We start from the raw sequence: 72089 nt of genomic DNA on the forward strand, positions 1-72089 counted from the left end.
CATAGTGGCAAATCAGATATTCAGGAAATGGGGAGTTCCATGTTGCGACCTCTTCGCGATTCCACTGAACGCGAAGTGCAAAAAGTTCTTCTCCCTCATTCTGGCCCTGGGGAAGAGCCCCATGGATGCTCTAGCCCTTCCTTGGCCCACCGGCTTGCTTTATGCCTTCCCCCAGTTCCCCTCCTTCCCAAGGTGATCCAAAAGGCATCGGTCTTGGGGAGCAGAATGATCTTAATTGCTCCTTACTGGCCTCGTCAAGTATGGTTCCCGTATCTTCGGAAGTATGCTCTGGAAGGTCCATGGTTCCTGGACCAGATCCCAGACCTTTTGGTTCATCAAACGGGACTATTCCACCAGTCCCTACACACCTTAAAATTAACGGCTTGGCTCCTCCTCTTCCAACAATAGTAAGGAGTCATACATTGGATCCAGAGGTTGTTCACATCTTATCCTCGGCCCACAAATCTGCTACAAAGAAATTGTATTCTAACAAATGGGAAAGATTTGCTATTTGGGCTCAACTCCGGGGCCTGGATCCCATCACTATTCCCGTATCTGAAGTATTGAAATTTCTCACTTCTCTTTTTAATCAAGGCTCGTCAGTCTCTACCATCAAGGTTCAATTGGCAGCTATTTCCAATTTTCACGAATCTATAAACCCACCTTTAATGAGCAACAGACTATGTAAGACCTTCTTGAAAGGAGCTGCGCTTTTAAGACCTCCGATTTCCCATCCTGCTCCTCCATGGGATCTCGATGTGGTGTTACGCTCCTTAACTTCATCCCCCTTTGAACCGGCAGCGACATGTGATTTAAAATTTTTATCGTGGAAGACTGCCTTTCTGGTGGCGATTACTTCTGCCAGAAGGGTTTCAGAGCTTCAGGCTTTGTCTGTAAAACCTCCGTACTTGATTTTTCACAAAGACAGAGTATCTCTCAGGGCAAATCCTTCCTTTGCCCCTAAAGTCTGTTCCAGTTTCTGCCTACAGCAATCATTAGAACTTCCAGTCTTTTTTCCGAAGTATTCTAACAAAGCGGAATTCATATTCCACACATTGGATGTCCACAGGCAGTTGCGTTTCTATTTAGATAGGACCAAACAAACAAGGAAAACAGATCAGTTGTTTGTATCTTTTGCAGACAATAAATTGGGCAAAGCCGTCACAAAGGTCACTATTGCCAAATGGATTAGGGACTGCATTACTCAAGCTTATTCTTATTCTAACAAAGAGCTTACCACCTCTGTCAAAGCTCATTCTACAAGGGCTATGGCTACTTCGATAGCATTTCATTCCAAGCTTGCCATTAGTGACATTTGTACTGCGGCTACATGGTCTTCCCCACACACTTTCATTTCCCACTACAAATTGGATGTGGCATCTAGAGGACGAGCTTCATTTGGTTCCACAGTGCTCAGGAGTGTTTTCCAATGAGCCACCCAGGATTAGGTGCTAGGGATGCTGTCCCATCAGTATTGAATGTAGGTGAGATAGGATCACATAACATCTTTTAGTTATGTACTTACCATAACTTTAGATGTTTGGGATCCATCTCGCCTACATTCCTAATAACCCACCCTCCTTCCCCCTTCCTTGGAGATCAGAGGATATCAGAAGGTCCGAATCCTGTTGTTTCATCTTGAAACATCTAGCAATGTTATATAAACAAGTTGTGCATGTGTGCATGAATGCGGACAAACAAGATCTGGGGGATTAGCGGTGGTGCATCCTGGGATAAGAAATAGCTCAGCCAATGAGAGGCCTCACTCTATAGCATAGCGTGCCGAGTCGGAGCCGAGGGATCGGCTCCGAGCCCATCAGTATTGAATGTAGGCGAGATGGATCCCAAACATCTAAAGTTATGGTAAGTACATAACTAAAAGTTCTGAACACTCGGTTCAGCAGGATGTTACAGAATTATGGGACAGTAGTTTTGATGCTCCCAGTAACCAGTATGAGGGTCCGAGAAGAAGCGGGCATATACAAAACCGGAATGGTCAACATAATTTACCTACAATCAACAGAACAATAACTATTAGAGTTTTTTGAGGGGAGGCCAGCAAAACAGACGGAACCAGAGGAAAAAGCACAACAAATGGAAGTAATGGAGAATTTGGATAACAACACTACAGAAATGCCAGCTATAATTTTGAATATGGAAGGTGACTTTTTTGTTTATAACTTCTCTACATTGGATATTTCTGTTGAGATGGCTAACAACGTAGCTAAAGGAATGCCTTTTACACCAGCTAGGAGAATGGGCATATCTAACAGCATTCTTGATTTGAAAATGTATGTTCGGAAACTTAATTTAAAATTGTTATTGGGTAACACAGTTTTACAATCACAAGCACAATATAGAATATCAAGTAGATACAATCCCCCTTTGCACAATTTGTTACATACATTTGAAAAGATATGTGAATTGGACATGAGAACATACCAAAAGGAAAATAGATTCAGGGGTTATGAATATAATTTAACTAAAGATGAGCAAGCATGGTTCAACTTGATAAGTTCAGCTAAGGTACGCATCATGAAGCCCGACAAAGATGGAGGCCTTGTATTTATGGATTTGGATGACTATGAAACTAAAATAGAATTAATGTTAGCTTCTAGTTCATATCAGAAAGCATCTCTTAGTGAATACAACACAGCTAATGAACATATTCAAATCTACATTAATTATTTATTCATAGAGGGAAAGATAGATATAGACATGTACAAGTACATGATAGTGTTAACACCAGTGGCACCCACAATGTTTGGGGTTTCTAAAATCCATAAATGTTTATTTGACCCTCCACTTAGACCTATAGTTGATGGCAGAAATTCTGCCACATATGCATCTGCTAAAGTGATAGACAATATACTTAAAATATGTAACAACAGAAGAAGTAATATGTAAAGATTCATGGTCATTCCTGCAAAAAATTAACCAATTGAAGTATGACGAACAGTACAACTTCCTTACAGTCGACATAAAGGACTTATATACATCAATGCCACAAGCATTGGGGTATAGAGTGGGTTAGTCAATTATTAAGGAAGAAAGGGGCTCCCCAGAAGGACATCAGTCTAGTGGAAGAACTTCTAGACATAGTTCTAGCCCACAATTACATTTATTTTAAAGGAAACTATTACCTGCAAAAAAGCGGAGTAACCATGGATTCCCCCTGTGGCTCCAGCTTCGCAAATTTGGTTATGAGTTACTGGGAACATCAATCTCTACTCAATAAGGAAGGAATAGCCTCAAAAATAATTTATTTTACATGCTATTTGGATGACATCTTTTTACTAATAAAAGGGAAACATGAAGAGGCAAAAAAACTCATTGATTATTTTAATGAGACTACAAACTTCTTAGTGTTTACATATAATTTTGACCCAAATTACATAGCATTCTTAGATGTCCAACTTACCAAAAATTATGTTGAAAAGAGATACCAAGCAAAAATGTATAGGAAACATCTTATTCAAACACATTCTTGCACTATACAAGTGCACACCCTTACCACCAAAAAAGATCGGTGGTAAAGGGTCAATTAGTTAGGGCTGCCAGAATGGTGTCTACAGATGGGAACTTCCATAGTGAGTGCAAGTTTTTGAAAAAATTATTCACAAAAAGAGCATACCCGAGTACTTTGATTGACAAACTAATAGAAAAAAGTTGTGGAGAAAAGAATTAATGGTGTGTGCATACCCATTCTGAGTATACAACACCCTACTGGGTTGAATGACTATTCTATGAATAATAGTCAGGCTGATATGGAAAATCAGGTCCAGGATACAATCATTGGGACAGGTACGAACTAAACTGATTTCACAATGAGCTATATTACAACTTTTAAACTTGATTATCGTCACATAAAAAAACATACTGATAAAAAACTGGAATATTCTGTTAGAGGACAAACTAATAGTGGACAAATTGGGTACAGAACCAATATTCATTGCTAGGAAGGGTAGAACACTCAAGAATATATTTGAAGGCGAGTGCAAGATCCAATCATATGCAATAGGGATGAAACAGTGTGGTAGTTGCCACTATTGCAAATACATTCATGTAGGTGCATCACTGCACATAAACAACACACATTTGAGTAACAGAAGAAAAGTTAATTGCAACTCCAAAATGAACGTATATGTGGCTAAATGTCAAAATTGTGATTCATTCTGCGTTGGTAAAACTGAGCGTAGAATGAGAGACCGCTTATACAAACATATATATTGTATTAATAAACACAAACTGGACAATGCTTTAGCAAAGCACATAAAACAATATCCAGAACATGCATTTAAATTCTGGATACTTGATCAAGTGGACAGTAATCCAAGAGGGGGTCCATTCACCCTATTATTAGAAAAGTTAGAATTGCTCTGGCAAATTCGTCTCAATGCTTATAACTTTCCAGGATTGAACGACATGTGTTCTATCACATGTTGTTTAAAACTGAAAAGTTTAATGAAATGAAATACTGTAGTAACAACATTACAGAAATGATGTTTTACTTATTAATTTTCACTTGAAAATGTTTATAATGTAAGGTTAGATGAAAGGAGACTACATTTTCACACAATTTTTGTATATGATTTTCATTATATTGCTACTGCGATAAATGTATTCACTTGCTTGTTAAATAAGGCAGTTTTAAAGAATAGGATTATGTTCACAATGCTGTTTTAACTACTGTTCCTTTAAATTTTAAGATGGAGAGACAGCTGATTTTAATCATGGTTAAACATGACTATTTAAACTTGATTTTTGTAAATGTTAGTATCTGATGAAGTTCAAAGAAGTATTTGGACAAAAAGCGCTTCATTCAACTTTGTGGATTCAGTCTTCAGTGAAGTTGCCAGTTGTTTTTGTTTTAATTTCTTAGTAACTGATAAGTAGTTTTATACAAGGGGAGAAAAGTCCTGGAATAGATTAAATATTTTACAGTGAGATGGGGAGAAAAGCTCCACAAAACACATAAAACACATTTTATAATGGCTGAAAAGTAAAATTATACACAAGGAGAGGAAATCCTCACAACAGATAAAAAGACAGACATTTTGAGATGCATTTTCAGAGTATTACTAGGATAAACTAAGATAAAAAATACAGTATGAACTGCAAGTAGCAAGGTACTTGCTGTAGTTGATAGCCTGTGTCAAGTAAACTGACACATAGTTTTCAGAATATTGATTATATTTCTAATAATGTATGGAGGTGAGAAATAGAGTGTTCTGCTGGCAAAACAGTCAGAGTAATAGAATAAGATGAGGAGCAGTAATGAGCAGGAAGGAACATTAAGGACATGGAGAGAGAGAGATGAGAATGGTATAGAAGGACACGAGAGAGGAAATAAATAGAACGTGTTGGCTGAAGAAGTAGAAGAGCATATAATAGTAATATGGTATCATTAAAATGAGATCTTCTTTTGTTGTTACACCATTACTACCCGGTTTACTACCTGGTAAGGTATGAAGGTGCTAGTGAATTAAGAGTTAGAAAGAGATAGTTATTGGTCATGCAGCTGGTTTGAGGGTTGTGCAAGTGCAGGTGTCAGATACATATATTTTTTAATTGGTCTTTAAGTTGGAAATATTGCTAGAATGCTTAATGGATAAGGAGATGGAGCCCTCAAAGAGTGAATGTATTTGTCTCTTCATATTGATAGTTCTTTGGACTCTGACTATAAGATAAAACTAAGCTCATGAAATAGTAAAAAAAAATCATGACATCATCTAAAACACATCCAATCTAATCCTTTCTTTAAAATTAGCTCATTTACTTGATCTTAAACAACAGGATACATCCAATCATGTCCCTTCTGTAAAATCATATCTGTTGTTGTAAATCTTTATTCATTCCTTACTGATAGGACTTCGGTTCCATCCTCGGAACTGACACAGCAGTTTCCAAGCTTGCGCCATCCAAAAACTCTCAGCTAAGATCTACCCATAATGCCCCTCTCATAGTCTCCTCAGCTCTCATTTGCAGCGTTCCTCATCAGACATGCCAAGCCTTCTCTCTCAAAGCTAAGTGTAGAGTTTTGTGTAAATTTCTATCAATACCTTACCTTTTAGTCAGTTTTTTGCTAATTTTTTTCTCTCGTCTATAGACTCCTCTACTTGTTCTATTCCCTACCCTCTACCTTTGGTAGTTCCTTTTATACCATTGTTCATACTGTCCCTATCTCCTACCTTAGGTAGGCCCTCTCTCTTACCACTTGTGGTATTTCTAAGTACCACTGTTGGTAATCTTTCTTTATATATACATATATATATATATATATATATATATATATATATATATATATATATATATAAACTTTTCTCTTTAACTCTGCTGTTGTTTTTTTTTTTACTGTTTACCTTGTTGCTTAAATCAGTATGTCATTATGTCTGAAAAAGCAAAATTGGGGTTTAAGCAGTGTGATAAGTGCGGGCGTAAGATGCCCAACTCAGACAGTCACGCTCGGTGCGTTCATTGTTTGGGCATTGACCACATAAATGACTCATGTGATATCAGCTCCAGGTTCAGTAATCACACTTTAGCTGCACGCAAAAACAAATTGATATTGAAAGGTTTGATGAAAACTCCTTTTTTGGAGGCTCTCTCTGGGACGGAGGTCTTACCACCTCCTAAGACTAAAAAACACAAAAAGAAATAGAGTCACTCAGTTCCTACATCTCCGTCCGTTTCGGAACCGAGTGAACACTGTGCTTCTCAGGCATCTTCGGTGCAGACGACCTCAGCACCAGGCTCTATGTCTTCTCCCTCCATGCTGCCTCTAATTTTGACTTCTGTTATGATACCAACTTCTGCACCATCGTCCTTGGTGCCATCCTTGGTCTTGACACCGGCTTTGACTACCATACCCACTTTAGCACCATCCATGGCCACAGTGCCAATATCTTATATGGCTCCACAGACAGTGACCCCATCGGTTCCAAAGGTTGAACACCTTCCTAGAACCAGATATTCTCCAACTTATGACCCATTTTCTGGGCACCAATTTAGCCCCTTTTTTGAAAGACCTGACTCTCCTTCAGCAGTCTCCTACAGATCCACCAGGAGCCTTTCAGAACAAGATGTAGTGTGGGTTTTGGACCAGCTTCTGGCAGCTAGAGGACTGGCCAGCCTTGCTAGGTCTACCATCCCCTTTGGAACGGAACTTTTCATGGCATACTCACCAGTATATCGTCCTCCGGCCTCTTCCCAGGCCCGGGAGACTTCAGTACCGATGACCACCATGGTGCATACTGTCTCGACTCTGACTGCGGAGGTTCCGCTGTTGGCACCGATTACTCTTAGTGCATTGAAACTGGTGCACTCTCAGAGCAGTGATTGGGCTGTCTGCACCATGGTTCCTAGTTTGATGCCTTTTTTTCCGCTGGCACCATCTATGGCCATGGCTGCACTGACAGCTTCCAGTCTTCTCAGAGCTCCTCACCTGGAGGCAGGCTCCTCAGGGCAGGGTGTGACCCTGGTTCTGAAGTTGTCCTTCTTGATTCTGGGCTCCCATCCCTCCTCGGGTGGGCCTGCTTTCCAGGTGATGGAGAGGGTCCTTGCCTCAACAGGCTTGCAGTCAGCACCAATGACATCGACACCAGAACCCCCCTTTAGCATGCAGCTGACCCAACCCCCTATTCTAAGATCCTGAGCATGGGAGCCGCAAGACCTTACCTTGAAGGGAACCCTTTCTCTGGAGTCCTCCTCAGAAGATTCCACTGGGGAGCCACCCTGGAAAAAACAGTGCAAGAGGAAGCAGCTTGATTCCCCTGAGGAATCTATCACTGAGAACACCTGTTGCGATGAGGGAGAAGGGTCCCCATGGTTTCCCCAGAAGACATCTCATTTGGAGACATTCTCAAGATCCTCAAGCAGAGGGGAGAGTAGAAGTCCTCTAACCCTTCAGAGGAATCACTGTTCTTGCAGGCCTTCCGTGCTCGGCCATCTACTTCCTGGGTGACCCCACCTGTTAATGAACTTGTAAAACTGATTGTGCAACATACCTGGAAGGCCCTTGACAATGTAAAACCTGTCCCCCGGAGGCCAGACAAAATTTTATCCACCCATAAAAATCAGCCCAATTGGTCCAAGCAGTTGGTAGTTGATTCCATGGTTGAGGTGGTAGCCACTGAGAGGGATCTAGCAGAAGATAGTTCCAGTTTTCATCCCCTGAACAGGGAGTCTCGAGCTATGGACAGACTGGGGAAGGAGTCCTACACTTCAGTGACCTTTGCCATTCGATCGCTGAACTATCTGGCACACTTCACTCACCTCTAGAGAGCCTAATTTCTGAAATGTCTACCTCTTTGGTGGGGGTACTGCCTGATGAGGTGCATGACACTGTTGCCTCATGGCTGGCTACCCTGGAATCTATCTCAAACTCCTCAATGCGCTTGATATCTCACACCACCGAGGGGACAGCTCGAGCAGCCGCATCAGGTATTGTCATGAGACAGCATGCTTGGATGCGTTTGTGTGATTTCACAGACTTCTTTAAATCTTCCTTCATCAACATGCCTGTTGATGAATCTTCCCTCTTTGGTCCCAAAGTAAGAGACACACTATCACGAAGTGAGAAAGGCAAAAAGACCTTGTCTGCTATGGTCATATGTTTTTCCACCCCCCCCCCCCAGAGATCCTATTCCAGGAACCAGAGGGGAGGAAAATTGTGGTTCAAAAAGTCCCAAGGATCTTTTCGGGATACTCATGGTGAGCAATCCCCCCCAGGGCAGAGGGGCAACTCATCCGGAAGACTCCCCTTTTGGGACAGAGGGGGTTCGCGTAACCAGGGTGCTAGAAATTCCTTCTCCGACTGACCCTACCAGCGCTCCTGAGCAGTGGCCCAATTGCTTTCCTCTGGAAGCAGTTGGGTCGATTTTCTCTGCACCTACAAGCCTGGCAGTTTATCACTACCGATGCATGGGTGCAGAGAATAATATCCAGAGGCTACCATAGCCCATTCGATCTTACTCCTAGACCCATCAAATGAATCCGCAATGCTCCACCCAGTCAGAAGGAGGTAGCAGCCTTAGAAATTGAAAAGCTGCTAAGAAAAAGAGTCATCCAGCCAGTCCCACTAGACCAGAGAGGGTAGTGCCAAAAAAGACAGGGAACTGGAAACCAATCCTGAATCTCAGCTTACTGAACAAATTCATAAAGCCTCAAAAATTCCAGATGGTCATGGTACAGTCCATCCTCCCCTTTCTAGGGAAGGACAACTGGATGTGCTCTATAGATCTCCTGGATGCGGATTACCACATAAAGATGAACCAGCTCTCCCAGAGATTTCTCCACTTCTGGCTGGGAGCCAATCACTACCAGTTCAGGGTACAGCCATTCGGTCTCTCGACAGCCCCCCCGAGTGTTCACCAAATGTTTGGCAGTTGTAGTAGTTCATCTTCGACTACAAGGATTCCAAGTGTTTCCGTATCTAGACGATTGGCTCCTTACTGCCACGACCAGGAATCTTCTCATCCACAGCCTCTCTTATACTCAAGGCCTTGCTCTTTGCTTAGGGATTATGATCAACAAGGAAAAATCTCAAATGTCCTCAACAAAAACACTGGAATTTATTGAAGCAATCTTCGACACAACATCCTGTCAAGCTTCCTTTCCTCCTCACAGGCTCTCAAAAATAAGAAACCAGGTTTCAGTCCTCCTCCAACAGACTTTTATACCAGCAGGCCTTGTACTACAATTTCTCTGGCAGCAACCATTACCTTAGTTCCACTGGCGAGGTTGCAAATGAGACTAGTACAGTGGCTCCTTTCATCACAATGGTCAATCTTAACCCATCCTCTCAACCACTTGATACACCTTACAAATCTTTGTAAGAAAGAAATGCTTTGGTGGATGAAGCCAGAATCAAATCTTTGGTGTCAACCATTCTGTCTTCCCCAGCCCAGGGCCACTGTGACCATGGAAGTTTCCCTGCTAGGGTGTGGGAGGGGGCATTTCCACGGAAATACAGTCCAAGGCACCTGGTCCCCATGGAGGCTAAATTGCACATAAATATCCTGGAATTGAGGGTAGTTCTCTTAGCGTTGCAAGTGTTCCATACATTCCTCTCTTCCGGGACCATTGCAATTCAGTTGGACAACATGTCAGTCATCTGGTATATAAACAAACAAGGCGGAACCAAGTCTTACCCCCTGTGTCAGGAAGCCATGAGAATTTGGCACTGGGTGATAGATTCCAACCACTTTCTTATAGCAAGTTCCAACCTTATTGTGGAAAATCTGAGCAGGAACATCCTGATGCCTCATGAGTGGTCCCTCAGTCCTATAATAGCAGATTAGATCTTCCGCCATTGGGGCAGGCCTTGCTGCGACCTGTTTGCTTTCCCTCTAAACAACAAATGCAGAAGCTACTTTGCCCTGATCCCCCCTCAGGGGGAGTCACTGAGGGATGCTCTGATGCACGATTGGCCCCCGGGTCTGCTGTATGCCTTTCCCCATTTCCTCTCTTCCCAAAATTCCTCCAGGAAGCTCAAAGGTTGAGAAAGAAAGTGATCCTCATTGCCCCTTATTGGCCCCATCAAGTTTGGTTCCCTTTCCTATGGCCTCATCTGATTCACAGCCTAAGGATCCTGGATCAATCCCAAGGTCTGCTATCTCACCCTCAGGGACTGATTCATTGAATCTCCACAGCCTCAAGCTCACAACATGGTTTCTCCACTTCCAATGATTGCCAGGCTACCTGATACTTCATCTCCTGGCCGTGAGATTCTTCTGGCTTCACACAAACCTTCCACCAGGAAAATTTATTCTAGTAAGTGGACTAGGTTCTCTGCATGGGCCAAAGATCATGACATAGACCTTTTCTCTATGCCTATTCAGAAGATCCTACAATACCTGACTACTCTTCTACATGCAGGAGCTTCAGCATTGACAATTACTGTACATTTAGCAGTGATCGCAAATTTTCACAATGGATTTGATAATTATACTGTTATGTCACACCGTCTGTGGAAAACCTTCTTGAAAGGAGTATTACATGTTAAACCTCCTGTCAAGCCTCCCATAGAGCCTTGGGACTTGACTTTAGTGCTTCAGTCGTTAACAAGCCCTTCTTTTGAACCTTCTAATTCATGTGATATAAATTTTTTGTCTTGGAAGACTCTACTTCTAGTAGCCTGTACCTCAGCGAGAAGAGTATCTGAGTTACAGGCCTTGAGTGTCAACAGACCTTACTTGATTTTCCACAGGGAAAGAGTGTCTCCATGTACTGACCCATCCTTCTTGCCCAAGGTCATTTCTGGGTTTTCAATTAACCAACCTACTGACCTGCTGGTTTTCTTCCCTCAGCATTCAAATAGAGGGGAATTTCTTTTGCATACCCTTGATAGTCATAGGCAACTTCATTTTTACTTGGACAGAACTAAATCTTTCAGGAAAAATGGATCAATTGTTTGTGGCCTTTGCAGGACTCAGACTGGATAAACCTGTCTCCAAAGTGGCTATCTTCCTGGCTTAGAAACATCATTACCTTTATCTACCACCAGAATAAACTGTCTTTACCTTCCAAAGTAAAGGCTCATAGGTTCATAGGTAGGTACTAGGCTATCTGCCCAAAGGCATTTATAAGTCTAGTCAGAATGTGTTGGCTTTTGCTGCCCCCTTAGATTAGTTCCTTTTGCCTCTGTCCAGCAGATCCACTGAAATGATCCCCAGGGTAAACTTTCTGGTTCCCATCCACTCATCAAGGTTTCTCTTGAAGAGTGTTAGTGAGGAGCTCTGCCTAATGTAGATTGGAATCTTGTCCCAAAGCATGGGAAGTCTCTGTGACAGGAATCTATCCCTCCAGCACGTCCTATTTATTGTTGTAGCGAGGTTTAGATCCCTAGAGCATGTGGCTCGAGGGGATATGGTTTTCTTTAAGTGGAGCATGTCCATCAATTCTGGGTTGGACATGGCCTTGTATGTCAGACAGAGATCACCTCTGAGTAGGCAGTATGCAACCGAGTACAGCTGGAGTTTCTTCAACTGAGCTGCATAGGGCATCTGTTTGAGGCCAGTGATCCTTTTGGTGAGGTACTTCTGTGGTCTTTCCAGCTGTTGCAGGTGTCTTGTAAGGTACATCCCAAATGGGGCGTTGTACTCTATGATGGGTCTGATGAGTAGAGGGCACAATGACCTCTTTTGATCTGGATGCGAACCCTTTTGTGATTAGGTGGGCCACATAGAAGGATTTTCTAACCACTTTGGCAATGTGATTATCAAAGGAGAGATTACTTTCTACTTGAGTCTCCAGATCCCTTATTATGTCTTCTGTATTTAGGGGACTACCATCTATGTGGTAGTTTGTGGGTACTTTGTTTTTTCCAAAGGGGATGACTATGCACTTTTTGGAATTTAGCTTGAGGCCATGATTTTGACACCAGGTATCTGTCTCAGTGAGACCCTTTTGGAGGATGTCTGTGTTAGCTAGAGAGTCAATTATAGCCCCTAGTTTGCAGTCATCTGTGAACTTGGTCAGCCAAAGTCCTCCTGTGCTTGCCTGTACCTCTGAGAATTATATGCTGAGCAGGAGGGGTCCTAGGACTGAGCCCTGGGGAATTCCACTTGTAACTGGTTTAGAGTAAGACCTAGCTCCTGCAACTCTCACCATGTGGGTTCTGTCTGTGAGCCAGTTTCTACCCATCTTTTGACATAGGGGTTTATGTTCAGGCTGGTGAGCTTATCTATAATACCAGAATGGGGAATGGTGTCAAAGGCCTTTGCAAGGTCTAGGTAGGCTGTGTGGACCACCTTTCCCTCGTCTATAGCCTTGGTAACTGTCTCAAAGAATTCCACCAGGTTTAGGAGGCATGATCTGCCCTTAACAAAGCCAAACTGGTTAGGGTCCAGTGTTTGGAGGTTCCCAATGTTTCTGTTAATGAGTTCCATGATGATGTGCTCCATAGCCTTGCAGACCAAGCTAGTCAGGCTTATAGGGTGATAGTTCATGGGGTCTGTTGTGGCTCCACCTTTGTGGAGCGGAATAACCATTGCTGTGTGCTACTCTATGGGTAAGTAGCCTGTGGAGAGGCTGAGTTTGAATGGTGTGTTTAGGTGAGGGGTTAGTTTGTCTGAGCTCATCTAGGATGCAGCCTGGGACACCGCCTGGTCCTATTGATGCTGTGTGTTTGGCTTTGGAGAGGGCTGTTTTAACCTGAGTGTCTGTGATTTCATGTGTTCTACATTCTTCTGGTATGGTTATGGGCCCTTTTAGGGGTGAGAGAGGGTTGAAGTTTGCACTGAAACTGTCTGCCAGGATGTTGGTGATATCAGTTGGTTCAGTGTATTTTGTGCCATTCTGCACTAACTCCGAGCAGGTCTTAGCATTACCACTTAGATTCTTGACACAGATAAAGAATGCCTTGTGGTTATCTTTGGAGTCCTTGGCAATTTTTCTTTCGAAGCTAGCCTTGGATGATTTTATGAGGGATCATAGTTTCCTTCTGATAATGATCAGGGATGTCTTCCCTTCTTGGGATTTTGCTCTTTTCTGTACTAGTTTCCTCCTTCTGTTGTATAGCTTGTTTCTGGCAGGGGTCCACCAGACTGGTTTCCTTTTCTTAAAGTAGTGAGTCTTGGTTTTGCTTGGGATAGCATGATCCATGCATTCTTGTAGGTGCCCGTAGAATGCGTTAGTAAAGGATTTTGCAGCTTGGACAGCATTATCCTTTAGCATGGGGGCTTTGAAACTTTCCACCTCGGTCTTAAGTAACATGAAGTTTGCTTATGAAAAGATTTTCACCGTGGTTTCCTTGACCGGGGGTGGGGGCAGAATGTGGATATCCAGAGTGATTTGTTTATGGTCAGATCTAACCAGCGACGGATTGATCACCGGTGTGGATCACCGGTCGCCCATGTTGGTGATGACCAGGTCCAATATGTTGTTACCTCTGGTGGGAGTGTTGACCAGTTGATCCAGGGTGCTTGAGTTTATAAATTCTAGGAAATGTTGGGCAAGGGAGTTAGTACTTGAGTAGTTCTCCCAGTTAATGTTTGGGTAATTGAAATCAGACAATATTAGGGTGTTTGGTAGTAAATTTATGTTTCCCAGTGTTTCCAGAAATGCAGAATGGGGGTCCTGGTACATGGTGGGTGATCTGTAGCAAGCTACAATTTGAATTGCAGTTTTGCCTGTTGTTAGTTGCACGTGGATGATCTCTGAAGCATCGTGCTGTGCCACTAACCTGGAGGTGTGGTTATCCTTGATGAATATGGATACGCCCCCACCTTTTGTATTTTGGTCCGGGTTCTGTGGCCGAAATGTATGGTATGAGTTGTAGCCTGGTAGTGCTGGGATACTCTCTGGAGCCTTAAACCAGGTTTCTGTTACTGCATATATATCAATTTTCTTCATACTGAGGAGTGCCTCGAGTGCATGCATTTTGAGATTTAGACCTCTGGCATTGAGTAGCATTACCCTCAGTTTTTTGTTACTTGTGCTATTTATGGTGGTGGGTTTGTCTTTTGAGCTTTGCTTAAAAATGGCACTATGGGAGTGGCAAGAGCCTTGGCTAGTATTCAAAAGCCTAAGGGTGACAGGTGCAAGTCATCTGTAGCGAAGCAGCATGGCTTGTCGAGCATGTCATCCCAGGTGGACAGACACTGGATCCCCTTTGAATGACACCAGAAACTTAGCCAATATTTGAAATTGATCATTTTTTCCTTTATACCGTGGTATCATTCTTGGTGAGGGCAGGATGCTACTCATGGTCAGGGTCATATCGGCCTGGGCTATGTGATCAGAGAGCTCTTCCATGTCTCTTTTCATGTAGTCCAGGGAGGTATGGCTCAGGTCATTCACACCAACATGGACAATGTCAGAGTCGTATTTGTACTTGTTCTGGAGTGACCTGAGTGCTTGTGTTATGTGGCAGATCCTGGCACCTGACAGGCAGTTAGCAGTAACCTTCTCCTTGTTCAGCCTAGTGAGTGGGACGTCAGTGTGCCTGACTATAGAGTCACCTATTACTAGTGTGTTGGGTATGTTATTTTGCCTTAAGGGCTGTGATTGCATGGCACACTAGTTTTGTGATGTATGTGTTTCATGGTTTGTGTTGGGGGGTGGAGGTTGCTTGGATGTCTGCTTTGGAGGTATCTGTTATTTTTGCAGATTTTTATTTAGAGCCTCTGAGTATGTTTTCATGTATTTATGTGTGTTTTTTGCCTGTGCTGGTTTAATGGGTCTATGTGACCCATTAATGGTCTAAGTTTCACTAGTGGAATGGGTCTCATTCCACTAGATTGATGGCTACTTCTGTGGCTTTTCATTCCAGAGCCTCTATGGATGATATCTGTGCAGCAGCCACTTGGGCAAGACCTCATACCTTCATCACTGATTACAAATTGGATTTGGCCTCCAGGGATGAGCATCTTTTGGTTCTGTGGTGCTCAGGAATATCCTTCCTTAGAGCCACCCAGGGCTGAAGTAGTTGGGGACTCGGTCCTATCAGTAAGGAATGAATAAAGATTTACAACATCAGATAAAGAAGTTATGTCTTACCATAACATTCCATCTATGTTGTAGATCTTTATTCATTCATTACTTCCCACCCTCCTTCACACTGCCTGGACTCATGGTGGATTTTAGGATCTCCTAGTTAAGGTATTTGCTCAGACAGAGCCTCCTACTGTCTCTTTTATTATCTCTATAATAAAAGGGTGGGCAAACTCGATCTGTAGAGACCATGAGAGGGGCATTATGGGTAGGTCTTAGCTGAGAGTTTTTGGCTGGCACGAGCTTGGAAATGACCGTGTTGATTCCAAGAATGGAACCAAGTCCTATCAGCAATGAATGAATAAAGATCTACAACACAGATGGAACATTATGGTAAGACATAACTTCTTTTTCTTGTACTTGGTGTTAAGCCTCTCACCCCCCCCCCCTTAATAACCTTTGAGGGTTATTATAATCCTCTTATTACCCTCATAATAACCTGAAGTAAGTCTTCTGGAGGCATCTCATCCAGAAGCAGAGTCTAGGGTGCACTCTTAAAGTAAGCTATCACATTTCTTTTCTGAGTAGACCACTGCATTGACATTAGCAATGCCACTGTATGCTTGACAGTGATGTTACAGGGCTGCAAGGCTGAGATCTACCTAAACAGCTTTCCATTTTGACCACTTGCTTTATTTAGCCACTATAAAGGGTTGTGGATTTGTGGAGAATGACTCTACCCAGGCACTCCTTCTCTATGGCTACATAGGATTCCTCATTGAGTTCAAGTCCATAGCTGAAGTAGGATGCTGTACATCTGAGGAGAGCTGGCTAAGTACAGCCCACACATCATAGTAGGAAGCATCTACTTGCCCAATGAATTCTTGGCTGTAGTCAGGACTGGCTAGTACAATAGTTCCACTCAAATCCTCTTGGGCATTGAAATATCTACTTACAGGCTGGAGTCCAGGCAGTGTTATATGCTCTATTCTTTCTGTTAACATCTGTAAGGGAAATGGTTATTCATAGTGGAAGACAGACATCTTGTAGTATCCCACTGTCCATGAGACTGCTCTTGCTTATTAGAAATAGTTATAGGCCACACCCAAATAGCTTCAACCATGGCAGGTTATGGCCTAATCTTACCATCATGCACTCTATGACTCAGAAAATATAGCTCTGCCATACTCACCTAACACTTGTTTGTCTTAATAGTCGGTCCTCCTTTTTGTTGACTCCCTAGCACCTCCCTGGAGTGTTGAACATGTTCTGGCTATGTTCATCTATAGGTAGCAGTAACATTCAGGTAAGTAAGGGTATAATCTTCCTCTGCTTCTAAGATGAGATTTACCAGCCTCTGGAAAGTTGCTGGAGCATTCTTAATTTCAAACTCACATAATTCAAGAGGGGACACAAATGCTGACCTCTGCCTGGCTGCGGGTTTCAAAGGTATATGCCAGTAATCCTTGGTCAGGTCACTAGTGGCCAGGTACTTAGCTGTCCAACTGCTGTAAGGCTTCATTTGTACTGGGCTTGGGGTAAGCATCTGACTTTGTGTGACTGTTCAGTTTTCCATAGGCAAACATAATCTGATGCTGCAATCCTTCTTTGGAACTGGCATTATGAGGCTTAGGGATTTTATTTATTTATTTATTTGTTTGTTTGTTTGTTTATTTATTTAGTTGTATTCCTAGACTATTCACAGTTTCAACATGTTCTGCAGTTCCTCTTTCAGGGGCATCCCATAATAGGGCTATTGATAGGTTGCTGGGGGTCTTGTGTCCACATGGTGCTGCACCAGGTTGGTACATCCTGGCTTCCAAGTAAATGTATTCCCAGAGTCCTTTAATACTGTTCAGATTTCCTGAGCCTGGGTAGGAGGTAGCTACTGGGATATTTTGGTGTCAGACTGAGTCTCACTGAGGAGATCTATCACTAGACCTCCCCATTTCTTCCTGCAGCCCACTACAGTTACTACCAGGACTTCTCTGTCATGATAGGGTTCAACATGCTAACATTGTAGAGTTTATGCTTCTGTCTGGCAACTCTATTAATTTATTTATTTGACATTTGTTAACCTCTATGTCCGACTGAGCTAGAGCCCATTTTCAGTGGAGGCCCAGGGAGAAACAGCTCCACACAAAAACATCAAATTACAATTTCAAGGCAGAAAGATAAAAAATGTAACATTCTTCAGAGTACAGTTTAAGATATTAGTGGAGGCTTAGGTAGAAATGAAGATGTTGCAAACAATTAGGTTATAACAATGAAAAGCAAAAATACAGTCAATGCATATGTTCTAAGAGTACAGCAGATCTACAGTACAAGAGTTCTTAGTTCCATAGGCAGTGAAGTAAGAGATGAGGGAGGTCAGTATGGTATAGCCAGGAAGAAAAGATGTGGGAGTAGTGGATTGAGGGTTGAGAAGGATCATCTCCAAATAAAATACTAATAAGCATTAAGGGAGAGGGGCAAAGGGGGGGGTGGAAAGATAAAGAAAAATACAGTAAGGACCAGAGTCAGAGTGTAGGAGGGATTTTGGTATGAGCAGATCCAAGAGTTTAGTAGTGTTTCATTTAATGCTTTTTTGAAGTTGTGAGTGTTTGTTATGGATCTGATAGACAGAGAGCATTTGTTCCATGTTTGGGCAATTTTGTTGATGTATAGCTTGTTGGCCAATAGTTTTTTTTTTTTTTTTTTTTTGGTTTATAGATATCTAGGAGGCAATGGTCACAGTTTTAAGAATGTGAGAGGGGGTGTATAGAGAAAAGGGATGAGATGCTTAGGCAGGAGATAGGTTTATTGAGAACAGAGTGGATGATAAGAAAATGAGACAATAGGAGTTGGTGGAGGAGGGGTCAAGCTAGGAAAGAGATTTGAGGGAGAGGCAGTGATGAGCGTTGTAAGGTTGGTTTGTGACAAATCTAGAGATTTTATTGTAAGTGAGCTCAAGCTTAGACTTTAGAGTGGATTGTAGGTTGGCTAGGATAGGTGAAGCATAGAGTAGACTGGGTAGAAGGTATGCATGGACAAGGGAAAGTCTTTTGAGTCCTATAGGTGATGAATTTTTTGTTATGGTATGGCAGACCCAGTGTCTGGTGGGTCTCTTTTGTGCAGTTTAAGACGTGAAGATCAAATTTAAGTTTATCATCAGTGATAGCTCCCAGGAGCTTGGTTTGAGATTCTAAATCAATAACAGTTATGGTAAAAAGAGGATTTATGTTGTGAAAGTGATTTTGGGTGGAACAGGAGAAGTTTAGTTTTTTGGGTGTTAAGGATTAGTTGGTTGTCAGTTAATCAGGTATCGACTGAGGTGAAGGAGTTCCAGGCTAAAGTGTAAAGGTGAGGGACATTGTCAGAGACGGGGATGATGGTAGAATCAGAATATTGTATGAGAGAAGAGTGACAGCAGGAAGTGTGCAAGGCATCAGTGAATATGTTAAATAGTAGTGGTGCAAGAAGGTAGCCCTGGGGTACACCTGTAAAGATAGGGAGGAAAGAGGAGGAGGCAGAGTGCCATCTAACAGATTGCTGTTTGTTAGTGCGGTAACTTGTGAACCAGTCACGAATAGGAGAGAGACTAAAATCAGATAGTTTGGTAAAATGTTTCTGGTGAGAGACAGTATCCAAGGCTTTTGAGAGGTCAAGGAATAGACAGGAAACAGGTTTATTGTTGTCTCTGGCTTAAGAGATAGTTTGTGAGAAGGAGATTAGAGTGGTAGCTGTGCTGTGGTTAGGGTGGAAGCCATGTTGAGTAGGAGTGAGGAGGTTTTCATGAAGAAGATAATCAAGGAGTTGCTTATGTATACATTTTTTAATAAGTTACAATCTAAACATCATCTAAAACATGTCCAATTGAGTCCTTTCTTTAAAATGAGATCTTTTACTTGATCTTAAACCACAGGACACATTCAATCATGTCCCTTCTGTAAAATCATTTCTTGTACTTGGTCTTAAGCCTCTCACCCCCTCTTAATCTAGTTAATATTATTATGCTTTTTCCAGTGGTGAAATGATACTTCCAGGATGCCTGCAACTTGTTGTATCTAACAGGGATAAGCACTTTCCCCTACTGCTCAACAGCATAGACTTTGTCTATGGCTCTCCTGTTGTACCAGACTTTTTGTTACCATTGGGCTTGTACCAGGTGCTCCTGAGCCATCCTCAAACATTCCATAAGCTTAGTTTTGAAGTTTAGAATACACTGTACAGTAGAGTCCCTGTGGGAATCACACTCGCCCTCATTGCAAGTTAAATTCAGTGACCCCCTTTGAAAACTTATCCCTGTATGCAAAGAGAAGATGGGTCATGTAGCTGTCCCACCCCCTATAGACCTGATCTTCAAATGCCCTCAACATGGTCTTCATTGTAGAGTTAAACATCTCCACCAGACAATTGGTCTGTGGGTGGTACGGAGTAGTCTTAAAATGTTTTACCTCAAAACACTTCCATGAACAGGGTAGCAGGTCTGACATGAAGTTATCTCCTCTATTTGTGAGCATCTCCTTAGAAAAATCTACCCTGCTGAAAATGTCTCACAGAGCATTTTCCATTCTCTCTCCCTCTGCTTCAAGGGAAGACAGAACCACCACATGTAGCTATTTAGTGGCATAATCCATCATCACCTAGATATATTTCTTACCCATGGAGCTTGAGTTACTAAGATGTGCCACAGTGTTCATATCTACCCTCTGAAATAGTCAATGAATAACAGGCAAAGACATCAAAACTGCTTTGGCTTTGTCTCCTGCCTTGCCAACATTTTGATACAGCTCACAGGTCCAGCAGTACCCTGTCACATCCCTTGCAGTACCTGGTCAATAAAAAATCTTTATATACCATCATTTAGTATGCTTTATGCCTATATGGTCTGCAAAAGTAAGTTGCAAGTGTTCCATACATTCCTCCCTTCCGGGACCATTGCAATTCAGTTGGACAACATGTCAGTCATCTGGTATATAAACAAACAAGGCGGAACCAAGTCTTACCCCCTGTGTCAGGAAGCCATGAGAATTTGGCACTGGGTGATAGATTCCAACCACTTTCTTATAGCAAGTTCCAACCTTATTGTGGAAAATCTGAGCAGGAACATCCTGATGCCTCATGAGTGGTCCCTCAGTCCTATAATAGCAGATTAGATCTTCCGCCATTGGGGCAGGCCTTGCTGCGACCTGTTTGCTTTCCCTCTAAACAACAAATGCAGAAGCTACTTTGCCCTGATCCCCCCTCAGGGGGAGTCACTGAGGGATGCTCTGATGCACGATTGGCCCCCGGGTCTGCTGTATGCCTTTCCCCATTTCCTCTCTTCCCAAAATTCCTCCAGGAAGCTCAAAGGTTGAGAAAGAAAGTGATCCTCATTGCCCCTTATTGGTCCCATCAAGTTTGGTTCCCTTTCCTATGGCCTCATCTGATTCACAGCCTAAGGATCCTGGATCAATCCCAAGGTCTGCTATCTCACCCTCAGGGACTGATTCATTGAATCTCCACAGCCTCAAGCTCACAACATGGTTTCTCCACTTCCAATGATTGCCAGGCTACCTGATACTTCATCTCCTGGCCGTGAGATTCTTCTGGCTTCACACAAACCTTCCACCAGGAAAATTTATTCTAGTAAGTGGACTAGGTTCTCTGCATGGGCCAAAGATCATGACATAGACCTTTTCTCTATGCCTATTCAGAAGATCCTACAATACCTGACTACTCTTCTACATGCAGGAGCTTCAGCATTGACAATTACTGTACATTTAGCAGCGATCGCAAATTTTCACAATGGATTTGATAATTATACTGTTATGTCACACCGTCTGTGAAAAACCTTCTTGAAAGGAGTATTACATGTTAAACCTCCTGTCAAGCCTCCCATAGAGCCTTGGGACTTGACTTTAGTGCTTCAGTCGTTAACAAGCCCTTCTTTTGAACCTTCTAATTCATGTGATATAAAATTTTTGTCTTGGAAGACTCTACTTCTAGTAGTATGTACCTCAGCGAGAAGAGTATCTGAGTTACAGGCCTTGAGTGTCAACAGACCTTACTTGATTTTCCACAGGGAAAGAGTGTCTCCATGTACTGACCCATCCTCCTTGCCCAAGGTCATTTCTGGGTTTTCAATTAACCAACCTACTGACCTGCTGGTTTTCTTCCCTCAGCATTCAAATAGAGGGGAATTTCTTTTGCATACCCTTGATATTCATAGGCAACTTCATTTTTACTTGGACAGAACTAAATCTTTCAGGAAAAATGGATCAATTGTTTGTGGCCTTTGCAGGACTCAGACTGGATAAACCTGTCCCCAAAGTGGCTATCTTCCTGGCTTAGAAACATCATTACCTTTATCTACCACCAGAATAAACTGTCTTTACCTTCCAAAGTAAAGGCTCATAGGTTCATAGGTAGGTACTAGGCTATCTGCCCGAAGGCATTTATAAGTCTAGTCAGAATGTGTTGGCTTTTGCTGCCCCCTTAGATTAGTTCCTTTTGCCTCTGTCCAGCAGATCCACTGAAATGATCCCCAGGGTAAACTTTCTGGTTCCCATCCACTCATCAAGGTTTCTCTTGAAGAGTGTTAGTGAGGAGCTCTGCCTAATGTAGATTGGAATCTTGTCCCAAAGCATGGGAAGTCTCTGTGACAGGAATCTATCCCTCCAGCACGTCCTATTTTTTGTTGTGGCGAGGTTTAGATCCCTAGAGCATGTGGCTCGAGGGGATATGGTTTTCTTTAAGTGGAGCATGTCCATCAATTCTGGGTTGGACATGGCCTTGTATGGCAGACAGAGATCACCTCTGAGTAGGCAGTATGCAACCGAGTACAGCTGGAGTTTCTTCAACTGAGCTGCATAGGGCATCTGTTTGAGGCCAGTGATCCTTTTGGTGAGGTACTTCTGTGGTCTTTCCAGCTGTTGCAGGTGTCTTGTAAGGTACATCCAAAATGGGGCATTGTACTCTATGATGGGTCTGATGAGTAGAGGGCACAATGACCTCTTTTGATCTGGATGCGAACCCTTTTGTGATTAGGTGGGCCACATAGAAGGATTTTCTAACCACTTTGGCAATGTGATTATCAAAGGAGAGATTACTTTCTACTTGAGTCTCCAGATCCCTTATTATGTCTTCTGTATTTAGGGGACTACCATCTATGTGGTAGTTTGTGGGTACTTTGTTTTTTCCAAAGGGGATGACTATGCACTTTTTGGAATTTAGCTTGAGGCCATGATTTTGACACCAGGTATCTGTCTCAGTGAGACCCTTTTGGAGGATGTCTGTGTTAGCTAGAGAGTCAATTATAGCCCCTAGTTTGCAGTCATCTGTGAACTTGGTCAGCCAAAGTCCTCCTGTGCTTGCCTGTACCTCTGAGAATTATATGCTGAGCAGGAGGGGTCCTAGGACTGAGCCCTGGGGAATTCCACTTGTAACTGGTTTAGAGTAAGACCTAGCTCCTGCAACTCTCACCATGTGGGTTCTGTCTGTGAGCCAGTTGGCAACCCATCTTTTGACATAGGGGTTTATGTTCAGGCTGGTGAGCTTATCTATAATACCAGAATGGGGAATGGTGTCAAAGGCCTTTGCAAGGTCTAGGTAGGCTGTGTGGACCACCTTTCCCTCGTCTATAGCCTTGGTAACTGTCTCAAAGAATTCCACCAGGTTTAGGAGGCATGATCTGCCCTTAACAAAGCCAAACTGGTTAGGGTCCAGTGTTTGGAGGTTCCCAATGTTTCTGTTAATGAGTTCCATGATGATGTGCTCCATAGCCTTGCAGACCAAGCTAGTCAGGCTTATAGGGTGATAGTTCATGGGGTCTGTTGTGGCTCCACCTTTGTGGAGCGGAATAACCATTGCTGTGTGCTACTCTATGGGTAAGTAGCCTGTGGAGAGGCTGAGTTTGAATGGTGTGTTTAGGTGAGGGGTTAGTTTGTCTTTGAGCTCGTCTAGGATGCAGCCTGGGACACCGCCTGGTCCTATTGATGCTGTGTGTTTGGCTTTGGAGAGGGCTGTTTTAACCTGAGTGTCTGTGATTTCATGTGTTCTACATTCTTCTGGTATGGTTATGGGCCCTTTTAGGGGTGAGAGAGGGTTGAAGTTTGCACTGAAACTGTCTGCCAGGATGTTGGCGATATCAGTTGGTTCAGTGTATTTTGTGCCATTCTGCACTAACTCCGAGCAGATCTTAGCATTACCACTTAGATTCTTGACACAGATAAAGAATGCCTTGTGGTTATCTTTGGAGTCCTTGGCAATTTTTCTTTCGAAGCTAGCCTTGGATGATTTTATGAGGGATCATAGTTTCCTTCTGATAATGATCAGGGATGTCTTCCCTTCTTGGGATTTTGCTCTTTTCTGTACTAGTTTCCTCCTTCTGTTGTATAGCTTGTTTATGGCAGGGGTCCACCAGACTGGTTTCCTTTTCTTAAAGTAGTGAGTCTTGGTTTTGCTTGGGATAGCATGATCCATGCATTCTTGTAGGTGCCCGTAGAATGCATTAGTAAAGGATTTTGCAGCTTGGACAGCATTATCCTTTAGCATGGGGGCTTTGAAACTTTCCACCTCGGTCTTAAGTAACATGAAGTTTGCTTATGAAAAGATTTTCACGGTGGTTTCCTTGACCGGGGGTGGGGGCAGAATGTGGATATCCAGAGTGATTTGTTTATGGTCAGATCTAACCAGCGACGGATTGATCACCGGTGTGGATCACCGGTCGCCCATGTTGGTGATGACCAGGTCCAATATGTTGTTACCTCTGGTGGGAGTGTTGACCAGTTGATCCAGGGTGCTTGAGTTTATAAATTCTAGGAAATGTTGGGCAAGGGAGTTAGTACTTGAGTAGTTCTCCCAGTTAATGTTTGGGTAATTGAAATCAGCCAATATTAGGGTGTTTGGTAGTAACTTTATGTTTCCCAGTGTTTCCAGAAATGCAGAATGGGGGTCCTGGTACATGGTGGGTGATCTGTAGCAAGCTACAATTTGAATTGCAGTTTTGCCCATTGTTAGTTGCACGTGGATGATCTCTGAAGCATCGTGCTGTGCCACTAACCTGGAGGTGTGGTTATCCTTGATGAATAGGATACGCCCCCACCTTTTGTATTTTGGTCCGGGTTCTGTGGCCGAAATGTATGGTATGAGTTGTAGCCTGGTAGTGCTGGGATACTCTCTGGAGCCTTAAACCAGGTTTCTGTTACTGCATATATATCAATTTAATTCATACTGAGGAGTGCCTCGAGTGCATGCATTTTGAGATTTAGACCTCTGGCATTGAGTAGCATTACCCTCAGTTTTTTGTTACTTGTGCTATTTATGGTGGTGGGTTTGTCTTTTGAGCTTTGCTTAAAAATGGCACTATGAGAGTGGCAAGAGCCTTGGCTAGTATTCAAAAGCCTAAGGGTGACAGGTGCAAGTCATCTGTAGCGAAGCAGCGTGGCTTGTCGAGCATGTCATCCCAGGTGGACAGACACTGGATCCCCTTTGAAGGACACCAGAAACTTAGCCAATATTTGAAATTGATCATTTTTTCCTTTATACCGTGGTATCATTCTTGGTGAGGGCAGGATGCTACTCATGTTCAGGGTCATATCGGCCTGGGCTATGTGATCAGAGAGCTCTTCCATGTCTCTTTTCATGTAGTCCAGGGAGGTATGGCTCAGGTCATTCACACCAACATGGACAATGTCAGAGTCGTATTTGTACTTGTTCGGGAGTGACCTGAGTGCTTGTGTTATGTGGCAGATCCTGGCACCTGACAGGCAGCTAGCAGTAACCTTCTCCTTGTTCAGCCTAGTGAGTGGGACGTCAGTGTGCCTGACTATAGAGTCACCTATTACTAGTGTGTTGGGTATGTTATTTTGCCTTAAGGGCTGTGATTGCATGGCACACTAGTTTTGTGATGTATGTGTTTCATGGTTTGTGTTGGGGGGGTGGAGGTTGCTTGGATGTCTGCTTTGGAGGTATCTGTTATTTTTGCAGATTTTTATTTAGAGCCTCTGATTATGTTTTCATGTATTTATGTGTGTTTTTTGCCTGTGCTGGTTTAATGGGTCTATGTGACCCATTAATGGTCACAAGTTTCACTAGTAGAATGGGTCTCATTCCACTAGATTGATGGCTACTTCTGTGGCTTTTCATTCCAGAGCCTCTATGGATGATATCTGCGCAGCAGCCACTTGGGCAAGACCTCATACCTTCATCACTGATTACAAATTGGATTTGGCCTCCAGGGGATGAGCATCTTTTGGTTCTGTGGTGCTCAGGAATATCCTTCCTTAGAGCCACCCAGGGCTGAAGTAGTTGGGGACTCGGTCCTATCAGTAAGGAATGAATAAAGATTTACAACATCAGATAAAGAAGTTATGTCTTACCATAACATTCCATCTATGTTGTAGATCTTTATTCATTCATTACTTCCCACCCTCCTTCACACTGCCTGGACTCCTGGTGGATTTTAGGATCTCCTAGTTAAGGTATTTGCTCAGACAGAGCCTCCTACTGTCTCTTTTATTATCTCTATAATAAAAGGGTGGGCAAACTCGATCTGTAGAGACCATGAGAGGGGCATTATGGGTAGGTCTTAGCTGAGAGTTTTTGGCTGGCACGAGCTTGGAAACGACCGTGTTGATTCCAAGAATGGAACCGAAGTCCTATCAGCAATGAATGAATAAAGATCTACAACACAGATGGAACATTATGGTAAGACATAACTTCTTTTTCTTGTACTTGGTGTTAAGCCTCTCACCCCCCCTTAATAACCTTTGAGGGTTATTATAATCCTCTTATTACCCTCATAATAACCTGAAGTAAGTCTTCTGGAGGCATCTCATCCAGAAGCAGAGTCTAGGGTGCACTCTTAAAGTAAGCTATCACATTTCTTTTCTGAGTAGACCACTGCATTGACATTAGCAATGCCACTGTATGCTTGACAGTGATGTTACAGGGCTGCAAGGCTGAGATCTACCTAAACAGCTTTCCATTTTGACCACTTGCTTTATTTAGCCACTATAAAGGGTTGTGGATTTGTGGAGAATGACACCCAGGCACTCCTTCTCTATGGCTACATAGGATTCCTCATTGAGTTCAAGTCCGTAGCTGAAGTAGGATGCTGTACATCTGAGGAGAGCTGGCTAAGTACAGCCCACACATCATAGTAGGAAGCATCTACTTGCCCAATGAATTCTTGGCTGTAGTCAGGACTGGCTAGTACAATAGGTCCACTCAAATCCCCTTGGGCATTGAAATATCTACTTACAGGCTGGAGTCCAGGCAGTGTTATATGCTCTATTCTTTCTGTTAACATCTGTAAGGGAAATGGTTATTCATAGTGGAAGACAGACATCTTGTAGTATCCCACTGTCCATGAGACTGCTCTTGCTTATTAGAAATAGTTATAGGCCACACCCAAATAGCTTCAACCATGGCAGGTTATGGCCTAATCTTACCATCATGCACTCTATGACTCAGATAATATAGCTCTGCCATACTCACCTAACACTTGTTTGTCTTAATAGTCGGTCCTCCTTTTTGTTGACTCCCTAGCACCTCCCTGGAGTGTTGAACATGTTCTGGCTATGTTCATCTATAGGTAGCAGTAACATTCAGGTAAGTAAGGGTATAATCTTCCTCTGCTTCTAAGATGAGATTTACCAGCCTCTGGAAAGTTGCTGGAGCATTCTTAATTTCAAACTCACATAATTCAAGAGGGGACACAAATGCTGACCTCTGCCTGGCTGCGGGTTTCAAAGGTATATGCCAGTAATCCTTGGTCAGGTCACTAGTGGCCAGGTACTTAGCTGTCCAACTGCTGTAAGGCTTCATTTGTACTGGGCATGGGGTAAGCATCTGACTTTGTGTGACTGTTCAGTTTTCCATAGGCAAACAGAATCTGATGCTGCAATCCTTCTTTGGAACTGGCATTATGAGGCTTAGGGATTTTATTTATTTATTTATTTGTTTGTTTGTTTGTTTATTTATTTAGTTGTATTCCTAGACTATTCACAGTTTCAACATGTTCTGCAGTTCCTCTTTCAGGGGCATCCCATAATAGGGCTATTGATAGGTTGCTGGGGGTCTTGTGTCCACATGGTGCTGCACCAGGTTGGTACATCCTGGCTTCCAAGTAAATGTATTCCCAGAGTCCTTTAATACTGTTCAGATTTCCTGAGCCTGGGTAGGAGGTAGCTACTGGGACATTTTGGTGTCAGACTGAGTCTCACTGAGGAGATCTATCACTAGACCTCCCCATTTCTTCCTGCAGCCCACTACAGTTACTACCAGGACTTCTCTGTCATGATAGGGTTCAACATGCTAACATTGTAGAGTTTATGCTTCTGTCTGGCAACTCTATTAATTTATTTATTTGACATTTGTTAACCTCTATGTCCGACTGAGCTAGAGCCCATTTTCAGTGGAGGCCCAGGGAGAAACAGCTCCACACAAAAACATCAAATTACAATTTCAAGGCAGAAAGATAAAAAATGTAACATTCTTCAGAGTACAGTTTAAGATATTAGTGGAGGCTTAGGTAGAAATGAAGATGTTGCAAACAATTAGGTTATAACAATGAAAAGCAAAAATACAGTCAATGCATATGTTCTAAGAGTACAGCAGATCTACAGTACAAGAGTTCTTAGTTCCATAGGCAGTGAAGTAAGAGATGAGGGAGGTCAGTATGGTATAGCCAGGAAGAAAAGATGTGGGAGTAGTGGATTGAGGGTTGAGAAGGATCATCTCCAAATAAAATACTAATAAGCATTAAGGGAGAGGGGCAAAGGGGGGGGGGTGGAAAGATAAAGAAAAATACAGTAAGGACCAGAGTCAGAGTGTAGGAGGGATTTTGGTATGAGCAGATCCAAGAGTTTAGTAGTGTTTCATTTAATGCTTTTTTGAAGTTGTGAGTGTTTGTTATGGATCTGATAGACAGAGAGCATTTGTTCCATGTTTGGGCAATTTTGTTGATGTATAGCTTGTTGGCCAATAGTTTTTTTTTTTTTTTTTTGGTTTATAGATATCTAGGAGGCAATGGTCACAGTTTTAAGAATGTGAGAGGGGGTGTATAGAGAGAAAAGGGATGAGATGCTTAGGCAGGAGATAGGTTTATTGAGAACAGAGTGGATGATAAGAAAATGAGACAATAGGAGTTGGTGGAGGAGGGGTCAAGCTAGGAAAGAGATTTGAGGGAGAGGCAGTGATGAGCGTTGTAAGGTTGGTTTGTGACAAATCTAGAGATTTTATTGTAAGTGAGCTCAAGCTTAGACTTTAGAGTGGATTGTAGGTTGGCTAGGATAGGTGAAGCATAGAGTAGACTGGGTAGAAGGTATGCATGGACAAGGGAAAGTCTTTTGAGTCCTATAGGTGATGAATTTTTTGTTATGGTATGGCAGACCCAGTGTCTGGTGGGTCTCTTTTGTGCAGTTTAAGACGTGAAGATCAAATTTAAGTTTATCATCAGTGATAGCTCCTAGGAGCTTGGTTTGAGATTCTAAATCAATAACAGTTATGGTAAAAAGAGGATTTATGTTGTGAAAGTGATTTTGGGTGGAACAGGAGAAGTTTAGTTTTTTGGGGGTTAAGGATTAGTTGGTTGTCAGTTAATCAGGTATCGACTGAGGTGAAGGAGTTCCAGGCTAAAGTGTAAAGGTGAGGGACATTGTCAGAGACGGGGATGATGGTAGAATCAGAATATTGTATGAGAGAAGAGTGACAGCAGGAAGTGTGCAAGGCATCAGTGAATATGTTAAATAGTAGTGGTGCAAGAAGGTAGCCCTGGGGTACACCTGTAAAGATAGGGAGGAAAGAGGAGGAGGCAGAGTGCCATCTAACAGATTGCTGTTTGTTAGTGCGGTAACTTGTGAACCAGTCACGAATAGGAGAGAGACTAAAATCAGATAGTTTGGTAAAATGTTTCTGGTGAGAGACAGTATCCAAGGCTTTTGAGAGGTCAAGGAATAGACAGGAAACAGGTTTATTGTTGTCTCTGGCTTAAGAGATAGTTTGTGAGAAGGAGATTAGAGTGGTAGCTGTGCTGTGGTTAGGGTGGAAGCCATGTTGAGTAGGAGTGAGGAGGTTTTCATGAAGAAGATAATCAAGGAGTTGCTTATGTATACATTTTTTAATAAGTTACAATCTAAACATCATCTAAAACATGTCCAATCGAGTCCTTTCTTTAAAATGAGATCTTTTACTTGATCTTAAACCACAGGACACATTCAATCATGTCCCTTCTGTAAAATCATTTCTTGTACTTGGTCTTAAGCCTCTCACCCCCTCTTAATCTAGTTAATATTATTATGCTTTTTACAGTGGTGAAATGATACTTCCAGGATGCCTGCAGCTTGTTGTATCTAACAGGGATAAGCACTTTCCCCTACTGCTCAACAGCATAGACTTTGTCTCTGGCTCTCCTGTTGTACCAGACTTTTTGTTACCATTGGGCTTGTACCAGGTGCTCCTGAGCCATCCTCAAACATTCCATAAGCTTAGTTTTGAAGTTTAGAATACACTGTACAGTAGAGTCCCTGTGGGAATCACACTCACCCTCATTGCAAGTTAAATTCAGTGACCCCCTTTGAAAACTTATCCCTGTATGCAAAGAGAAGATGGGTCATGTAGCTGTCCCACCCCCTATAGACCTGATCTTCAAATGCCCTCAACATGGTCTTCATTGTAGAGTTAAACATCTCCACCAGACAATTGGTCTGTGGGTGGTACGGAGTAGTCTTAAAATGTTTTACCTCAAAACACTTCCATGAACAGGGTAGCAGGTCTGACATGAAGTTATCTCTATTTGTGAGCATCTCCTTAGAAAGATCTACCCTGCTGAAAATGTCTCACAGAGCATTTTCCATTCTCTCTCCCTCTGCTTCAAGGGAAGACAGAACCACCACATGTAGCTATTTAGTGGCATAATCCATCATCACCTAGATATATTTCTTACCCATGGAGCTTGAGTTACTAAGATGTGCCACAGTGTTCATATCTACCCTCTGAAATAGTCAATGAATAACAGGCAAAGACATCAAAACTGCTTTGGCTTTGTCTCCTGCCTTGCCAACATTTTGATACAGCTCACAGGTCCAGCAGTACCCTGTCACATCCCTTGCAGTACCTGGTCAATAAAAAATCTTTATATACCATCATTTAGTATGCTTTGTGCCTATATGGTCTGCAAAAGTAATGTTGTGGGATAATGCCAGAAGTGTCTGTAAGTCCTAAGTACTACCACTTGCTGTGGAATGTTTCCCTTGAGCTGTCCTTTAGAGCTCTTTTCTTTGTACAACTACCCTTTCTCCCAGTATATGGACTTCTGTGCCCTTGAGTACTAAGAGACTCCTTGGCTGCCTTACTTAAGTCCTGTAAAGTAGGGCCAGAGCCTGTATCAAACCTCTGTCTTGGGCACTCTCCTCAACTATCGTTCCAAAGGAAGTCTAGTACCTTCTGACAGTGGTGCCTAGGATTCAGGTTTTTAACCACTTTCCTGTCTCCTTGAATTAATGCCTTTCAAATGAAGCCCTGTACCTTTCAGAAGCTGTATCATAGCTTCCAATTCACTATTACTATCAGCTTCACCTTTGAAGTAGCCACTTCACCAATCCTGGCTGAAGAAGTGGGCCCCAGCTTGGTCTCCTCTATACTACCATCCCCACAGGCTTGTTTTCTTGCAGAGAATGTCCTGAGCTGTCAAAGTTTTTCTCTGTTAGGCCATCTGCAGGGATATCTTCAGACACAGCCACCAACTTGTTCTTTTGCACCCCTTTTCAGTTCAGATAAAATCTGGTTAAAGGTGCCAGAAAAGTTGTCCTCAAAAAAAGTCATAGCTGGTGTGGATTGCCCAGGCAGGTATTGCTCCGTTTTTACTGCTGCAGAGTTAACAGTGGTTATCTCTTTGTCTGTATTCCTTTTGGCAGGGGTCTCTGGTTCATTAGGATAATATACGGATGTATGTGGTTGTTTGGTAAAGCTGTGGCCTACAGATGACCTACCACTATCATAGTGCCCACTCTGTTTGGTGCTTCCTGACTAATTTGTTCCCCATCCTGCCTCACTTAACACAGAGACTTTACATGACACTTTTGATTACAGTTATAAACATTTAATCCCAAGACCTGGGTGTGTACCAGAATCATGTACCTCTAGATGCTGATGTGATGATTTATTCTGCTGCATGTGTTACCTTATACCCCTGTACAATGTTGGGTATACCTTTTCTAAGCAGTCACAACCTGCTAGCTAACTAGAGGTACTCCCTCTTCCCAATCTCCTCAGAAGTGTTATACCCTCAGCTGGTTGGCAGCTCTTCATGTCCTCAGCCAGGGTACTGAGGGCTTGTTCCCTCACCAAACATCTGCAAACATTTCACATATGTTGACAATACATCAACGCACCCATCTATGAAATTAAGTGCACATTTCTTCAATTTATTCATTCATATTTTCATCTGCCTTTGTTCTTTGCTCTCTGAACTTTTTTCTGGATGCTTCAGGAGTTAATATAGCACGTGCAAGTACAGTAAACACTAATTTACTTTAGAGTAATTTAAACAAAAATAATAATACCCATTTGTTAACCGGGTAGGTGCACTGAGCACATGGTTCCTTTTCAGGGGTGATCAGGTAGCAATGCCTGGTTAAGTGACTTGCTCAAGATCATATGGTATGCAGATGAGGGCTGAGGGAACTACAGCTCACAGCCTTACCCTCTGTCCCAACTGGCATCATTACATTTTGAAACTGTATACATTGCTTTAACCATGAGTGAAGGAGTTATAAATCTCACCCACTATCCTTGGTAAATTTGGTGTTGATTTTGCAGCCTTTTAAATTTCTGAAAAACAATCAGAATCACCATTTTCGTTATACTGTTTGAAATGTTTTATAATAACGCAAGCATCTAGGGTCAGGTATTCCTTATGTCAAGGACTCATTTCTTGATCATGCTCACATCGTTTCTCCTTTCCTCAGCTTGGTCTTGTTCCCTTTTTACCGCAAGCCAGTGCATTCTGTCACCTGCTTTGAGTTTGGGTTGTTTATCTCCATTACCAGTTTCTGAAATTACAATTGGGGTTTGAGGTCCTCTTTTTTTCTCTGCTTCCTGCACACCTACAGCACCTGTTAGGCTATATCCAGGAGCAGTGGTCTGCATTATCAAGTGGTAGTGGGCTGCATTATCCAGGGGTAGTGGGCTGCATTCTAGCTCTGCATAAAGCTACCACCACATCTCCTTTGGGCATACTTACATGGGAGATTCCTTTTGGTTTATACTGCTTAACCAGAGTGGAAACTGAAATCTTGATATAACTGTCAGAAGAATTTATTTCTACCTATTTTTCTAAAAGTTATTTTAACTATGCAAATCTAAAGTTCTGTGTAATTAACTTGTGTTAGTTAGACTACACACTCAGCTTTACTGATAAACCTGCAGACTAGTTTAATATGCATGTTCAGTTCTGACATCTTTGCCACTGATGCCAACTGTGGTCCACAGACTAACACTGGTGAGGTTTGAATCCACTGCTTTCAGATAAATGTGGTGATCAAGGTAATACTAATGTGGTTTGAATTCCACCGTTGCCAACCAGTTGTTATGCCAGATGTATGAGGTCAAGGGCTGCTGTCCTTGATTCCACTGCAGTGTCACAAATATTTTTGAGGGTCACCACAAGGATCCTATCTCTTTTCTGTAAGTAATACCCAAAAGGTTAGAGCAAAAAACAAGTGCACACACATCTGATTCACTAACCAATTCATCAAATACAGTTTGACCTCAAAAGCATACAGAGAACATGCACTGCTGCCCTAGCTATTGTCTAAAATTCATACAATGAACAGGGCAAATTATTGACCACTTACAGAAATGAGTCTTTAGCCTAGCACCTCAGGCTCTCTTTTCACCACTCACACTGCAAATATCAGTGTCTTCCAGTGCACCTTACCCATGGTAACTACCTTTGAAGAAAATTATTTACACACACATACACACACACACACACACACACACACACACACACACACACACACACACACACACACACACACACTTGCACAGTGCCCAGGGAAGGATGGTAAAATATTTCAGCTCCCTACAGCTTTCATCCCAGCACCCCAGGTGCAGCTAGCAATGAGCACACCAGTGACTTTCCCCTTTCTTAATCTTTAGCTAAATAAAGTAATAAGAAGCACAAAATGATAAGGTGCAAAATGATCTGGCCAATTAGAGGTGGATACAAGCAGCTTGATAACCTACAGTGCTAAATACTATCTGCTCATATAATACATATATGAATACCAGACACAAGATCTTAAAAGTGAATAAATAAATAAATACTTAGTAAATAAAGCAGTTGCACTTAGTAAATAAAGTTGTACTTTGTGAATATACAAGTTAAACATGCAGGGTTAAATATTTACACAGTGAATCAAAAGAGTAATCAGTTGCACAGAGCATGTATTAATTAATTAATTAATTTGTATTTGTTGACCCATTTGAGTAGCTGTCTGGGGAGAAAAGTACCATACAAAACTTATACAATGTTATACATTGATAGAAATAGTCACATATAATTGTGACAACCCCACTTAAACCTGGGGCAGTACCTAAGGAGCCTCAATCCTCACCACTGTCTCCAGTAAGGGGAGTGTCATTGAAAGCAGATATAGAAATACACAATTCCCCTAAGTGTACACTGGGAACAGGTTCCAAACTTGGGACTGAACTACATGCTTCACTCCAGGTTCCTAAATGAATCTTCACACTAACCACTGCAGAGCACTGTGTCCCACTTCTAGGTATTTGACACACTCACTTTTACATAATTGATATTCACACATACAAACACTCTTGGGAAAGACTGGTACAGATTTACCTGCTATGTCCTTTTTCCCAAATTGCATGTTAATGGCTGCCACCAGTTGAATACCACAACACCCTTCAAAAGGGGTGCTCAATTATATTAGGTAAAATACATATTGATATAAATGGTTACATGTAATCCAAGCAGTAAGACTTTTCGGAGTGGCCCTGGTGTTATCACAATAAGCATAAACACTGTCAGGTTACTAAAATTGCTTTCTAAATAACCAGCCACGATAAAAGGTAGTAAAATATTTAATAATAAATAAAATGATTTAAACATGTATGTACTGAATAATAACTGATTCTAATAAACCACAGAGTTTCACAGACAGGAATTATAAAAATAATACTGTAGGATAGGTTTCACACTAATTGTAAAAGAACTCTTTATCTAAAGTTTAACTGTCCCTGTCTAATCTAATTAACTCAGTGAGGCAAGATGATACTCTTACTTCTGTAAGGCAAAATAAGAATTTATGTCCACTCTTCAGGCTGTTGTCTGGTCATCAGTGACTGATATAGCAAGTCCTACTATTTCTGCTGAACAGCTGTGGAAAACTCTGAGTGATACCTATTGATCTGGAAAACAACTGAACAGCTACAACAACTACTGAACTTTAACTGTCTCAGAACCTGCTTTTATATAAAATTTTTTTTAAGTCACAGAAAGCTGCAATGAGAATTCTACTCTTTCATTTCAGACTTTAAAAAATAAGCAAAACATCTGCTGTGGAGATTCTATTTCCTTCAGCTACGGCACACAATGACATCACATCTAGGTCAGCTGACAGGCCTAACATACATTCAGAATTCTTTTTTAAAACACATGTACATTTGGTCAGCCAGAAGAACACTGTTTGAGTCAAACATCTTACATAATTCAAAGTAATAATCAAAAAACATAAACTTTTTTACAAAATTATAGCTAGTCATGCTAGCATATGCTAGCACGGATAACAATATCTAATATCCTTGCAATGATAACAATTACAGTACAGAGACATGGGATTAAGTTAAAAGTTTCAGTAAAATGCATTGAACATAATTCAAATCCTGCAATATTGTGATGTATCTACATTGAAATATATTGGATACACGTAAGTTACATTACAGAAGAACAATTGGCAGAAAGTACTGCAGATAGATATGATTAAGAGAAAGAAAGAGAGAGAGAAATACCAGTGGATGAGTACTTAGGCTGTCAAGAGTGCAGAACGAAATATGAAAGATTGCTAATTTGATAATTGGATAAGGTTAGCTAATAACAGGTAAACAAACGTTTCTCAAAGCAGTAAAAGGATGACAGCTTCACAGTTTTATTTAAGACCAATGAAAGGTGATAATTAAAAACTAAATGAAACTGTAGAAATATCTTTAGATCTGCAAATAGTTTTCCATCACATTTGGATTAGTGCAGTCTCTTCTGTATTGCTTAAACAGCTGGAGGACCCCCACCTCCATTTTTATATGGCTTTATTTAAATCTAATTTAACATTTTAGTAGATTCTGCTTTAACAGAGCACCCCCCCCCAAGCTGGTAGCCATTCTCTGAACCACAGTCTTCTCCTTAAACTTTTCTAGCTGCAAGAAACAATACTGAGGCAATAATTGGCCTCCACTTAAGAGTACATAACATTAGAAAAGCAGGCTTCTGGTAAACATAAGCAGACTTTATATAAACACTGCCCTTATAAAAGTAAAATTACAAGTAACTCACCTCAAGCAATCAGAGTAACAAGAACTTGTCTGTCTCTCTGCCCATTCCATCTCATAGATTATTTGTAATGGAAAAACACACAAAGGGGGACCTCATTACATTCAGCCTCACTACATTCAACTTCTCTTTGCTCCTTTTCCCTGCCCCCATATCCCACCCAACCCATCTTCTCTTATTTTAAATCTAGTTCTCCACCAGCACTCTTGAAGCAATGGTATCCACACATTCTAGCACTCCTTTCTCTCATGATTCTACACCAACAAAGAGTCAATTTATTGCTCCATCCCTAATGCTGATTCCAAACCAGCTAGCTTTCACCCACTGTCTCCTCCCCTAACCTCGCCACTTTTACTTGTCTCACAATCACACATTACACACCAAAGCAGAGCCAGTTTACTGCTCCACTCCAATACTGATTACTCACTAACTAGCTATCACCCACTGTCTCCTCTAACCTCTCAGTTTTTCATTTTCTTCCTGTTCTATTATCCTTCAAACTGTAGTAGCTGTCTTAACCAGGTACACCAGCTCATCCCAATCAACAGCACCAACACACATTCAAAACTATTACTCAAAATGAACTCCTGTCAACAAACATCACAATGTACCATGCATAGCAGCAAATCCCCATTAGTTACTTATATATTACTAAACCAAACCACATTACATTGCTACAAACCCTAATACTTATAATGACAGTCATATCAGTTTCATTTATAACATCTTCTCATTTCAGCCCCCACAGTGACCTTAATCCCACTAAAGCATCTGCTGCATTACCATATAGATTCCTCCAACAACAGCATCCTTGCTGTGAAAGATATACTGTTCTGGATAACCAGCAATATCCCCCAAGAAACTATAATTCTGGGAGATGCCAACATAGATGAGAACTCAGCTGTCACAGATATGCTTGAGCACTTGAGAAATTATACCACTTTACCCAACTCACCACCACCCCCACCAGACATAATACAAATGATATTAAGACCACCACTTTAGATCGGATACTAGCATCTGATCCTACTAAAATGATATCAGCTGGAACACTCCCATTAGTGATCACCCCCAGCCTGTGCCTAAGGGCGTCTACTATCCATTTCAAAACAATACATCTTTAGCAATGTACAGAACACAACACAATTCGAGAAAATGCTTTTGTAGCTACCTTGAAATATGTTATGGAACTAACTTTAAATATCTTCCAGCTGATGAAGGGACACTACAATCTAACCAAACATTTCTAAGCATTCTAAAAAAAATGGCTCCTGCAAAAAGAAAACAACTGAAATTAAACCTTCTCCAAGGCTTAAACTTTTAACCAAAGAACTGATGAGAACTACAGATATAGCCTGGTCGACATGGTTAAAACATAAGACACAGCTAAACCAGCAAAACTTTAAACAACTTAGACATCTCAACAAAATGAAAGTAAATCAAGACAAGAAAAACACTTCCATTTAATACAAAATGCAAGCATTGGCAACCCCAAATTCTTCTGGAAATCAGTGAATACATTGCTTCACCCATATAGAACCAAATATCTAACTGCCTCCCCCAGACAACCCCCTCAGACTATCATACCAACTTCAATACTCACTTTATCCAAACCATCACAGACCTTATCAGTAATAAGAACACCTATCTGACCACCAGCTTGCATCCTACTCCTCTGAACACCAGTTTCAATCTTAAACCAATCCCTACAAACACAGTCAAAAATGCTTCAAAAATTAAAACCCACATATTTGGCTACAGACAGCTTTTCAGCAGGATACCTTAACATTTCAGCAGAAGCTATAGTCTATTGAGTTTCCATCTTACTCAACAGGTCAATCTAGGAACATTATGTTCCAGTCATCTGGAAAAGAGCCTACATTCTACCTGTACATAAAGGAGGTAACTCTGAAGAACTAACTATTGCCCAAGTGCCATTCTTCCTCTTCCAACCTTCAGAAAAATCATTGAGAACTGTATCAATACTCAATCAGTCCTTCATCTCTTCTTTAATGAAATGCTTCTGACCCAGGAACAGCACCTTGACAGAACATCTGGACTTCATGACTATCATCAGCCTCAAAAGAAACAATGGTAAAATAGTTTGTTCTGTTTTCTTAGATTTCACACACCATACTTCTTCACAAACAAACTCATGGGCCTCTCAAACTTAGCCCTACAATGGTTCAGTAACTGTCTTTCAAGCAGACACTAAGCCATCAAGTACAAGTCTAAACTGTCCTCCTTTCTCCCAGTTATGATAGCGGTACCCAAGATGTCAATCTTAGAGCCCTTACTTTACATCATTTTCATAAATCGACTTCAGACAGCCTCTAATCATGCCATGCTGATACGATATGCACATGACAAAATGTGCAGGTGTAGCGCATTGGAAAAAAGCAAGAACCATTTTCCTCCATTGAGTTCTGACTCCTTACAGTTTTTGTGATCTGTACAGGGTAGGATTGTCAGAGATTAATGTCATCAGCATATTGAATCAGTGTAGTGTGTTTGAGTGCAGAGTGTAGATTGTCTATGAGTAAATTAAATAGAAGTGATCCCAGTATGGATTCCTGTGCTGCTCCAGATGTGACAGTAGAAAGGAAGAATATTAATTTTGCCATTTGCCAGCTTGGTATCTGTCTAATAAATAGCTTTTAAACAAGGAAAGAGAGGTAAGACAGAGGCCTAGAGAAGGCAGCTTATGTAGTAGATGATGAGAGATTGTGTTGCAAACCTTTAACAAGTCAAGAAGTAGTGAGGAAACTGCATTGCCAGAATTTATGTTGTTATTGCTGGTATCAATAAAATGTAGTAACGCTCTGGTGGTACTATGGTTGGGTTGAGAGCTGTGGTTTTTTGAGGACAGAAGCTTTAGTTACACTGAGATAGTTAAGCTTGCTCAGTTACTGAGACATGGTTTAAAGCCACAGAGAGAACCCTGGCAGTGAAAGGCTACAATGCCTTCCACACATTTAGGCAGTGACTAAAAGGCAGGGGTGTCTCAATCTACATCAAAATAAAAACAAATATACCTCAAGGTTGGTGAAACAGGATGATATACTTGAGTTTCTCCACATCCAAATTACTATAGGCAAAGTGCCATACCATATGGTTGCAAACTGTAGACTCATAATTCACTAGTAGTAGATCAGTCTGCAGACCATTTCAAACCTTGCCAAAAACCTCCTATTCAGAATTCCCCTCTAGTGTCAAGGAGGGCAAGACAAGATAGACTGGGGAAGAATTTGAGAATGTCCATCCAATTATTTAAGTTTACCTTGAAGGTGGCAAAGGTGCTACTCTGCTTTACATGTAGTGGAAGTTTGTTCCAGAAGTGACGGATACACTGGGATATGAATCTATCACACTGACTTGTCTTATTTAATCTGTTGATAAAGGTTTAGTTTCTTTAACCAAGTATTTGAAGTGGTATTGGATCTTTCACAGCACAAAAGTCTAGACATAAATCTCCACAAAGGAGTTTGTAAGAGACTGAGTATAGACTCGTCCATGGAGATCTATGTCTAGCCCTTCATCCCCATCTATGACCCAGGAACCCTATAACACATATTTAAACGTATTGGAGAACTGCACCTTCAGACTAATACTATATTCATGGGTGACATTAACTAATGCACTAAAAACCGGGAATTATACACAGCCTCAAACTTGCAGTTACATGGATTCATGGACTTCATAAACTTAAATACACTAGACCAGCTGGTCCATATGCCCATTAAGGATGCAAACCTACTGCATCTGGTCCTCAACATAGGAGAAAGTTTAAATACTTTCTGAAGAAGTTTTACTATTAGTGAAACGAAAAACGTTTATTTTCAAGTGCATTTAAAAGTCATTAAAGCGGGTGTTTTTCTGTACGAGCGTGTTTATCCTGGTTTCTTGTTCGCAAGTTGGATTGTGTTTTTGAGTCATAGGAGAAAGCTGTACTCCCCCCACCACTCCAACAGGGACACAGTGTAATTGCCGCTCTGGTTAGGTCTGTCAATAAAACTGTCTCCTTTGAAATAAAAGTAAAACTTGGGACACCAGCTAACCTTGGAACATTTAGGAACTATGCAAATGCAAACATCATACTATTAAGTGACAACTTGGCAAAATAAAAAAAAAATTGAGAACACTGCTCCCTTTGCAAAATTGTTCACAGAAACCCTGTACGATCATTTTAACAGCAGTGTACAGAAAACTAAAAAAAAAACCACAAGCCATCCTGGTGTAATCCCAACATAAATAAGTTGTATAAAAAAGGAAGAAATCATAGCTAAAATTTGGAAGTGCACTGCCCAGCAAGATAAAAACTCTCTCAATCATGTAAAGAAGCAACTCAGAGGGTAAACCAATGCCAGATTTAAAGTAAAAATAGCCTATTAGGCCAAGGATAGCTACCAGATTTTTTTTAGTTATGTCTGCATCCTCAAAGGCAGTGCACAGCAATGTGCAGGACTAGTTGTGAATGTGTGCATCTTCAAAGGCAGTGCAGAGCAAAGTGCAGGACTAGTAAATGTGTCTGCAACCTCAAAGGCAGTGCACAGCAATGTGCAGGACTAGTAAATGTGTCTGCAACCTAAAATGCAGTGCACAGCAATGTGTATGACTAGTAAATGTGTCTGCAACCTCAAAGGCAGTGCACAGCAATGTGCAGGACTAGTAAATGTGTCTGCAACCTCAAAGGCAATGCCCAGCAATGTGCAGGACTAGTAAATGTGCCTGCAACCTTGAAGGCAGTGCACAGCAATGTGCAGGACTAGTAAATGTGTCTGCAACCTCAAAGGCAGTGCACAGCAATGTGCAGGACTAGTAAATGTGTCTGCAACCTCAAATGCAGTGCACAGAAATGTGCAGGACTAGTAAATGTGTCTGCAACCTCAAAGGCTGTGCACGGCAATGTGCAGGACTAGTAAATGTGTCTGCAACTTCAAAGGCAGTGCACAGCAATGTGCAGAACTAGTAAATGTGTTTGCAATCTCAAATGCAGTGCACAGCAATATGCAGGGCTAGTTGTGAATGTGTCTGCATCCTCAAAGGCAGTGCACAGCAATGTGCAGGAGTATTAAATGTGTTTGCAACCTCAAATGCAGTGCACAGCAATGTTCAGGACTAGTAAAGGTGTCTGCAACCTCAAAGGCTATGCACAGCAATGTGCAGGACTAGTAAATGTGTCTGCAACCTCAAAGGCTGTGCACAGCAATGTGCAGGACTAGTAAATGTGTCTGGAACCTCAAAGGCAGTGCACAGCAATGTGCAGGACTAGCAAAGGTGTCTGCAACCTCAAAGGCTGTGCACAACAATGTGCAGGACTAGTAAATGTGTCTGCAACCTCAAATGCAGTGCACAGCAATGTGCAGGACTAGTAAAGGTGTCTGCAACCTCAAATGCAGTGCACATCAATGTGCAGGACTAGTAAATGTGTCTGCAAACTTAAAGGCTGTGCACAGCAATGTGCAGGACTAGTAAAGGTGTCTGCAACCTCAAAGGCTGTGCACAGCAATGTGCAGGACTAGTAAAGGTATCTGCAACCTCAAAGGCTGTGCACAGCAATGTGCAGGACTAGTAAATGTGTCTGCAACCTCAAATGCAGTGCACAGCAATGTGCAGGACTAGTAAAGATGTCTGCAACCTCAAAGGCTGTGCACAGCAATGTGCAGGACTAGTAAATGTGTCTGCAACCTCGAAGGCAGTGCACAGCAATGTGCAGGACTAGTAAATGTGTCTGCAACCTCAAAGGCTGTGCACAGCAATGTGCAGGACTAGTTGTGAATGTGTCTGCAACCTCAAAGGCTGTGCACAGCAATGTGCAGGACTAGTAAATGTGTCTGCAACCTCGAAGGCTGTGCACATCAATGTGCAGGACTAGTAATGGTGTCTGCAACCTCAAAGACAGTGCACAGCAATGTGCAGGACTAGTTGTGAATGTGTCTGCAACCCCAAAGGCAGTGCACAGTGATGTGTAGGTCTAGTTGTGAATGTGTGCATCTTCAAAGGCAGTGCACAGCAATGTGCAGGAGTAGTTGTGAATGTGTGCATCTTCAAAGGCAGTGCACAGCAATGTGCAGGACTAGTAAATGTGTCTGGAACCTCAAAGGCAGTGCATAGCAATGTGCAGGACTAGTTGTAAATAGCACCACCTATATTGATCAGGAAGATACAGCTAATCTACAAAATAGAAGGTATAAACACTGTATCATACATGGATTGCCTCAAAGCCCTATCCCTGTACTGTCTCCTACAGACTGTCGAGGGGCGTTGTATATTTGGTATACAAGTTATGCTTGTATCCTGCTCTCATTGACTTTCTGCAAAACAAATAGCATCAGAATTACTTAGTCTAGGGACTTGATGTATTGTGAGGTACATACCAAAAGGGGCATTGTACTCTATAATGGGTCTAATGAGTGACGAGTAGAGGGGAACAATGACCTCTTTTTTCCTGGATGAGAAACCTTTTGTGATGAGGTGTGCCACATAGAAGGATTTCCTGACTACTGTGGTGATGTGATTATCAAAGGAGAGACAACTGTCCACCTGTGTCCCAAGGTGTCTTATCACACTCTCGGTGTTAAGTAGACTACCACCTATGTGGCAGTTCATGGGTACTGAGTTTTTACCAAAAGGAATGACAATGCACTTTTTGGCATTGAGCTTGAGGCCATGGCTTTGACACCAGGCATCTGTCTTAGCAAGGCCCTTTTGTAGGATGTCCACATCTTTTGGAGTTTTGATTATGGTTCCTAGTTTGCAGTCATCTGTGAACTTTGTTAGCCAAAGACCTTCTGTGTTGGCCTGTACTTCAGAGAAGTAGATACCAAACAGGAGAGGACCCAGGACTGAACCCTGTGGTACTCCACTTGTCACTGGTCTGAAGCTGGATTTGGAGTCTGCTACTTTCACAGTGTGGGTTCTGTCAGTGAGCCAGTTGGCAACCCATCTTGTGACATAGGGATTTATACCTAGTTTAGTGAGTTTATCTATAATTCCAGAGTGGGGGATGGTGTCAAAAGCCTTGGTGAGATCTAGATAGGCTATGTGAACCACCTTACCCTCATCTACGGCTTTGGTGACTGCTTCAAAGAAGTCTATCAGGTTTAGGAGACATGATCTGCCTTTTACAAACCCGAACTGGGTGGGGTCCTGAGTTTGGAGATTACCAATGTCATTGTTTATAAGTTCCATGATGATACGCTCCATCGCTTTGCAGAACAGGCTTGTTAGGCTAATGGGGTGGTAGTTTCCGGGGTCTGTGGTGGCTCCCCCTTTGTGGAGTAGGATAAGTGTCACTGTGCGCCATTCAGTGGGCACATAGCCTGAGGTGAAGCTATGATTGAACATGGTACTTAGGTGGGGTGCCAGTTCGTTCTGTAGTTCATGTAGAACACAGCCTGGGATGTCGTCAGGTCCCATGGATGCTGTGTTCTTGGCTTTAGATAGTGTGTTTTTTACCTGTGCAGCCGTGATTACAGGAACTTTGCATTCTTCTGGTATGGAGATGGGCCCTTTAGGGGATGACAGAGGGGTAAAGTTAGCACTGAACCTATCTGCCAGGATGTTGGCAATATCCATTGGTTCTGTATATTTAGTGCTATTGTGCTGTAACTCAGAGCAGATCTGAGTATTGCCATTGAGATTCTTGACATAGCTATAGAATGCTTTGTGGTTGTCTTTAGAGTCAGTGGCGATTTTGTTTTCATAACTAGCTTTGGAGGATTTTATGAGGGATCTCAGCTTCTTACTGAAGCTGACCAGGGAGTTTCTCCAATCATGGGATTTTACTCTTTTTGCAACAGTTTCTTTCTTCTGTTGTAGAGTTTGTTTATGGCAGGGGACCACCAGATTGGCTTCCTTTTTTTGGAGGATAGCATCTTGGTTCTGTTAGGGATTGCACGATCCATGCACTCATGTAAGTGCTTATAAAGTGCATTTGTGTAGGATTCAGCAGTCATACCTCTATTGTCCATCAGCATGGGTGTCATGAAGTTTGCCACTTCTGTCTTAAGAAGTGTGAAGTTGGCTTTGGAGAAATTTTTTAATGTGGTTTCCCTAATGGGGGGTGGGGGTGGGATGTGGATGTCTAGGGTGATTAGCTTATGGTCGGATCTGATCAACGAGGAATTAACCTCTGGTGTGGAGCACCGGTTGTCCATGTTGGTAATAACCAGGTCTAGGATATTGCTGCCCCTGGTGGGGTTGTGGATAAGTTGATCCATGGCACTGGAATTTATGAATTCCAGAAAACGTTGAGCACAAGAGTTGGTACATGAGTAGTTTTCCCAGTTAATGGTAGGGTAGTTGAAATCGTCCATTATTAGGGTGTTAGGTTGTACCCTAATATTTTCCAGTGTATTAAGAAATGACTAGTGGGAATCCTGGGGCATGGTGGGGGATCTGTAGCAAGCTACAATTTGGATTGTGGTCTTGCCCAGAGTTAGCTGCACTTGGATAATCTCGGATGCATTATGCTGAGCAACTAGCCTGGAGGTGTGGATATCCTTAATGAATATGGACACGCCTCCACCTTTAGTGTTTCGGTCCAGGTTAGGTGGTCTAAAGGTGTGGTATGAATTATAGCCTGGTAATGCAGGGGTACTCTCTGGAGCCTTGAACCAGGTCTCTGTCACTGCACAGATGTCAATGTTCTCCATTTTAAGGAGTGCCTCGAGAGAGTGCATTTTGAGGTTTAGACTTCTAGCATTGAGTAGCAATACCCTCAGATTATTCTTGCCTGTACCTGTTAGGGTGGTGAATTTGTCATTTGAACCTTGCCTAAAAAGGCACTATAGGGGTGGCTAGAGCCTTAGCCAGTATCCGGAATCCCAGGGGCGACAGGTGCAGGCCATCTCTGGCAAAGCATCGTGGCTTGTCGATCATGTCATCCCAGGCAGACAGATACTGGATCCAAAAAGAATTCAAGTGTAACTTGGACCAGTGAATGGGGAAGCAGAAATTCACAGCAGGTCTTGTACCTTTGTCACTAATGGACAGAGGCACTCTGTGATTGGTTTACCACCCAAACCCTAGCCTACATATACTCCTTAAAATAAACATAGGGTACCAAAAGTCAGATACTGTTGGGTTATGTGGCTAACTTAAAAGAGCCCCTGTGGCCATTAGCCGAGTCTACACCTGTGAACCTGTAAGTAATTGAGTGTGTATGCATTTTTCAAGGCTGTTTGATATGGGAAGTAGTTCAGCAAGTGGTCTGAAATTAGCACAGTCATTAGATGAGCCTTCTTTGTGAAGTGGCACTATTTGTCTTTTTCCATACAGTGGGGACATGATATTCATTAGTGGATCTTTTTATTAGGATGGTTATGGGGTAAGGCCCTCAGCAGCTATTTTCAGATATTCTGGTGGAAGACTGTCTATGGCCAGAGTTGTGGTTTTCAGTTTGTGGATGTGTGTTTTTACTTGTAGGGTTGACACAGGTTTTAGGGAGAATAAGGCTGAGTGACAGTTGGATTCTAGCAGAGGCTTTTAATTGCACATAGTGTTGGTTTATGATGGATTGCATAAAGTTATTGTTAAATTTATTAGCTGTTTTTTGCTGGGGGATCTTCAGTTGGAGAGTTTGGTTGTGAACTGTGACCTGGGTTTAGCAAGTTTGCGATATAGTCCCAAAACAGTTCTGGATTGTTTTGGTGAGTTCCTTGTATGCTACAATAGTGACATTTCTGTCTAGTTTTATGCTATGCTTTGGTTGTATTTCTGAGGTGTCTGAAGTTCATAGATTCATAGGTGTGTACTAGGCTAATGGCCCTGGAGCCTTTACAATCTTAGCTCATAGAAGTGCCCTGGCATTGTGATGCCTGATGTTAGTTCCCAGTGCCTCTATCAAGTAGAGCCACTGGAGTGATCCCCACAGTGAACTTTCTATTTCCCATCCACTCATCAAGATTTCTTTTGAAGAGGGCCAGTGAGGTGCTCTGCTTGACATGTATGGGAAGTCTATTCCAGGGCATGGGCAGTCTCTGGGTTATGAACCTGTCCCTCCAACATGTTCTCTTGATTGTGGTAATGAGGTTGAGGTCTCTGGAGCATGTGGTGCAGAGGGATTGGGATTTCTTTAGATGTAGCATTTCTAACAGAGCTGGGTCAGACATGGCTTTGTAAGTCAAGCAGAGATCGTCTCTTAGTAGACGATATGAGACAGAGAATAGCTGGAGTCTTTTTGAGTCTGTCTGCGTACAACATGTGTTTAAGGCCTAGGATCCTCTTGGTGAGGTCCTTTTGTGACCTTTCCAGCTGTTGCATGTGTCTAGTAAGGTACATCCCAAATGGGGCATTATACTCAATGATTGGCCTAATGATAGAAGAGTAGAGAGAGATGATGACCTCTTTCTTCCTGGATGCAAAACCCTTGTTAATGAGATATGCCACATAGAAGGACTTTCTGACCACAGTGGTAATGTGGTGGTCAAAGGAGATGTTGCTGTCAACCTGTGTCCCCAGATCTCTTATAATGCTTTCAATGTTCAGTGGACTCCCACCAATGTGGTAATTAATGGGAACTGAGTTTTTCCCAAAGGGGATGATGATGCATTTTTTGGCATTAAGCTTAAGGCCATGGTTTCAACACCAGTCATTGGTCTCAGTGAGGCCTTTCTGTAGGATGTCTACATCACTTGGGGAGTTAATAATGGCTCCCAGCTTGCAGTTGTTTGCAAACTTGGTCAGCCAGAGTCCCTCTGTGTTGGTCTGGACTTCTAAGAAGTAGATGCCAAACAGGAGAGGACTCAGGACTGATCCTGTGGGGCTCCACTCATGACTGGTCATCAGTCTGACTTGGAGTCTGCTACTTTCACACTGTGGGTTCTATCTGTGAGCCATTTGCAACCCACCTAGTGATATAGGGGTTGATGACTAGTTTGGTGAGTTTATCAATAAGTGGGGAATGGTATAATGGTATTATAAGGCCTTAGCAAGATCGAGGTAGGCTGTATGAACTGCCTTGCCATCATCCACAGCTCTTGTGGCTGACTCAAAGATATCAGCCAGGTTGAGCAGGCATGATCTATTTTTCACAAAACCAAATTGTGTGGGATCTAGAGTTTGGAGATTCCCTATATACTTGTTAATTAGGTCCATGATGATGTGCTCCATAGCCTTACATATCAGACTCATCAGTCTAATGGGGCGATAATTCCCAGGGTCTTGAGTCATTCAGCTTAAGTGGGTCACTTTTGAGGAAAAAAGGTGCATTTATTTAATTACTGCTTGTATGTACTAGTGCATGTTACAAAGACATGCGTCTGGAATGTTTCTCATAGGTACATAGATTAGTACTAGGCTAATTGCCCTTGCGAGCCATTTTAAGCCTAGCCAGCCATCGTTTGTGAGACTCAAACCCTGTACCTTGTGTGTTTGCAAGGCAAACACCTTAACCATTAGGCCACCCTCCCAACCCCTTACGGGCTTCCTCTGAAAATTGGCTCTTTCCAAGTTGGACTTTCCCGGTGAACAAATATTAAATAAATAAATTAAGTGTAATTACGGGGCCTTTGGTGTTTGGGGAGTGTAAGTGTCTGAATTGCTTGTGAACACTTCCTTTGATAACCTTCCTGGTGCCTACCTCTTAACTGGGAGTCGGTCTTCATTCTCAGCAGAACAATGGAACAGCTTTCTGTTTACAAATATCTTTGCATCTAAACACACAGTACATTCTTTTCATCTCGTTGTAGTTTTGTAACCTCTAATTATAAATACACTCTAAGCAATCAAACTTTTTGATTGTATTGACCAGTTTTAAACTACCTTACTGTTTTGTTTGAAGTCTGTTTGTCATACTATATTGTTGAATTTCTTTGTTTCTTATATTCTTCAGCTTTCTGTCAGAACCTGCAATAAAAAGGGTGCTGTTGCTCAGACAGACTTTCTGGGTGAACAAATGCTGAATAAATGCATGACTTCTCAGCTGTTAACTTTGTCTCAGACTTTCAGTCTTTTCACATGCCAGGTCTGTCTTTCTATCCTGAACCTCCTACGCATATCTTTCAACTTCTTAGAGCAAGAAATCTGAACAAAGCCATAAATAATGGAGGGACACGGGCCCAAAAATAGAAACAATTTTTAAATATTACTCTTAAAAATGTATAAAGTTGATAGGATAACATGTCTTGTATTGGCATGAATTGTGTGAGGGGTCTGAACTCAAATGTCTGTTAGTGTTTTCTGACTTCAGTCCTCAATGATTTGTCAAACATTGGTCAGAAAAACAAAATTTTATAAAGAACAGACCAAAACTATGAATCAAAAGTCTGGACATTCTATGAATATATACAGGCTACAGAAATACCTCACTAAGAGGATTACCGGCCTCAAAAAGATGCCATACGCAGACCGTCTCAAAATACTCCAGCTCTAATCCGTCGCATATCGCCTACTGAGAGGCGATCTCTGCCTAATATACAAAGCTATGTCAAACCCAGAGCTGTTGGACATGCTACACTTAAAGAAATCCCAATCTCTCTGAACCACACAATCCAGGGACCTAAACCTTATCACCACAATCACAGAACATGCTGGAGGGATAGATTCCTGTCCCAGAGACTTCCCATACTCTGGAACAAACTACCCATTCATGTCAAGCAAAGCTCCTTATTGGCCTTCTTTACGAAAAATCTTGACGACTGGATGGGAAATAAAAAATTCACCCCGGGGATCACTTCTGTGGCACTGTTTGACAGGGGCACAGGAAAATAATTTTCTTTGGTGGAGAAAGCCAGGGAACCTTTTTGGCTAGGCTTATATAGGCCCCAGGGCTGATAGCCTAGTTCCTATGTATGAACCTATGAAAATCTGGGCAGATGAGAGGTATGCTCCTGCATTTGCATTTGTCATGTACAAAGAAACTGACTCGGTATTCGCTGCTCATTGTCATGTCTAAAACTAACATTTCATCTCTAATCATTCATTATGCACCGTGTTTATGTCAAAAAATGGAAAAGGGTGCACAGGTTTCCACAGAATAGTTCCCAATAATTTGGCTTACAAAAACAGTGACGGTCCATATTTCAAATCCTAATCACTTCAATTGATAGCATCCTGCTGCTGAAATTATTTAAAGATGCACACTGTGTCTGTTAGACTACAGCTACTTTGCTAAATTTTATTGGCTGGTTTCCCTTCAGTGCCACATGACTGGTGTGTAAACCAATGAAGGCACTGTTGTCAGAGGTAAAACTTATTTCAGGTAGACAGCCTACAAGAAGGGTTCAGTTTATTGTTTCGGTCTCTTATCTTTTGCATTTGTTTGGGTCTATCTTCTTTGACTGACTAAATGACAGACCTAGACCATGGCAGATGGAGAAAGAAACCTTTAACTGAATACTCACTAATGTACTAAGCAATATGACAATTTATTGCTCTCAATAATGTTACATGCTCACCCATAATGTTTCAAAGAAGTTCTTGGTGTGTTTGTTAACTTCATGTACTTTTTTGTTTCTGGAGCTTTTCGTCTTGAGACTTAAATGAGAATGGGAACTTGCCGTTTAGACATTTCATGTCAACTGACAAAAGAAATGATATTAAGAAGAATGAAGTAACAGTGAATAATCAACACTTACTTTCTACAGCCAGACAGCACCGCACTATCAGTAGTTTAAAGCAAAACAAAAACATGTATGCATGTGTTTTAACCCCCGTCTCCACACTATACTTATATTTTATAACCCGCCCCCCCATAACTTGTATACATGTGTAATTTATTACACATACAGACATGGAGTCCTGATCTAATCACAGTACATTTGGGAGCACAGATTCACATCCTCTTTAATACGGCAAAATGTGTAGTAAAAAGGCAAATGACTGTGCGTATGTAATGGGCTGGGGTCTTTGGTCCCTCTTTACTGCCCCATTGACATTAACCTGACTGTAGACTAATTCAGTACACATATTGCCCAAAGACTACATTACTTAACTTTTGGCAATACCTGTAAACTTGAGGTATGTTACATTTGCCTGGACTGGATGGACACTGAGGGAGAATGCTTCTGCATACCTCATGATGCACTAATCTGAATTATCACCAGCTCTTCACTATATTAATTGTACATTTGTATCACTCAGATGTTAAATTCAAATATCCAAATATTTTTATAATTAGAATATAACCAGTAAATCAAACAATGTCCAACATAAAGGACCGAAAACCAAGACAGTAGTTAAAAACTAGTAGTTTATTCCATGACAACAGGAAAATAATAACATCAAGCGCTTTCGCTTGGTTAATACCGAGCTTTATCAAGATACAGAGGTAATGTAATCTGGTCTTTAAATATTTAATTATCAGTCAATGTTATTATTTTCCTGTTGTCGTGGAATAAACTACTAGTTTTTAACTACTGTCTTGGTTGTCGGTCCTTTCTGTTGGACATTGTTTGATTTACTGGTTTATTTTTCACTTCTTCAATGTTTTTTGGTTACGTTTGTCCATGGCAGAGAGAACGGACCAGGACAATTTCATTGAGACGCCTCAACTTTTGAGAGACGAGCTCGATGAGGGGCCTGTTACTCGGGCTGAATTTAAGCAAGTTTTAACCTTGCTAACACAATTAATGAGCAGTTTGGGTTTAAAAGGTGCCACGGCGGGTTATACGTTGCCAAGCAATCAACAACAAGGCATGAAGCAAAGAAAGAAACAAACTATTAATGGCTCAACCAAACAACCAATCAACAGTTCACATAGTGATTTCCTGGACGACGTACTATTGACTAGTGCTGCAACTCATGAGCAGGCCATAGGAAGGCAGACAGTGCAAAGGAGTAAGACTGACATTAAACATAAGGATTTTAATTTTGATGCTTGGGCTGGACAGCAATTCCTTTTTAAACCAGGTACTGTGCCTTCTAACTCTAACGTTCACATAGAGCACGATTTCAATGATTTAAGGGAAAAGCTCTATGCCTAGAAATAGACTATTTGAAGGAATGCATACAGGTCAAGCGCATTCCGAAAGGTCTCCGGTGCTACAGGTTTCCGAACAACGCACAACCGGGAACTGTTTATTATAGTAAACTTTGTGATATCTTTGATAGAGCTGGTCTAGAAATGTTAAGTCTGATGATAATAGAATATGAAGCTAAAGCCGATGTCTTGTTAAAGGAGTTGAATGTTTTAAACAAAAGCTTGGTTAATGACAATAATTTTAAGAGTGTGAAGAAGAACTATGACAATGTATTCCAGGAGGTAGATTAATACTGTGTTAAGATTCTTAACCATAAAATTAGAAAACTAGAAAGGGACCTGATTGAGTACAGGGAAGGTAATGCCTACCCATCTCCTCCAAGGAGTAGTTACAATGCTAAACAAACTTCTGATAGATCTAAATGAAGCTACTAATCGTGACAGCTATTTCAGACCATCTAGCAAACCACTCAGGAGGAGTGAGAGGTTGGGTGAAAAGGGGAGGAAAAACTCCTTTCAGGATTTTCAGCACCCCCCCCCATCAGGGCGGGGGTGAGGGGAGTGAGATACCAACAGCAGGGTTGGAGCAACCCTCACAAATAACACAAATAGAACAAATAAACCAAATGGTTAACAATTGTTCTCTTAATGAATTAATGCAGGTTTCCTGTAGCAAATATTCAGTTTGGAGGAAGAGCAACTTTACTATTTTTAATTTTACAGAGATCCAAGTGAATCAGGATTTTTTTGATTTATTTTCAAAGGGTTTGCATTTTGTGCCCTCACGTTCTTTTAATTTAACTCATTTACTGGTTGACTTGAAGTTATTTGTTAGACAGTTAAATCTTGCATTATTTTTTAAAGGTCAACCCAACACAACTACAGGGCTTACAAGGTCCGGTACCTTTAATCTGCCCACACACCCCTCCCTCAAGGTCTTTGAAGAAGTTGTTGAGAGAGATCTTAGGACTTTGAAGTTTACCAAAATGTATCCCTCTTCTACCAATTTAAGTACCAAAGAAAACCAATTAATTTATCATTTCAAAAAAGAAGGTTGTAGGGTAATGAAGCCCTACAAGGGAGGGGGGGGTGTTATTAATGTACACCTCTGAATATGATGCTCATTTATACAATATGCTACAAGATATAGAACAATATGAGCTTGTTTCTAAAAATGAGATGAATATATCTTACTCTAAGATTACCTTTCTCCTTACTGATCATTTACTGCAAGGAGTCATTAACGAACGTTTATTCAACTATTTGCATGTTGGTAAACCTAGGACCCCTGTTATCTTTGGGATTCCCAAAACATACAAGGGTCTTTACCCTCTTAAGTTTAGACCAATTGTCTCAGGAGCAGGTAACATCACGGAACCCCTTGGAAAGTTTATAGATCACATTACAAAGAAGTTTGCTTCCTCCCTGCAGTACGTTTGTAAAGACTCTTGGGATTTCGTTAAAGGAATCGAACACCGTCTATTCAAACCTGATCTTCTTATGATTACCATTGATGTAGTGGAACTTTTTCCTAGTATACCACACTCGACGGGTTTAGAATGGTTTGAGGAGACACTGATCACTGAATCAGGACTCGGTGGTAATGTCATTAGTTTGTTGGTAGAATTTATGGAAATGGTGCTTGAAAATAATTACATCTATTTTAACGGTGAGCTGTATAGGCAGAAGAAAGGAGTAGCTATGGGTGCCTCCTGTGCTTTCCTCTATGCCAATGTTGTTTTACATCACTGGGAGCAGAATTTCATATTTACATCTCACTGGGTCAAAAACATTGTCCATTATAAGAAGTATTTGGATGATATCTGTTTGTTGTGGGATGGGACAGAGGACGCTTTTCATGAGTTTATGTGCTATATTAATTCCACTACCCATTTTTTGACCTTTACCTACAACATCAGTTACAAAGAACTGAATTATCTTGATGTGACCCTCTCCAAAGATTATATTAAACATACTTTCCAATCCAGACTCTACAGGAAAGCTACTTTCTCTAATTCATATTTACATTTCGACAGTGGACACCCCTTCTATCAAAAGAAAGGTATAGTCAAAGGACAGCTTATCCAGGCATCCAGGATGTCCAGTACATTAGACTATTTTATGGATGAGGCCCACTTTTTGAAAACTTTGTTTCTTGAAAAGGAATACCCCATTGCACTAATCAACAGTTTGACACAAGAGGTCCTTGAGAACAGGGAACATAAATACTTCCCTTTATTAGGAACTGGATCTATTTTGTCTGATCAAGAGGGATGTAGTGACCAGTTTGATTCTCACAACAACTTTATTTACACCTTTTCTACGAATTCTTCAAAGGTTGAAAATGTAGTTTTGAGGCACTGGCCACTTTTTACCTTGCACAACGAATTGAAGCAGTTTACTCAGGAACGTCCCAGATTTGTTAGGAAAAGGGATGTTAGCTTGAAGGAACTGTTTGAGAAAAAACATACCTCAGATCCAGCAACAAATACTACCAAATTATGTACCCATAAGTGTGGAGCCTGTAAACAGTGCACTGCTATTTTCAACGACCGTACCCTTTACATTCCATCTAGAAATTTTACCTTCACTTCTGATCACCATTTCAATTGTGGGACGAAAGGGGTGGTTTATCTTGGCTTCTGTATGCAGTGTTTTAGTTTCTACATAGGGAAAACTGAAAGACCATTGAGAAGAAGGATATATGAACATCTATATGATGTTACCAAGGGTAAGGAAACAAATGCCTTCTCCAAGCACCTTCATAGTTGTCCCAATATGGAACTTAAATTTATAGTCTTGGAGCAAGTAGTACCAGTTGTTAGAGGTGGGGATTGGGAGACCAGGTTGGAGTACAGAGAGCTACTATGGCAGCTCAAGTTAGACGCTGGGAAACCTCCTGGTTTGAACGAGAATAGGCCACTGGACAACATTCAACATATTTTTGAGTAGAAAGATCAGTCAGCCTTAAACATAGTGTATTATAATGGAATTTTTATATTCAGCAGTAATTTTTCACACCAGCAAGTGGTCATTAGTTAAACCCTGATTATTTTAAGCATTTACCATCGATTTTTTATTACTGATTTTTTATCTCGATTTTTATTGACGATTTTCCCCTCAGGGGTTTTATTAACATTACAGTATACCCAACTATTTTAAGGTGCCGAGGTACCTCTATTTACTCAACTGTTGATCAGCTATAATAATAGTTTCAGTATTTTATTTTGTATCTGGTGGGATTAGCATTGTGTGTTTTTTGTAAGAATGCATTATTGCTTTTGTACTTTAATGACTTCCTTCATCTTTTTTAGCTTATTAAGTATGTTAATTGCAACATCAGGTGACTGATAATTAAATATTTAAAGACCAGATTTCATTACATCTGTATCTTGATAAAGCTCGGTATTAACCGAGCGAAAACGCTCGATGTTATTATTTTCCTGTTGTCATGGAATAAACTACTAGTTTTTAACTACTGTCTTGGTTTTCGGTCCTTTCTGTTGGACATTGTTTGATTTACTGGTTTGATTTTTCGCTTCTATAATTAGAATATATTAGGACATACCATCATAGCTCTCTGCCGAATCAGGAGCAAACCTTATCAGAATGAGGAACAAATCCATAAATAATTAGGGAAAATCAGGGACATTTTTTAAAATGTTAGTACTATTAACTTGAGATGCTGACAGAATACGATAGTCTGAATTATTATATATTTTCTTAAGTAAAAGGAGTGTGCACCTCAAATTAGTCATCTGCAAATTTAATTCATCACCTTTGTCCAAAGTTCGCTAGTTTTTCAAGAGATTATGTGGGCTACAGCTAAAATTGGAGTCAAAATCATGGATGTTCCGGAAAATCAGGGACACTTGTGAGGTCTGCTTACAATGAGTTTACTTGGATACATTATTTGTTTGAACAATGTGTAAAGCTGAACAGAAAGTTGCACCTGGACTTATACAGGTATTTCACTTCACTGTCAGCTGTTTTGATTAGGATTATTTTATGTTCTCCTATTTATACGTTCTAATAATGGCCTGTTAAATTAATCTTAGACACTTCTGGCCAAGATACAATATTGATTCATGCTTATTCCTATATGTGCTGTTTGCAAGGGGTTTTTGATCTTTTACAGCTGGGGTAAAAGCTTGTCTCCCTTTGTTTATTTGTTTACTTTATTTGTCAAATGGATAGTGTTTCAGATGGGTTAGATCCATTTTCATTGGAATCCCAAGGAGAAAGGTAAGTATAAGTTAAAAACAGTTTAATTTACGGTAACAAATAAGTTCATGTGTGTACTGATGACATATGAAAATTGCAGTGCCAGTTATAACAACAAACGCTATTTACATTCCAGTACAACTCAAAGAAACACTGAGGTTACAATAATAAATCAGGTAACATTTATTTTCACCATTGTACTTGTCTTTTGCCTGTAGATTGCATGCATTTGCCTTTCCCTGGTTATTGTAACCATGGGCTGAACTTGAAAAAAGTCTGTTGAATCAGTGTTCTACCAGTTAAATAAAAATAAAATAATTTTATGTAGTTGCTACATATAAAAATGATAGTACCAATTATAATAGCAAAACAATAGCATTTACATCATTCGTGTCAGTTCTAGTACAAGTTAATGGGCAATGTAAGTTACAGTAACAATCAAATGTCTACAGTGAATGTTCTGAAAGTGCATTATCAGTTAAAGTAACATTATTTACATTAGCTGTGATATAAATTACGAGGCAACATAGATTATAGTAAGAAATAACTTGTGTTTGTAGGAAAATAAGAGTGCAAGTCATTGTAACAAACATTATTTACATCCCAAGGCAACACTGGATGTACAAACTGGTAACCCCTTTGCAGTTTGTGCCTTATAACACTCAGTCAGTTGTGCTGTTACATGCACATAGCATGTGATACCAAAGAGACAGACTTCATTGTTTTACTAGGAAAAAAGTCACTAGCAGAGTTTGTTAGACCCATCTGAGACAAGAAATAGGTATAGAATGAAGAGGCAAAGGGAGAGGGAACCGTGAGCAGTTCACCAGATCTCCCAAGGTCTGGAGAATGGATCAATATAAGGGAGATCCAGTACAAGAAGGGGTTCAGTTAGAGCTGGTGAAAATTTTAATTCATACATGAGACTTAGATTGCAAGGAAATTCCTTTGCTTTGTTGATAGACTGAAACATTGATAAGTGCTTCACAATCAGAACTTCATATAGCCACTAACATACAGCTGCTGATTTTTGCTCTCTGACTTCTGACCTTTGAACACCTCACTGTTTAATTTTAATTCCAGATTTACTGACCTTGCCATTAATTATACATTAAAGAGTTCATCTTGGATGTAGGAGCTTTGCAGGGCCTTTAGAGGTTGGCTCGCCTGTGTTAGTGTTGGCCTCCCACACACTCTTCATACTGCTGAACTCAGCGAGTGCTTTGGGTCGATAAGCACACAAGCCTCTGTCTGTTATGTGTTGCTTATACTGTACCTAATAACGTCATTGACATTACAGGCTGCAGCCTTTGTGGCCTATGCCTGTCTACCCCACAGCTGCACTTCTGTTATATTAAAGATTGTGACATCACTGCTCATAATATCAAATCATGGTACCACTTTCCCATAACAGCTCACCCCCTTTTCAGAATTTATCAGTTTTCTACTACCTGCAAAATTCTGTGTCAGTTTCATAAATAAGCAGCTAGCCAAAATTGCCATCATGATTGGAATAACATTCTTAGATGATAGACATGCATATAAATTCACCTTTCCTTTATATATTTGGAACTTTTTCATATGTTTTACACCCTCAGGTCACACAGAACTTATAAGAAAGCTAGATACTTCTGCTTGTATTATTAGTGACCATGCCATGGGTATCCCATTAATTCCTAAATGCTGACAGCATGAATATTAAATTCTCATCCCTGAAGTTGTGCTCATTTTAAATAAGCCTGACATCCACATCACAGAGTTGTGACTTAGTCCTGAAGGTTACTTATGCATATCTAGCGTAATGCATTCTAACACCAGAGACCAGATCTTATAAATGGCAAAGCAGTTATCCTTTTAACTGCCAATGGCAATAGCCGATATGCTGACAGCAACTTCACCCAATGTCTTTACTCCAGATCCGACTAACTGGTGCAGGATTGTGTTACTTGGGAGGTAAGCTTGTCGTTGTTCTGTAGATCAACATGCAACATCTGTAATCCTGATAGAACCTCTCACAGCTATGTGCAAGTAGACCCTCTAAATGGCAGTCATAATGCAAATACAATTGGAGACATTAGATCTCACTGGGGTCCACTCTTCTGGTGGTCCCGAACCGATCTCTTTGATAACAAATCTCTAATGCAGCACAATAATAAACATTCCCAAAATCTATTGCCTGGCTCAGCCACTCTGACTGGGTAATCAAAAAGTCTTATTTTATTTGTTTATTGACTTAAGTTTTGTCACTCAAGTTATACCCAGAAGGCAAAGCCTGTTGTCAGACGGAGAGACAAAACAGTCCACATTCTGACAAGAAGATGTTTGGCTAGGATACCAGGGAGAACCCCCCTACTCATTTGGTGGAATATTCCAATATGGCATCTTCTGCTGCAGAGGATGTTGCTGTTGAGGTGACTATGCATTCATGTGATCCTATTTCTCTTGCTTTTGATGTTGAATTGGTTAAGATTATTATTGATTCTTCTGGTGGGTAGCCTCATGTGGTATTTGCTGAAAATGATGATTACAGAGGAGATAATAAGTTGGCTGTGTGGCTGTGGAGTTAAACTATGACTGTTCTAGGTTACTTTTGGAGAAAATGCAAAACATTAAGGACTTATTGGCATAGCAGGATTGTGTTGTATATGGTTGGAGAGATTCATTTAAACCTTTTGGCACTATATAGTAAACAGATAAATTATTTATGGGTAATGACACTGGAATCTTAGAACAGCACAAGAGCGTATTAGGTGGAATTCAACACCAAGAAAAGACAAAACCACCTATGGTGAATAGTAGGTATGCAAAAACAGGACTTTATCAAAACCAAAGTGCTTGCCATTGAAATTCTTTAAATACATGAAATCAGTAATTACTGAACCAATGAATGCAGATAAAATCACACCTTAAAACTTGTATCAAAAAATTTAAACCTTAGTCTACTGCAATAAAATAGCAAATTAAAAGAAGCCAACCAACTTCCAAAGAGTTATTTGGAGACCCCAATTAGTTCTAATAGGAATTTATTACAAGGGGTGGAGACCAACCTGTCTAATTACGGCCAGGGACAAGGGAATAATAATGGTTGTACACAATGAATTATTTATTTGTTTGGTGTTATTTTATTGCAGTAGACTAAGGGTTAAAATTTTGATACAAGTATTAAGGTGTGATTTTAACTGTATTCATTGGTTAAGCAATTATTGATATCATGTAGTTAAAGAATTTCAGTGGCAAGCACTTTGGTTTTGATAAAGTCCTGTGAGTCTGACAGACAAAAACGCTTACCATTTAGGATTGTTTGTGGAACTTTGAATAAATTTCCTTTTGGGCAACACTTTCGGAATTTTTTTTTTGAGCACCTACTATGGTGGTTTTGTCTTTTCTTACTGTTGAATTCCACCTAATACGCTCTTGTGCTGTTCTGGGTTTCATTTGAGCGTTCGTGCTTTGTGAGGGACTCAAACTGGTTCTTGGAGTTGGACTTGGAGTCTATTTGGTTCGATTAACCATGGATATGAACCAAAGTTTTGAGCTGAACAGCTATCAAACAGGAGGGATTTTGCAATTGTGTGAAATGAATTTGGCATGAGATGAAGGGAATTTAACATATTTAATCAAATGTATGTCTTCGCAATGCCAACAGTTGCAGAACACACTAGATAGACTACAGTTCCAGGCCTTACCAGTGACTAATTCTCAGCATGGGCTACCTAACACTGGGTAGCAAGGTCGAGGACTAGCAGAAAACCACGCAGCATCAACTTCTGCAGTGAGTAGCAATATTCAGTGTGGTCAAGTTTTGGAAAGGAACACTGACAGACTGAACATTGTGAACTGCTTCGAGCAATGGTTAAAAAGAGACATGTTTCTTATTAATGACGAACAGTGTAACAAACCAATGGACTTAAATGGCCATTTGCATCTTTTTTGAGGCAAAGATAAGTAAGGTACGAAGTCTACAGGTGGACAATGCATATTTAGCAGAATGTATATGGGTACAAAGAATACCCAAGGGTTTGAGAATGAGTAAATTTCTGAATGGACTTACCGTGGGGCAACCAGAGGTTGATGAGTTGTTGGCAATGTTTGATAGACACGGTATAGAACTTTTACAATTTATTATTAAAGTGAATGTTAACAAAATTAATGGTCTTTTGATGAAATTAATGTGTTGAATAATGAGATTTTGGTGATGTAAATTTTATAAACTATGAAATGAGATATGATAATGTTTTTAATAAAACAGAACAACAGGTTAAAGAAAATGTGGGGAGAAAACAGAAAGTTAATGAGAGACGAGCAAGATTACAAATTAAAAGAAGCCTACCGACTTCCGAAGAGTTATTTGGGGACCACGATGAGTTGTAATAGGAAAAGGGGTGGAGACTGACCAGTCTGATTATGACCAGGATAAGGGGATAATAATGGTTTTACACATCAATTTTCCGATGAGGTTGATGAAGTGTTTGAACAGAACTAACCCCCTTTACATAGGTCAGAAAGGATTTCAAACAGGAATAAGAACAGGCAAAATTTTTAGTGTAACCCACCACCCTGAGAGGGCAGCAGTCCAGGAGATGGAAACAGTGTTGGAGGAACAACCGAGAGAACAGATATTAAATTAATCCATAGAGGATGTTGCTCTTACCACCAGCCATGAGGGGAAAATGTTGAGCTTACAGGGGTTCAATATTTTTAATTATACTAATAGTAAAATTACCAAAACTCATTTTTCACTTTTCAAAAAAGGGTTTAAATGTATTCCTGGTAACAATATTGATGTAGCCACTGTTTTGACAGAACTGAAATTGTACATGAAAAAGTTAAACTTTCAGCTATATTTCAAGGATAACAAAGAAGTACCAGTAGTTAGAAATAAATTTAGGAAGAAAAGTACCTTGAACCCCCCCGCTACTCCCAGCTTTAGCTAGTTTTGAGAAAGTTTGTAGTAGGGAGCTATATCGGGTTCCTATTAGAAGACCGAAGATGCATTTTTTCGAATGCATCTCGGTCGAACATAAAAGACTGAAACGGCAAAATATTGAAGCGGCATGTAAGCGAATTTTTTCCCTGGGAGAAAAATTTGCTTGGCTGCTTTGGTACTTTGTGGTTTTCGGCACTATAGTGCGGTCTCAGAGTTGGTATATTTAAGTAGGGGGGTGTGGGGGTGAAGCCCCCCACTTAATGTAATGTTATAAAGTGTTTTCTTTTTTTTTTGTTTTTGTTGGAACAGTGATTTTTTTCCCAAAAAAAAAAAAAAAAAAAATCGCTGTTCTGACAGTTCGATATTGCAAGCTTTCGCTTACATAGGGTCGATTAATCACTGTTCACTTTTTTAAGCGTTCGGTGATGTAATATAGATTCGATATATCAGGCCCACAATACTCACAAGGAATCATATTACAATTTGTCCAAGGAAGAGTTGATTTTATTGAAGAATTTGAGAGAAACTGACCACATAAGATTAATGAAACTGGACAAGGGGGGGTAGTTTTGGTGGACAAAAATGATTATGTTAACGATGTGGCAAACTTGTTATATGACACCAATAAATATGAAGTAGTATCAAGGAACGAAATTAGCATAGCACATCGTAAAATACAGCTTTTTAGAAGATAGCTTGTTACAAGGGATTATCAATGAAGAAATATAAATTTTTTTACAAAATCAACATCCAACTATTCCCTCTGTCTTTGGCATCCCAAAGGTGCAGAAAGACATACAGCATCCCCCTTATAGACTCATAGTGGCAGCTCGTAACAGTTCAATATATTCTTTAGGTGTTTTTATAGTTCAAATTTTAAAAGACCTATTAAAACCTATACCCCACATCTTAACTGATTTGTGGGATAATTTGTCTAGAATCAAGCAAGAACTGTATGAAGAAGCCACAGGCTTCGTGACCATAGATGTGGTCGATCATTTCAATTCTATACCCCATGATATAGGGCTGGAACTATTTCTGGAAGCTATTTTAGTTTCTACTTCTTTAAGAGGGGCCATATTTAACTTTGTCATGGAGGTAATGGAAAAGACATTGTTTAATAATTATATTATGTTGGAGAATTAATTTTTCAAACAATTAAAGGGAGTAGCAATGGGGTCAAATAGTGCACCCATGTACATGAATTTAGTTATGTCATCATGGGAAAGAAAATTTATTTTTGATTCAGGTTTTGAGGGACAGTGGTCTACCTACTTACATTATTTCGATGATATTTTTATCCTTTGGAAAGGTAAGGAGAAAGAAGTAGGTAGTTTTATTGATTATATTAATAATGCTTGTGATTATTTTAAATTCACACACATTTTTTTCTAGAGATAATATTGATTATTTGGATGTATCTTTAGTGAAAGATCAATATGCTAAAACATTCACTTCTAAAGTCTACTGTACGCCTACTTACTCCAACAGTTTTTTAGCTTACAATAGTAAACACCCCTCATATGTGAAAAAAATATCATGAGAGGACAGATGATTTGGGGAGCTAGAATGTGTTCTTCTTTGACCTTATTTGAAAGGGAGGTAGGGAATCTCAAACAAATGTTTGTGGATAGAGGTTACCCTGAAAAATGGGTTTGAGGTTTGGGGAAGGAGATTTCAGAAGGATGGGGTACAAATATTTACCCCGATAACTAGGGAGGTCATTGTTAATAGAGTGAAGGGAATTTAGATTATTCATTTTTCACATTCAATGGTTACATTTTTTTGATCATTTGGACATAAAGTATGGACTATTGTCACTAAAAATTGGGTCATTCTGGAAGGAAAAATGATGTATCCAATAGATTGGGTCATGCACCATTATTTATGTACAAAATGCATTTTAATATAATTTTTTTATTGGAGCACCCCTTTAGAAGTAATAGAGGGTAGGGGTACAACAAGATGTGGGACATGCAAATATTGTACCTACATTTTACATCAAAACATCTAGGAATAGGAGAACCTTGTAAGAAGTTAAAATCAGCTGATGGAAATTGTGGCAGTAAGGGTTTGGTATACATTAGTGTATGCCAAAGGTGTTATGGTTACTACATACGGAAGACTGAGAGGACTCTTCGCAAACATATTTATGAATGCCTTTATGCCATTAACTCTAAAGATATGAACAACCAACTATGTAAGCACACATTACTAGGTTTTGACCATTGTAATTTTAAATTTGGGATTTTAGAGAAGGTAGGCAAAGACAAAAAGGGGGGTGATTAGTCAAATACTATTTGTAAAAGGGAACTTGTATGACAGCTCAGGTTAAATGCAAATTGTCCACCTGGGTTGAACGACCACCTCTCACTTGTTCCTATTTTGAAGGAAAGAGCCTTAATGTTATGAACTGTAAGAATGCAACAGTTTATGTACACATTGAATTATTTATTTGTTTTGTGTTATTTTATTGCAGTAGACAAAGGGTTAAAATTTTTGATACAAGTTTTAAGGTGTGGTTTTAGCTGTATTCATTGGTTAAGTAATTACTGATGTCATGTATTTAAAGAATTTCAGTGGCAAGCACTTTGATTTTGATAAAGTCTTGTGATTCTGATGGACGGAAGTGGTTACCATTTAGGATTGTTTGTGGAACTTTGAATAAATTTCCTTTTGGCCAACAGTTTTGGAATTTTTTTTGAGTACCTAATATTCACCATAGGTGGTTTTGTCTTTTCTTGACACTGGAATCTTGTTAACCACTCAAACATGAGGGGTGATGTCAGGAGAAGGGGCAGGAGAAGGATCTTCACTTGGCTGGGATAGGGTGGTGGATGCTGGGATCAGTGTGCCTAAAATAAGTCAGCCTATTTTTAGGGACAGCATGCTTAGTGAGAAAAGCTTTCAGATTAACTGGGATTTGAGGAACTTACTAACATATTTTTTTGACGTCTGATTCTTTAGGCAAGAAAAGGAAAAGAATCCCGTCTCTTTCTGACAGCGAATTTCAGTCAGAAAAACATACACTGAAGGGGAATCGTTGTACTTCAAGAATTTCTTCTTGGTCAGAGCTTTCTGTGATAGTTTTCTTTAGATTTCCATGCTGAAGAGATTTTTTTTCTCTGACACTTTGTCTAAAATGAAAGCTGTTTTTCATTTGTGACCAGAATGAAGTTCCCATGGCACAAAAATATATCAATATTTGTTATAGTTAAATACACCTAAATCTGTGGCTGTCTCTCCTATCATGGCTGCATTAGAGAATGCTTTTATTACTGCTTTGAGTCTACCTGATGGTTATCCTAAAGCATACACAGCAGTTATTTCTCTACCTAAACCTGCTTTTGCTAAACAGGTTATGGCAACTGACTCCATTCCTCCTGACAAGAATGGGAAATCAATGGGTAAGTAAGGAATAAAAACATATTGTTCTAGCACTTTAACTTTCAGAATTGTAAACTGATAAACTCAAATGTTAACATTTTATTGTTATCTTTTGTTGACAAGTAGAAGTTAACGGTGACCCTTCTTCTGACGTAAAGAATTCATGAAATGCTTCTGTGAAGCTGTTTTATCATAACGAAGCATGTTGTAATATGTGCTAATACTGCATCTTATTCTCATGCTTATGATTCTCATGCTGCATCTTATTCTCATGCTTATGGTTCTCATGCTGCATCTTATTCTCATGCTTATGGTTCTCATCCTGCATCTTATTCTCATGCTTATGGTTCTCATGCTGCATCTTATTCTCATGCTTATGGTTCTCATGCTGCATCTTATTCTCATGCTTATGGTTCTCATGCTGCATCTTATTCTCATGCTTATGGTTCTCATGCTGTTTATGGTTCTCATGCTGCTTATGGTTCTCATGCTGCATTTGGTTCTCATGCTGCATATGATTCTCATGCTGCTTATGGTTCTCATGCTGCTTATGGTTCTCATGCTGCATCTGGTTCTCATGCTGCTTATGGTTCTCATGCTGCATCTGGTTCTCATGCTGCATCTGGTTCTCAGCTGCTTATGGTTCTCATGATGCATCTGGTTCTCATGCTGCTTATGTTTCTCATGCTGCTTATGGTTCTCATGCTGCTTATGGTTCTCATGCTGCATCTGGTTCCCAGCTGCTTATGGTTCACATGAGTTCTTCACAAAGGAGGGACTTCCACGGAAACATCCAACTACAGACCCATAGCAATATTATCTCCAATAGCTAAAGTCATGGAACGGTGTGTTCACAAGCAACTCCTACACTACCTCACCCTAAACATTCTCTTGTCCTATACCCAACATGGTTTTCGCCCCCATCATAGTACAACCACTGCCCTCCTCTCCTTTGTTTACTCAGTCAATAACAACTGCAACAACAAATTAATATCCTCTGCTCTCTTTCTTGACCTATCGAAGGCCTTCGACATGGTTAATCACCAACATCTGCTTCATACCCTGGAAACCCTACATCTCGACAACCCAGCCATAAGCTGGTTTAACGCCTACCTCTCTGGCAGGCAACAAGCTGTCCAGTGGCAAAACAGGCTATCTGACCTACTCCCTAACACCATTGGCATTCCTCAGGGCTCTATACTCGGTCCCCTTCTTTTCTCCGTCTTCATAAATGATCTTCACTCAGTCATCCCCAAAGCTACCTGCATCCAATACGCAGACGACTCCACCTTGATCTGTTCTGACGTCTCCCTCCTGAAACTTCAAGCAATAACCCAAAACTGTTTTACTATAATCGAAAAATGGTTCTCTGAACTGAAACTCATACTTAATCCAACTAAAACCAAGTTATTACTAGTTTTTCCCCTCAGCATCTACTCCCCTAGGTAAAGAACCCCCAAATGCTGACAACACGTTCCATGTGGAATCCACAAATGGTACCATCATAGAGCCTGTCTCTCATACCAAACTACTAGGTGTGACTATTGACCACAAGCTTAAATTTGATGTACACATTAGCCAAACCATTAAGTCCATAAACAAGAAACTCGGCTCAATGTATGGAATTAAGAACTTCTTAACCCCTTATGCCAAACTAACCATCACTCACACTCATCTCCTCTCCACCCTCCTATATGCCTCCCCAGTACTTTCGTTCCTCAATAAGCGAGAACTCAACAAACTATCTGTAGCCTATAATCATATAGCCAGATTTATAACAGGAACACCGTATCGTACTCACCATTGCCTTAACCTAAAGACACTTGGTTGGTTAGAACTGCCCAATCTTCTCAAACTCAACCAACTCACTGAAGCTTTTAAAATAATTCACCAACCGGATAAAACCCCCTCGCTGAGCAAAATACTGACCCCCCTACTCTAACCTAAAATGCCTCCGGTCATCAAATAGCGTCCAGGTATTAACCATCAAATCTAATAACTCAGGAGGTGACGCTCTCTATGCCAACTCCATCGGAAAGCTATGGAATTCCCTACCAAACAACCTAAGACACATGACCTCGATTAATCAATTCAAAAATCACCTCAAAGAATTCTTCAAGTCTCACTGGTTATGCCCATGTCCTAAACCAGACTAATCTCAAAGGTTTTTTTTCCACCTTAGTCTCTTCCCTATCCCAAAGTTCAATAACTTAACCTCTTGGCCTCACAATGTAACAATTTTTAAGTTGTCTTTACAACTCTGTGAATGTATTTAATTAGTATGTAAGCTCATTGTTTTCTTTTGTATTTATGTTATGCTATTTCTACCACATGTAAGTGTATTGTGTTTTCTCTTAATGCTTGGAGCTTTTCTCCCCGGGCCTCTACTGAAAAAGGACATGTATCCAGCTAGACTAGCCCGGTCAACAAATGTAAAATAAAATAAAATAAATAAAATAAATGATGCATCTAGTTCTCATGCTGCATCTGGTTCACAGGCTGATTATGGCTCTCATGCTCCTTATGGTTCTCATGATGCTTACGGTTCTCATGCTGCATCTGATTCTCATGTTGCTTATGGTTCTCATGCTGCATCTGATTCTCATGCTGCTGATAGTTCTCATGCTCTTTATGGTTCTCATGCTGCTTATGGTTCTCATGCTGCATCTGCTTCTCATTCTGCTTATGTTTCTCATGCTGCATCTTTTTCTCATGCAGCTTATGGTTCTCATGCTGCTTATGGTTCTCATGCTGCATCTGGTTCTCATGCTGCTTATGGTTTTCATGCTTATGGATCTCATGCTGCATCTGGTTCTCATGCAGCATATGGTTCTCATGCTGCTTATGGTTCTCATGTTGTTTATGGTTCTCATGCTGCATCTGGTTCTCATGCAGCTTATGGTTCTCATGCTGTTTATGGTTCTCATGCTGCAAATGGTTCTCATGCTGCTTATGGTTCTCATGCTGCATCTGGTTCTCATGCAGCTTATGGTTCTCATGCTGTTTATGGTTCTCATGCTGCAAATGGTTCTCATGCTGCTTATGGTTCTCATGCTGCTTATGGTTCTCATGCTGCTTATGGTTCTCATGCTGCATCTGGTTCACATGCTGCTTTTGGTACTCATGCTGCTTATGGTTCTCATGCTGCATATGGTTCTCATCCTGCTCATGGTTCTGATGCTGCTTATGGTTCTCATGCTGCATCTGGGTCTCATGCTGCTTATGGTTCTCATGCTGCTTATGGTTCTCTTGCTGCTTATGGTTCTCATGCTGCATCTGATTCTCAAGCTGCTTATGGTTCTCATCCTGCATCTGGTTCTCATGCTGCTTATGGTTCTCATGCTGCTTATGGTTCTCATGCTGCATCTGGTTCTCATGCTGCTTATGGTTCTCATGCTGCATCTGGTTCTCATGCTGCTTATGGTTCTCATGCTGCATATGGTTCTAATGCTGCATCTGATTCTCATGCTGCTTATGGTTCTCATGCTGCTTATGGTTCTCATGCTGCATCTGGTTCTCATGCTGCATCTGGTTCTCATGCTGCTTATGGTTCTCATGCTGCATCTGGTTCTAATGCTGCTTATGGTTCTCATCCTGCATCTGGTTTTCATGCTGCATCTGGTTCTCATGCTGCATCTGGTTCTCATGCTGCTTATGGTTCTCATGCTGCATCTGGTTCTCATGCTGCTTATGATTCTCATGCTGCTTATGGTTCTCATGCTGCTTATGGTTCTCATGCTGCATCTGGTTCTCATGCTGCATCTGGTTCTCATGCTGCTTATGGTTCTCATGCTGCTTATGGTTCTCATGCTGCATCTGGTTCTCATGCTGCTTATGGTTCTCATACTGCTTATGGTTCTCCTGTTGCATCTGCTTCTCATGCTGCATCTGATTCTCATTCTGCTTATGGTTCTCATGCTACATCTGGTTCTCATTCTGCTTATGGTTCTCATGCTGCATCTGGTTCTCATTCTGCTTATGGTTCTCATCCTGCATCTGGTTTTCATGCTGCATCTGGTTCTCATGCTGCATCTGGTTCTCATGCTGCTTATGGTTCTCATGCTGCATCTGATTCTTATGCTGCATCTGGTTCTCATGCTGCTTATGGTTCTCATGCTGCATCTGGTTCTCATGCTGCTTATGGTTCTCATGCTGCTTATGGTTCTCATGCTGCTTATGGTTCTCATGCTGCATCTGATTCTCATGCTGCTCATGGTTCTCATGCTGCATCTGGTTCTTATACTGCATCTGTTTATTTATCATGCTGCTTATGGTTCTCATGCTGCTTCTGGTTCTCATGCTGCTTTTGGTTTTCATGCTGCTTATGGTTCTCATGCTGCATCTGGTTCTCATGCTGCATCTGATTCTCATGCTGCTCATGGTTCTCATGCTGCATCTGGTTCTTATGCTGCATCTGGTTCTCATGCTGCTTTTGGTTCTCATGCTGCATCTGGTCCATATGCAGCTTATGGTTCTCATGCTGTTTATGGTTCTCATGCTGCATCTTGTTCTCATGCTGCTTATGGTTCTTATGCTGCACATGATTCTCATGCTGCTTATGGTTCTCATGCTGCATCTGGTTCTCATGCTGCTTATGGTTCTCATGCTGCTTATGGTTCTCATGCTGCTTATGATTCTCATCCTGCATCTGGTTCTCATCCTGCATCTGGTTCTCATGCTGCATCTGGTTCTCATGCTGCTTATGGTTCTCATGCTGCATCTGGTTCTCATGCTGCATCTGGTTCTCATGCTGATTATGATTCTCATGTTGCATCTGGTTCTCATGCTGCATCTCATTCTCATGCTCATGCTGCTTATGGTTCTCATGCTGCTTATGTTTCTCATGCTGTTTATGGTTCTCATGCTTCTCATGATTCTCATGCTGCTTATGGTTCTCATGCTGCATCTGGTCCTCATGCAGCTTATGGTTCTCATGCTGTTTTTGGTTCTCATGCTGCATCTTGTTCTCATGCTGCTTATGGTTCTCATTTTGCTCATGATTCTCATGCTGCTTATGGTTCTCATGCTGCATCTGGTCCTCTTGCAGCTTATGGTTTTCATGCTGCTTATGATTCTCATGCTGCTTATGGTTCTCATGCTGCATCTGGTTCTCATGCTGCATCTGATTCTCATGCTGCATCTGGTTCTCATCCTGCATCTGGTTCTCATGCTGCTTATGGTTCTCATGCTGCATCTGATTCTTATGCTGCATCTGGTTCTCGTGCTGCTTATGGTTCATAGGTTCATACTAGGCTATCTGCCCTAGGGCATTTATAAGCCTAGCCAGAGTGTGTTTGGCTTTCACCACCCATTTTAAATTAATTTTGCTATGCCCTTTTTCGAGGTTAGTATACTGTGCCTCTGTCTAACAGTGACACAGAAGTGATACCCGGGGTAAACCTACGATCTCCCATCCACTTATCAAGATTCCTCTTGAAGAGAGTCAATGAGGGCCTCTACCTAACCTGGACTGGGATTTTATTCTAGAGTGAAGGGAGCCTCTGGGTTATGAATCTGTCCCTCCAGCATGTCCTATTTATTTCAGTGCTGAGGTTCAAGTTTCTTGAGCACGTAGCTCAATGGGATTTGGATTTTCAGAGGTACAGCATGTCCATTAATTCTGGGTTGGACATGGCTTTATACATCAGGCACAGATTGCCTCTGAGCAGGCGGTATGCCACTGAGTAGAGCTGGAGTTTCTTTAACTGGGCAGCATATGGCATCTGTTTGAGCCCTTTGATCCTCTTGGTGAGGTACTTTTGGGGTCTTTCCAGTTGCTGCAGGTGTCTGGTAAGGTACATCCCAAAAGGGGCATTGTACTCAATTATGGGCCTGATGAGGGATGAGTAAAGAGGCACGATGACCTCCCCTGATCTAGATGTGAATCCCTTCATGATTAGGTGGGCTATATAAAATGTTTTTCTAACCACTTTGGCCACGTGGTTTTCAAATGAGAGATTGCTATCAACTTGGGTTCCCAGGTCCCTAATTACTTCTTCCATACTTAATGGATTACCACCTATGTGGTAATTTGTGGGCACTTTGTTTTTGCCAGAGGGGATGACTATACACTTTTTGGCATTTAGCTTGAGGCCATGGCTGTGGCACCAGTTGTCTGTTTCTATGAGGCCCTTTTGTAGGATGCTTGTGTCAGCTGGAGAGTCGATTATGGCACCTAGTTTGCAGTCATCTGCGAACTAGGTCAGCCACAGTCCTTCCATGTTGGCCTGTACCTCCGAGAAATGTATACTGAACAAGAGAGCTCCCAGGACTGAGCCTTGTGGGACGCCACTTGTAAATGGTTTTAAGTCTGACATGGCTCCAGCAATTCTAACCATGTGGGTTTTGTCCTAGAGCCAATTTGCCACCCATCTAGTGATATAGGGGTTTATATTTAAGCTATAATGCCCGAGTGGGGTATTGTATCGAAGGATTTTGCAAGGTCCAGGTAGGCTGTGTGGACCACCTTCCCCTCATCAATGGCCTTGGTGACTGTTTCAAAGAAATCGACCAGGTTTAAGAGGCAGGATCTGCACTTAACAAAGCCGAACTTGGTAGGATCCAGTGTCTGTAGGTCCCCAATATCTTTATTTATGAGGTCCATGATGATCCTTTCCATAGCTTTGCAGATCAAGCTAGTCAGGCTTATGGAGCGATAGTTTCCAGGATCCGTTGAGGCACCACCTTTGTGGAGAGGGACCACTGTTGCTGTACGCCACTCTTTGGGTACATATCCTGTAGTAAGGCTTAGATTGAACAGTAGTTTTATGTTTGGGTTTAGCTCTTCTTGGATTTCATGTAGGACGCAGCCCGGGACACCGTCTGATCCCATTGACGCTGTGTTTTTTGCTTTGGAGAGGGTGGCTCTTACCTGAGCATCTGAGATGTTAGGGGGGCAGCACTCTGCTGGAATAGATATTTACCCTTTTGGTGGGGAGGGGGGAGAAGTTTGCACTGAACCTGTCAGCTAGGATGTTGGCAATGTCTGTGGGTTCGGTGTATTTTTTGTCATTTTGGACTAATTCTGAGCATATCTGGGAATTCCCACCCAGGTTCTTAACATAACTAAAGAAAGCCTTGTGATTATCCTTAGTGTCCTGTGCAATTTTTCTCTCGAAGCTGGCTTAGACGATTTTATGAGTGCCCGTAGTTTTTTGCTAATACTGATCAGAGATGCCTTCCCTTTTTGGGATTTTGCTCTATCATGTAGTAGCTTCCTCCTTCTATTGTATAGTTTGTTTATGGCTGGGGTCCACATGACAGGATGCCTGCCTTTGGAGGATTGGGTCTTGGTTTTATTTGGGATTGCATGATCCATGCATTCCTGAAGGTGTTCATAGAATGCATTTATAAAGGAATCTGCGGTCTGGGCCATATTTTCCACAGGCCTGGGGGCTTTGAAGGATTCCACCTCGGTTTTGAGGAGTGTGAAATTTGCTTTAGATAAGTTTTTCACTGTGGTTTTCTGGGCAGGGGGTGGGGTCGGGATGTGAATATCCAGTGAGATTAGTTTATGGTCTGATCTTACCAGTGAGGGATACACTTCTGGTCTGGAGCATAGAGCCCCCATGTTGGTGATGATCAGGTCCAGTATGTTTTCCCCTCTTGTGGGAGTGGTAGCAAGTTGTTCCATAGCATTTGAGTTTATAAATTCTAGGAACCTTTGGGCTAGGGTGTTGGAGCTAGAGTAATGCTCCCAGTCTATGTTTGAGTAGTTGAAGTCACCCAATATAATGGTGTTTGGAGAGACCTTCATATTTTCCACTGTTCTCAGGAATGCCGAGTGGGGTTCCTGGGTTTGGGAGGGTGGTCTGTAGCAGGCTATAAACTGGAAGGCAGTTTTACCCACTGTTAGTTGCACATGGATAGTCTCTGATGCTTCGTGCTGTACCACCAACCTGGAGATGTGGGTATCTTTGACGAATATTGATACTCCCCCTCCTTTTGTGGTTTGGTCTAAGATTTGGGGCCGAAAAGCATGGTATGAGGTATAACCTGGTAGTGCTGGGGTGCTCTCGGGAGCCTTGAACCAGGTTTCTGTTACTGCACAGATATCGATGTTCTCCATGCTAAGGAGAGTTTCGAGTGTGTGCACTGAGGTTTAGACTTCTGGCGTTGAGTAGCATTACTCTTAGTCTCTTATCCCTTGTGATACCTATGGAGGTGGGTTTGTCTTTTGAGCCTTGCATAAAAAAGGCACTATGGGGGTGGCAAGAGCCTTTGACAATATGCGAAAGCCCAGGGATGACAGGTGCAAGCCGTCCCAAGCGAAGCATCGTGGCTTGTCGAACATGTCATTTCATGCTGCTTATGGTTCTCATGCTGCATCTGGTTCTCATGCTGCTTATGGTTCTCATGCTGCATCTGGTTCTCATGCTGTTTATGGTTCTCATGCTGCATCTGGTTGTCATGCTGCTTATGGTTCTCATGCTGCTTATGGTTCTCATGCTGCATCTGATTCTCATGCTGCTTATGGTTCTCATGCTGTTTATGGTTCTCATGCTGCATCTAGTTCTCATGCTGCATCTGGTTCTCATGCTGCTTATGGTTCTCATGCTGCTTATGGTTCTCATGCTGCTTATGGTTCTCATGCTGCTTATGATTCTCATGCTGCATCTGGTTCTAATCCTGCATCTGGTTCTCATGCTGCATCT

This window comes from Protopterus annectens, chromosome 2.part1 (assembly GCF_019279795.1).
Source record: "Protopterus annectens isolate FY-2018-M chromosome 2.part1, PAN1.0, whole genome shotgun sequence".
NCBI lineage: Eukaryota > Metazoa > Chordata > Ceratodontiformes > Protopteridae > Protopterus > Protopterus annectens.